We start from the raw sequence: 72,089 nt of genomic DNA, 5'->3' as shown, positions 1-72,089 counted from the left end.
GGTGCCCAACAAGGCCATCCTCTGCTACATATGCATCTGGAGCCATGGGTCTGCCCGTGTGTATTCTTTGGGTAGTGGTTTAGTTCCTGGGAGCTCTGGTTGGTTGGTATTGTTGTTCTCGTTTGTGTACATGTTTATATGTTTTCATGAGACAGGCTATGATAGGTTTTTTTTTTTTTTTTTTTTTTTTTGGATAAACCAAACCAAGAAGCTGTTAAATCTTTATGTCTGTGAACCTACCCAGGCTGGTAATTACAGTGTAATAATGCAGAAATCTTTTTTAACTCTTGTGTCTTTTAATTGCTTTAAAGAGAAAAAAAAATAGAATTGAAGGGTCAGAAGATAAAATTAATAAAACTAGCCTGAAAAGATTGTTGGCTAAACTGCATGTATGACTGCAGAATTCTCTTGACCTGGCTTCACAGTCACTCTTTAAATAAAGGGCAGCCATTGCAAGAATTCAGAAGCATTTGCCGGGGTTGGGGATTTAGCTCAGTGGTAGAGTACTTGCCTAGGAAGCGCAAGGTCCTGGGTTTGGTCCCCAGCTCTGGAAAACAAAAACAAAAACAAAAAACAGAAGCATTTGCCGTTCTGTTAAAAGTAACCTGAGCTTTCAGAATCACAGTCTTGGTGACATCTTGATGTATTTGATCTGGTCCAGTCTTGAGTGCTTTTGGAAGTGAGTTTCATTCCCTAATTGTTTCTCCATTTAATGTTAAAAGTCAAATCCAACATTTTTTGTTAACTTTGATTCTTGTCAATGTGTTTCCCCACATGGAAAACAAGTGTTAGGTTTGATGGCACTGGTAATTCTTTCTCAGTGATGGGGCAGCATCACCGGACAGTTCTTCTCCAGCAGCGTGCAAAATTAAAACTGTAGGGTGGATGTGACCAGTAGGCCTGCATGTGCCCATTGTAAGGACTGAATGCCTCCTTAGACTCTTAGGACAAAGTCCTCGAAAGTCTCCACCATAGATGTCACTATGTTTAAATTTTATAACAGGCCTATATGTTTTGTTTGAGCAAAGCTCCACATCCTTTCCACCATTTTGTTTCTCCTCATGTATGCCTGCATGTCTTATCTCTTAGTGTTAAACTGAAATATCCTGATGTGCAGACTGCCAATGATGTGGCCATTCCAGACGATTTCTCAGACTTCTCCCTTGCCAAGACAATTAGCAGGATTGAAGGGCAGCTGGAAGAGGACGTCTTGCCAGAGTGTGCAGACGATGACAGCTTCTGTGGTGTTAGTAAGGACATTGGGACAGGTAGGTTTTCTTTTCTTGGTAGTTTTTCTCTTAACATTACAGCTATTTAGTTAGAAAAGAGATTTGGGGGAACTATTTCTTTAAAAATTTATCATGATTTATGGATTTGTGTCTGGATAATAATCATGTAGAGAGATAGAGAGGGTGGAAGGAAGGATGGAGAGTCTAAATTGGCCATCAGTAATTGTTGACCAAGGGCAGTGGCATGAGTTCACTGAACTTTCCTCTGCTATCATCTCTGTCAGATGTTTTGTATTGTAGAAGGGCATGACTATACTATTGTTTTGAGTTTTTTGAAGTTTTCCACTGAAATTAAAACGTCCCATAGCTTATCACTGGAATGGAGTTTCTTTGAATCCCTTTCATTTATTTTTATTATATTTATTATATGTTAAATCAATATATTTGAAAAGGATAATTGAATTGATTAGCAACAGATAAGTAATCAAATGAGTTTTTAATGAAAATAATTTCCTTTCTGATTAACTTAGACTCTGCATGTTACTAGAAAAACCACTGAATTTAATCATCTAAAAGCATTGTATTCGTTAGCAGCAATGCCCTAAAATTACTGAAGTTATGAGGAGCCACCTGTGCTGTTGGAACAATTGGACTGTGTAAGCACAGTTACTGTGAACTGTCGTTTGGCTGTGAAGTGAATGTGGGTGTACACTGCGGTTAGCTGTGACTCCAGTCAGGCTCCAGTCTGCCCGCTGTGATAGCGGTGTCTCCATTTGGAAGTTAGAGCTTGTCAATGATGTCTTAAACCTCGAGAATGTATCATAAGAGGCTGCCAGTATGTCGTTTTCAAATATACAGTTTATTGTTTGCACATTGGAAGGGGAGGACGGCAACTCACAGCACACGAATCTAACAGCCTAACAGCCTAGCTCTAAGGGCTGCCGCCTTTTACCTGGAGGCGTGATTCGCTCAGACAGTGGCAGCAGTAACACTGAATACCTTGCAGGTTCGATAGTCCAGTCCAGGGCACAGCAAGCCACCATGACTACATCCATTGGTGTAGTAGGACAGTGAGGGGGTTCTGGCTCTGAGGCAGATGGTCCTTTGGAGCAACGTTGCTTGAGCTTAATACGGACCAACTAGTCATGTCTCAACTGTGCGTAGCCATTCAGCCAGGGTGCCAGACAGTCAGTGGTCGCCAAGGTCAGTGAAGATTCCCTTGTTGCTAGGATACATGGCTTGTGTGCATTGAGCTATATTGGAGACCAACCTCTTCTGAGCTGTCTGGGGCCTGGGTTTTTATGTTCTTCTGAAGTTTGTCTCCTCCTTGCAGACATTTTGGCCCGTTCTCCTGATTGATGTGGGCTACCTGCTCCCCGGGCATTGCTTGTTCCACCCAGGTGCTTGCTTCTGCTGTCAGCTTGTTCTGATTGTCAGGATGTTTAGCAGGAGTCCCTCCTGTCTTATTTTTTTGTTTTTAGTTTTAAGTATTCACTATAGATGATCAGAAAGTTTAACTCTCAAATTCTGATACTGGAGAATCCTAATAGGTTGTGTGTGTCATGACTGAGCTGCACTCTAGTTAGTGGGAAGCAGTTCAGTTATGCATTTATAGCATCTACTGACCTAGTCAAGCCCCTGGAACTAGTAGAAGGAAGAACAGTAAATGGTTGTTACTCTTCAGATGCCTTCCAGAATGTGCTGGGCAGATGTTTGTTCCTGGAGACAGTTACCCACTGCCCAGTTACAGGACAGAGGTGTAGAAATCCACCTACAGGTACAGGTACTACAGGCTGTACCATGAACAGTCCAGTAACACTGTCTCAGTACCTTCCTTCTTCAGTGTGCTTACCCAGGAAGAGTATCCAGACGCTTGCTTGGCGTGGCTGGGTCATGGGTGGAAATGAATGATCTGGAGTCAGTTTGGGAGCACAGACTAAAAGATAGGAAACTTCATTTTTGCTAGAGAGGATGTGTTTGTTTCTGTCAAATTCTTGGACATTGCCAACCTGAGACTGCTATTAATTCTGGTTGATATATTTTGGATCACTGTGAGTCCAGTCTGTAAAAGTGCAAGAACACTAGTTTGTAGGCGTGGTTCTTAGGAGGAAGGGGTTGTCTTGTCCTCTGCCTTTGCTCACTCTCCATGGTTGATGTGACCACCTGTTGCTGTTTTTTGTATTTTGTTTCCTACATGTGGAGTGTTTAATGTGTACAGTGTTCCTGCCATGTTCTCCTGTTAGACTGTCTATTTTGCCATATTTTACTCATAAAATATGACCTTTTGGTTATTAGTATCTTAGATTTGATTTTTTTTTTTTAAAAAAGCAGTCATGTAATGATTTGACTTAACAGAGGCTCAGATCCGATTTCTAAAGGCCAAGCTCCATGTGATGCAGGAGGAGCTGGACAGCGTTGTGTGTGAATGCAATAAGAAGGTAAGCGTGCATGGCCTCTGGCAAGAGTGCTCTACTGAAGATGTGAGTCCATTTTAATTATATTTTGGATAGCCTAATTTAGATTACAATTACAGTTAAATATCAGATTTGAAAATTGTGTATATATGCATATATATATATCAAACTGTATTCTGAAATTCTGAATTCTACAAAGCTTATCAAAAACTTTTTTGAATATCTCAAAATTGTTAAAATTAAAGGTAACTACTTTAGACTTGCTAGAATAGCTATTCAGTATAAAATATCTGGCTTCCATTTCTGATAGTGAGTATGAAATGGGCTTTATTTTTTTTTTCAGCAATTCATGAAAATATCTTATCAGAGAGCATCTGAGACTCTTGTTTTCTGCTGTGCATTCTATTAGCAGATCTTGTACATTTTTCACATAATTGATAATATCATTGATTGTAGGAGGATGAAATTCAGGACTTAAAGTCCAAGGTGAAAAATTTGGAAGAAGACTGTGTGCGACAACAGCGAACAGTTACGTCCCAGCAAACCCAGATAGAGAAATATAGGAACCTTTTTGAAGAAGCAAATAAAAGATGTGACGAATTACAGCAACAGCTGTCATCAGTGGAACGGGTAAACATTCGTCTCATCTGCTGCCCAGTCCCCAGGACACACTGAAACCACTGGGGCTACACTTCTGTCAGCTTTTGTTTGTTAATACTTACTGCAAACATTCCCCTAAACAGAATATTTGACAACTTTTTGAGGTACACATACTGTATTTCACCTTCTAGTAAAGTATGCAGTTCAGTCAGTGACTTCATGGGTTCATGTAGCTATAATCCCATGTAGAACGTAGTCATAGCTTCCAAAAGATGTCTTTTACCCTTCAGTCCTCAGACCCCACTCACATCTCCCATCCGTGCCAACCCTGGGTTATTACTCTGTATTTTGTCTCAGTAGGTCTGTCTGTTCTGGAAATTTCCTTCTACATAGACTCAAATAATGTACAGTCATGTGTTTGATTTCTCTTATTGAACACAATGGTTTTTGTTTTTTTCCCCTGTTTATTCATGTTATAACACTAATTGTTTCATTCTTCTTTAATTGTGGAGCATACTCCATTTGTGTACATATTTTGTAATTATTGTTTGTTTGCAATGCTGGGGTTGAAGCAGTGCCTTTCCCGGGGACAGTTGTCAGCTGTTCTCTGATGCTGTTGGCTCAGGTCACTTCCTGTCAGCAGCACGAGGGTCCACCTTCAGACAGACGTCTGAAGTTAGCCTTGGCTTACAGCATCCCACAGGCCTGAATAGATGCACACACACATAGAATCATCTTTACTGACTGGGTGTGAGACCTGCGCCTTCAGTCCCAGCACTGAAGGTGCTGAGGCAGGTGTTGGTCTTGTGTGCTGTGTGCTCCTCTCTGGTCTGTCTGTACAGGTGACAAGACCAAGCAAGCTCCAAGGCTCCTCGTGCTTCCTCTGTGGTCTGCATGTTAGACACTTGGATATTGTGCTCATCTTCTGTAATTCTACTTTGCTTCTTTTTTTTTAAACATGTATTTCCAAAGGCAGAAGTTTTAATTTTTGGTAAATTGTATGTATTATTATATTCAAGTTTTCATTCTGCCTAGAAACTTTTGCCTACCCCAAAGCCATGAGAATTTTTCTTTTAAGTATTTTATGTAGTCTGTATCTATCAGCATCATATGAGTCTATTCATATGATCTATTTCAAGTTGAGTCTATGTGTAGTGTGAAATGGCCGTTTCTTTTCATGTAGGTAACATTGGGGCAAATACTGAGTTACCCTCATTTTATTACCATATCGTTGGATGTCAGGCCCAGTTCAAGACTTTTAAAACAAGTGTAAAATTAAAACTTTGAGATTTTTTCCCATAAAACTTGTCTAATATGGGAAGTGAGTATTTTTGGGGCGGGGGGGCATCAGCGGTTTTTATCTGTTTTCAAGAAGCAGTGTATTTTCTCTGCATGCTATAAAAGTTACCAGGACATAGTGTTGGGCTTGATGGTTCAACCTTTTTATGTCCTGGGGTAAAAGCTCTTGGGAGACTAAGTTTGAGGCCAGCCTGGTCTAGAGAGTGAGACTCTGATTCAAAAGAAAAGAAAAGAGAAGAAAAGAAAAGAAAAGAAAAGAAGTTATCAGTGTATGATTGAAAACAAATGTTTTCAAAGTTTTTACTCAGGTTTTCTTTTTCTTTAGTGAGTTTACTCATATAGAGACATGTCATTTGTTCCTTTGCTGCTCTTCCTCCTTGCCGTCCTTTTCAGATTTTTGAGAAGGAAGTTACAAAGTCACTAGCAAATTGAAGGATAAAGGTTCATGGCTGCCGAGGCCGCTCTGCAAGGTGACAGTGAGAGCCGAGTTCCCAGCGTAGCTGCCTCCCTCACACAAGGCAGTGCAGAAGGCTGAGGCAGCAGATGGCAGCCAGGCGCAGCGTGGTTTGTTTAGAGACCTACATAAGGAGCAGCATGTGTTTTGTTTTGTTTTTCTCTTTAATTACTCAAAGCCACAGAGATGAGTTTCAAAGATGATGTGATATGGCCAAGGAGGAAATGTTTAAAAGGACGAGTGTCGCATTACGGTGCGCTCTGGCCTTACAGTGACTTCTGGGTTACTGAGTGTTCTTCAGAGGCTCTGGGCCAGCCAGGCCATGTGTGGTATGGGATGCAATAGAGGTGTCAGTATGACAAGACAAGCCTGAATCATTTTTAATTTTTAATTAATTATTTGTCTATGTGCATGTGTATGCCTGCATGCCTGTATGTACACCAAGTGCATATGGTGTCCAAAGCCAGAATAGGGAATAGCTTCCTGGAACTAGAGTCACAGGCCATTGCAAGCTGCCTAACATGAGTGTTGGCAGCAAATGCTATCAATCACCGTGCAATCTCAAGCCTTTATGAAGATACTGTTAGTGCCTTTTACATGAAACTATGATGTTGGGACTATAGAAATAAAAACCATTGATAACTTTAAAAGTTTCACTGCAATGGGACAAGCAAGCAAGGAAATAGTTTTAGCACCTGCAGTAGATGCTGTGCTAAATCTCTATCAGGATTCTCTAGAAGCCCTGAAGAAAAGGTATCAAAATAAAGCAGATAACGGGATCGGAGGCAGAAAAGTCCGTGTCCACCAGGGAGAGATACAAGTAGTGCTTTTGAAGTCCCTGCTAGAACATGTGTGGTAGGGAGGGAGCTGGTTACCACAGAGTTTACAGTTTATGAGGTGGGTTATTGTTTTTTTAAATGTTAACCGTCCACTTGGCAGAAGCTCAGTATCTTAGAATATTTGCATAATACAAGCCCTCCGTACTTTGCAAGCTAAGCTGTTTCTGCTCAGGTTGGAGAATTCCCAGTGGGGCTAATGTATAGTCCTCCATTTTTCTGTTGTTTCCTCAAGCAGTGGACATTGTCAGTTCTCCACAAGAGCACTATCCATGGGCAAATGATGTCTTACATTGACCTTTTGGAGGGTTCCCAGAAGACCTTGAGCGAGCTAGACTTGGAGGTGCATGCCTAGATCCCAGCACTCAGGAGGCAGACATAGAAGGGTTGAGAGTTTCAGCCCCTCCTGGACTACACATACAGCAAGATCCTGTTTCCAGAAAAGTGAAAAGTTGTGCTCCTACAATGGATGTGGAAGATAATTATACAGTGTTTTGAATCAGTAGGAGGCAGAAAATGCTAAACAAAAAAGAGCAATATTCATTGGGGCTGGAGAGATAGCTCAGTGGTTAAGAGCACCAGCTGTTGTTCCAGAGGACTGGGGTTCAATTCTTAGCACCCACATAACGGCTTACAACCATCTGTAACCCCTGCTCCAGGAGATCTGATGCCTTCTTCCGGGCTCTGCAAGCACCAGGCTCACAATGTACAGAGAGGTAATATATGCAGATAAAACACCCCCCACACTCACAGACACAAAAGGATAAAAATTAAAAAAGGCAGGCACAGCTACATTTTTAGGTGTCTTTTTCTAATACCAGTTTTGGGTAAGAATTCCCTGAGAACTGTGTCTTCTGATGCTTAACCTGCAACCCTGTATGAATGAAAGCAAGAAACATGGAAATGAAAAAAATGTAAGATATAAAAGGGAACTGATGATATTTCAACACGCCAATTTTTTAACTACACAGGAATTAGAAAATAAAAGAAGATTACAAAAACAGGCTGCTACAAGTCAGAGTGCCACGGAGGTCCGCCTGAATCGAGCTCTTGAAGAAGCAGAAAAATATAAGGCGGAGCTTAGTAAACTCAGGCAAACTAACAAGGTATGCAAACCCACACAGCTCCAGGAGCGCTAGCCTTGGGAGCACAGAAACCATTGTTTGTTTACTCACTGCAGAAGACGGGGCTCAGTGGAGTGGGGGATGGGTGGGGTGGGCTGGGACACATGCCTTGTTGTTCCTGGGGAGGTCTAAGGACAGCTTCGTGGAGTTTCTGTGCAATTGAGGAATCAAACTTAGGTTACATGTAAATCAAGCTTACATGTTCAGCCTTTACTCACAGAGCCATCTCACCAGCCCAGAAAACAGGACTCTTGAAATTAAAATCCCTCATATCATGATGAATGTTTATTTTCATAGTAGGTACATTTACACTGTTAGGACTGTATGTTCTATGTGTTGTTGTAATTGGGTGACTGTACAATTTTGGAGGGTTTCTTCATTTCTTTGTATCTTTAGAGAGGCCCGTGTTATATGCCAGTTCTTTCTGGACCTCGTGGATAAGCAATGGGAAAAGAAAGCATCCTTTGTATCTCACCTGCTACCTTCTCTGAAGCTCCGGTTTCTGCCATGCATAGAGAGGGGCTGTATTATGGGGCCACAGTTCTGAGCCTTGAGCTCTAGGAGACTTTGTTAAATTTAGACCCCTAGGCCCTAGCCTTGGAACATCTCCTCAGAATGTTAGGGTGAGGCCTGACAATGGCACTCTCACTTTTGGAGGTAACTGTTGCCGGTGTGTAAGGACCACCCTCAAACCTCCAGTGTCCGCAGAGCACTCAGTCAATGCCTTGATATCTGTCGAGTGAGTGGAGGTGGATACTGATGTGAGGACCTTTTGTATGTTCTATAAAATGAGTTCTGCATCAACCTGATGGAATTGCTTCCTTATGACAACATTTAGTACCTCAACAGTGACTTAGGAACCACCTTATTTCGTAAGTGATGCTACCTTCTGAATTGTCTCAGTAATACTGGATAGAAACAGAGACCAACACATGACACCTTAAGTAGATCATCTCAGTGAGTCCCTCTAAGCCCCTCATGCTGGGACCACTGGGTCCACATTCAAAGGTCATCATGGATGACCTAACGAAGGTCATCCTTACCTACCAGCACTCAGCACACTCTTCAGACAAGAAAGGGCAGGGACTGCGTCAGGATTTGCTGCTCTAGTCGTTGCTCTGATCTCTGCCGCACACATTAGGAAAATGGAAAGGGTAACTCTCCTAGTATCTAGCAATCTTGAAAATTCAAGTAATAAAAACTTGGTATATGAAAAATGGGTGTGTGCAAGGCTGACACAACTTATTTCCAACTTCAAAAGCTGTTTTAGTGAGACCTCATCTCAGAAGCCAGAGAGAGAGGGGGGTGTATTTCTTGTCACACTTTCGACTTTTCTACTTACTTGGGTATTTGTAGGATTATCTCTAGGCTCCACCGTGGTTTTGTTGTTAGCGTCTAATCTGTGTGTAAGTTTTCTTTGGTGAGAAGGTAGTCCGTTTACTCCTTTATGTCTTCTTTTTAGACATGTGATTAGGTAAATTAAAACTTTCAGGTTCTTATGTTTAAAACATGACTAGAAAATAGTAAGGTTTCCTTAAAATAGAACAAGATTCTCTCACAGTCATCAGAAATTTAAATATTTGTTTTTAAAATACTGACAAAGTTATTTTCCACAGACACTAGCAAACAAAAAATTGGTCTTTAAAGTAAAGGTGTCTGTCAGCCTAAACCAGATGAAGGGTTACAGGGATCTTATTTTTAGTGTAAGGCTGTGGTGTGTGTGTGTGTGTGTGTGTGTGTGTGTGTGTGTGTGTGTGTGTGTGTGTGTGTGTGTCTGTGTCTGTGTCTGTGTCTGTGTGTGTGTATACAGTGTGTATTGAAGGCCAGAGGCGACACTGGGGCCAGGGTTGACCTCTGTCTTCCTCAATCACTCCACCGTATTTGTGAGACAGGGTCTTGTACTGAACAGAGAACTGCCCAGTCCCTTTAATTAACCCAAATAGCTTGCTCCAAGATTGCATGCATAGGCAGTGCCATTTACATGGGTGCCAGCATTCCAAACTCTGGTTCTTGTACTTATCCAATGACCCAAGTCCTCTCTGGATTCTTTTTTCTTTTTTCTTTCGTGTTTCTTCGTTTTCTTTTCTTTTTTCTTTTTTTCTCCTCCCTCCCTCCCTCCTCCTCTTTTCTTTTCTTTCTTTCGAGCCTTGGCTCCCTGCACTCCTTTTTGTGGACCAGGCGGGCCTCAAACTCACAGAAATCTGTCTGCCTTTGCCTCCTAAGTGCTGGAATTAAAGGTGTTTTCACCGTGCCAAGCCTCTCTGGAATCTTAACTGTTCCTATATGTTTTGTTTATGGTTGTGTCCGCCAAGCCTGGACAGTTGTCACTTGTGGAACCAGCTGAGGGAAGGAGTTGTGAAATATTAGAAACAGGATATTTGATGAAATGGTTGTTTGAAAATTGGTAGCATAGTCCATGTTACTTCATTTAGAAAGTGATAATTTCTGATTCTCTATCAATTTATTTTGAAATATTTCAGAGGTTCTTTTAGGCATTATACCACCCAGAGGCTTACTGTAGATAGATAGAGTTAAGAATCAAATGTAGTCCTTGCATTAATAGACCAAATTGATTGAGTGCAGAAATTGGATACTTAGGTTGTCAGTCAGGCAAAGCTAATCATGCACCTGAATTAGTCCACAAGGCATAATGCTGTGCAGGGTACGTGGTGTTCTGAGCAGGAAGCCAGACCATGGCATTTGTTTTCTAAATGTGATCTAAGGGTATACTAGAATAATCAGTAGCAGTTAGGTGCCAGGAGAGAAGACTGTGAATAGAAGGAATCGTGTGTAGCAGTGGCTGTCTGGCAAGAAATAATAGGAAGGCAGCCATCGATGTGAAGGTAGCAGTAGGAGACAAGCCATGCACATTGGAGAGGACAGAAATCATTCACCTGGCTCACTGGACCACACCTGAGGAGCTCATTCACAGAGCAGTGCAGATCAAGCGTGGCTGCTCTGTGGAGACAGAACTGTTGCAGAGGGCAAAAATGGAAGCAGCTAGGCTGCTTAACTAGAGTTCAGGCAAAGTGAGAGCCAGTGTAGGCTGGCCTGACTGACGGTAGCAAAAGTAGAAATTAATTGAGTATCAAAAATTACACTCAAGAGATAAAATCATAAGGAGTGAATATGGGCTTTGCAAGGGGGAAGCCTGAGGTATTGTTTAAAAAATTCATTTTTAATTAAGTGCATGTGTGTATGTCTGTGGGTGGGGGTTCTATGCACATGAGTTCAGGTGGCTGAGGGGGCCAGAGGCGAGTACTGGATCCCTAGGGCTGGAGTTAGCTACAGGCTGTCATGATTTGCCTGATACTGGGAACTGAACTCCTGTCCTTTGTAAGAGCAGTTGGTGCATTCTTAGCCACTTATCCACCTTACCAGCTCAGGCCTTTTTGTCTGTGTATTTAACTCGGTGCTGCCATTACTAAAATAAGGAAGTCTTGAATGGTTTTGGAGAAGGACAGTTGTGGTACATGCCAGTGGGCAAATCCTGAAGATGAGTAGGACGATTCAATTTGAAAATCAGGGAAGAAAACATGAATTAGTCTAAGACATTGTTATATTAAAGCTATGCTGAGGAATCTGAGATGGGCTATTATGATTTAAGAGTCTTCACGGGGCAACAGATGAGTGAGAGGCACATGTGACATAATGTTGCCACTGTGGTTGAGTATCACTGAGGGAAGGTTCTGAGAGAACTGAGCGTTCTGAGTCAACAGCAGAGCACCACCTTAGACATGCATGTGTGGGGTGGTTAGTGAGGTGGCCAAGTTCTGTAAGGGGTTAAAAGTGAGTGAAATGAGGAAGCAAGTGAATGCATGTGTGATTCTTTCCAGGCACAAGGAAGGTAGACCTGGAGGGAAACGCAATGTTGACTTTATTCGTTTAATGATGTAATTTAGACATGGTAAAGTGTAGATTGTATATGTGTAATTTGACTCTTGGCTCTTACACATTTCCATGACCATGGCTTCCATTCCCAAATGGAACATTTTCATTGCCCAGGAAGATCCTTGTGTCTTGTCCAGGTCCTTCCTAGAGGTACCACTGTGCTGGCTTCCGTTCCTGACCTAAACACAAGTGGACTCACTGGGTGGACGCTGGGACTGGAAGCTGGCACTCAGCAAGGAGTCAGGACTGACCCATGCTGGGAGGGCTTTTCTTCCATCCATCTTATTAATGAGTTATCAGTCATCTTGTCAAAGAATCAGCTTTTGTTTTTACTTCACAGTGTTTTCTGTTTCCTGGCAGCTCCCTTTCACTTCTGCTTTCCTGATTGGGTTTTAATTTGCTCTTTTATCTCTAGCTGAAGTTGAACCTTAGAGCATTGATTTTAAATTTTGTTTTCTAAAGCATTTAAAACTACATTTGCTTTTAAAATGATACTCCACATATGTCTGACAATTTCTGGACTGTTTTAAGTATATTTTTTCATACTTTGAAGACATAACTAGTGTATAATGAGCCTGCACATGCTTGGAGTAAAATGTGACTGAGTTTTGACGATTACAGCTTGGGAGAGACATGGGCCATGTTCAGGCAGCACAAAGTGACGTTTCACTAGGATGTTCCCGTTAACTTATCGTTTCACACATAACACGGTTTATTCAGTCACCTTCTTACTGCACCCTATTCCTCACTTACTGTCCTCCTTCCTCCCCTCAAGTAGACTCCTCTTTGCTTTAAGGTCACATAAATGTATCTGCAAATGTCGATTCTCCATGAGAGAAACAGCAATATTGTTTGAATCTGGTCTGTTTCACCAAGTATGATGACTTCCAGTTGCATCATTTTCCTGCAAATGACATGCTCTCATCCATCTGCACTGTCCCATATTTCCTTTATCCACTCACCTGTTGAGGAGTCTCTAGGAAGGTTCTAGGAAGTATTGTGAACCATACTGCACTAAACGTGGATGTGCAAGCGTCACCCTGGCATGCCGGCTTGGATTCCTTCAGATACGCCAGAGCAATACATGTGGATCACATGGTAAATATATAGTTATTTTTTCAGAAACCTTCATATTGACTTCCCATTCCTGCCAGCTAGTGAACAAGCCCTTCTCTTCCCCACGTCCTCGCCAGCACTTGTCTTGATTGTCTGTTCTGACTGGGGCCAGATGGAATCCCACTGTAATTTTCATTTGCATGTCCCTAGTTGACTAAAGGGGATGAATACTTTTTCTTATATTTATTGCATTTTTATTTCCTTCCTTTTTGAGATTTGTATATTAATTCATTTGCCCAATTTCTTGATAATATTATTTGAGATTTTGGTCTTTAAGTTTTTTTACATTATTTATAGATTCTAGATATTCCTCCCCTTTCAGACATCAGATGGCTAGATCTGTGAGAAAAATTAAAGTTAGTTATTTTTATGTATGCTTGTCTGAGTATATGTATACACCATGTGTGCACAGCTGCCCAGAAAAGGAGGCCAGAAAAGGGTCTCAGGTACCCTGGACCTAGAGTTGCAGGTGGTTGTGAGCCCACATAGGAATTCTGGGAACTGAACCCAGATCCTGTGTAAGAGATCTCAATCTCTGAGCCATCCCTCCAACTCCATTCTCTGTAGTTATTAAAAAGTATATAAGTGATACCCAGTCTGCTTTTTTAAATTTCCTTCATTCTTTATGTTTGGTTCAATTTTTTTTTTTTTTACTAATTTTTCCACATGGACATGGGAACTGCTGCATTGAAACTTCTCCTTCTGTCTAATGTAAGCACTTCCTGAGAATTTTATTGTATGTATTGTGTTGCTTACCTCCCACAAATTTGATTTTGATTACTTAAAAACTTTCATTTTTCTGTTTGAAACACTGATTTTCCTTCTGTTCTCTCCTTGAACTCATACATCCACATGTTAGGGAATGCCCCCAGACACCTTTCTTAGAGATTTCAAGTTAATCCCGTCATGGACAGAGAACAAATGATCCTTATAGATCTGTGCAGGCTTGTTTTATGGTCCATAATATGGCTTAAGTTGTAAATGTTATCCCATGTGCTCTGTACCTCTGTTGGATGGAGTGTCCTCAAACACCAGCCGTGTAAAGTCGTGTGACAGTTGCTCATGTGTTTGGCACCTTCACATGTTTTCTGTGTGCTTACATCAGTGAGTAAAAGAGGAATATAAATGAAACTGTGGCTTTGTGAGTTTCCTCTTCAGCCTTATCTGCATCTGCATCCTGTTTGTCAAAGCTGTTGCTAAAGAGAACATTCAGCACTGTGTGTCTTCTTGGTGAATTGGTCACTGTGAAAATAACCGTTTTTTTTCCTGGACGTAGCCTGTGCCCTGATGAAGCCTTGGTCTTGAAGCAGCTTGAACTCTGCTCAGTTAATGTTATCTCTGCTGTGTCCTATTCACTGCTGGTGGATAACGTAGCTGAGGTTGGCTTTTATGACTCAGCCGAGTCTTCAGTGGGGAATGTTTACGCTACATTTAATACTGTTTCCTATGTGGACAGCCTGTCGTTACCAACCGCAGAATTCCCTTTACTGGCTCATGTGCACCTCTTTGTGTGCACGTCAGTATTTATTACACATCTTAACTTTACTATCTATACTCAGATAACACAGAATTTCACAGATAACCCATAAACCTTTAAGCAGCTATCATATCCTCTTCATTATTGCATTTTTTATTATGGTCAACTACATATAAAATTTACACTTTTTACACATTTTTACATGTAAAACCATTGTTACGGTTTTGCAATCTGTCTCTACACTTTTCATCATGGAAGAATGGAAACTCAGTAGCCCTATGCCCCCAGGCCTTGCAGCCACTGACTCTGTGAATCTGACTTCATAGAAATGTGCCTCATTCCTATGAGTAGAAGCACATGGTTTTCTTTTTGATTAACTTTTTTTTTTTAAGTTTAAAAACAGTGTTCTCAGGTTGTTCCATTTTTCCAAACTTAACTTCCTTTGAAGGCTCAGTGCCAGTGCATCAGCTTCCCATGCTGCTCCTTGCTCCATCTCTCCATGGGCACTTGGGTTGTGTATTGTCAGGTAGTATCCGGGTGCCACTGGGAATAGAGAGGCCCAGATCCGAGGCCTTGCTTTTTTGTTTGGGGCTGTATACTCTGAAGTAGAATTCTAGTATCAGACATGAGGTTCATTGGGTTTCAATAGCAGCTGTATCATTTCACATTTCACTTGTACAAATGACCAAGGATTTCCATATCCTCAACATGAGGTACTCTGATTTTTATTTTTATTTTTATTTTTATTTTTTTGGTTCTTTTTTTCGGAGCTGGGGACCGAACCCAGGGCCTTGCGCTTCCTAGGCAAGTGCTCTACCACTGAGCTAAATCCCCAACCCTCTGATTTTTATTGATCCCAGTCATCCTAATGGTTTTTTTATAATATATTCATATATGTATATATAATTTTAAAAATTAATTTATTTTTACACTCCAGATTTTATTCCCCTCCTGGTCCACCCTCCAACTGTTCCACATCCCATAACCCCCTCCACGCATGCCCCTTCCCCACCCCATGTCCAGGAGGATGTCCCCGCCCCACCTACCCCATGTCCAGGAGGATGTCCCCGCCCCACCTACCCCACTAGACCTCCATGCTCCCTGGGGCCTCCAGTCTTTTGAGGGTTAGGTGCATCTTCTCACTGAACCCAGACCTGGGAATCCTTTGCTTTATATGTGTTGGGGGCTTGATCTCAGCTGGTGTATGCTGCCTGGTTGGTGATCCAGTGTCTGAGAGATCTCGGAGGTCCAGGTTAATTGAGGCTTCTGGTCCTCCTACAGGACCGCCCTCCTCCTCAGCTTCCTCCAGCTTTTCATTGCTTCATTGAGGTTTTAACTTCCACATCCTTAATTATAAGTAATGTGTTCAGTATCTTGTATTTAGTAACCATTTGTTTGTCTTTAGAGAAACATCTGGTCAAGTCCTTTGTTAATTTTTACATTTTATTGTATATTCTGGACATTAAGCCTGTGCATATATGACTTGCAAATATTTTCTCACATTCAGCAGACTGCCTTTTCAATGTTTATTGTGTCCTTTGTGGCCTTTGTGTGATACAGTCCAATTTATTTTCCTTTGGTGTCATCCAAGAAATCCAGTGTCATTAAGAATTTTGTACCTTCACCTTTTTTTGCTCAAGTTTTTATTCTATTCAGCACACACACACACATACACACACACACACTCACATACACTCACACACATACACACAGCCACTCACACACACACACTCACACACACACATTCATACACACATACACACACACTCACACACACTCACACACATACACATTCACACACACACTCACACACTCACACACATACACACACACGTACATGCCTCTGGAGCATCTCCTGTTTCTGTAGCAGACTCAGGTTCAGAGTCCAGCATCCACATGGTAGCTTATAGTTATAGCTATAACTCAAGTTCCAGGGAGACTGACACCTCCTTCTGACCTGTTGGCACCCAGCATGTATGCAGTGCACAGACTCCATGGAGATAAAACATTCGAACATATAAATTACACTAAAAACACAAACACAAAAAAAACAAAAGAAAATTAAATACAGGAAAAGAGCATGGACCTCTCAGAAACCCTCACATATACAATTTTTACACAGGTGTCAAGCAGTCAGGAAAAGATAGTCTCTTGAAAAACGGTGCTAGGAGACCGTGCAACGTGTGTGTGTGTGTGTGTGTGTGTGTGTGTGTGTGTGTGTGTGTGTGTGTGTATGTGCGTGCGTGTGTGTGTGTGTGTGTTTATTGCCAGTCATACACTGTTCTAATTATTCTAAATATATAAGTATTTGATTTTTTGTGCTGCCCAATGTTAGTCTGTAAGAGGAACCCTTTTGTCTGTTGCTTTTGTAGTCTATGGCTTTGCTGAATTCGTTTCTTGGTTATCATGATTTTCTTAGAAATCCTTAGGGATGTCCACAGCTGCATTCTTGTCACCTCCGAGGAATTGTCTTCCTCTCCAGGGTGGATGTCACTTGTTCTATCCCAGTTGCTTGGATGATGACTTCCAGTGCTGTGTTCAGCAGAAGTGACAGAAGCCGCTGCCTTTACTTGATCCTGACTGACAGTGAGAGCTTTCGGTCCTCACCACTAAGTGTGTGAGCTGAGGGCTTTTGTGTATGGCCTTTATTATCTGGCGGTAGTTACTGTCTATTTTACACTTTTTCTCATGAAAAAGTAATTGACTCTTTAGTATCATCAGAGATAATCATGTGGTTTTTCTCGTTTATCCTGTGAATGTGGGATATTAGCATATTAACCCTGAGTTTTGTGTTGAACCATTATTTGTTCTGGCAGTAGATCTCACTTGGTCATCATCTATCACTCTCTTAATGTACTATTGAGTTTGCTTTCCATCCGATTTTATCAGTGGTACAGATCTGAAGTTTTCTTGTAATGTCTTCAGTTTGACTTTGGTTTATGAGTAATGTTTCCCTGAGAATTATGAGATGATTACATCATTTCTTGCTTCCCTTTCCCTTTCCAAACCCTCCCATATACCCTTCCTTGCTCTCTCTCTTAGTCTGTATACTGTTACCTGTAGGTATGTTTTGAGGACCAGACTGGCCATTTGGTGTTGCACAACTAATTGGTATAAAAATATTTTTAATAAAAAAAAAAAACACCTTTTCTCTACTGTTACTCAGCCTCAAGAATTTTGTTGTTCTAACAAAATACTAATACAGAAGTATTCTGTCATTTTTAGTTTTGGATACTGTGAGTGAATGGTGTCAAGTATTTAAGGATATGGTGAAACTCACTAGTCAAGCCTTCTGGTCTCTCCTATTTTGAGAGTTTGATTAGTGATTCAAACTCCTAAATCTCTGAAATCTAAAGGTTTTGGTGAGTTGAGATTATATGAATTAATTTCATCTAGGTTACATAATGTTATAGTCAGACAGTCCTTTTTATTTCTGTGAAACTAGCTAAAATGGCCACACTGCGATTTCTGGTTTTACATACTTTGGTCCTCCTTTTTTGCCAGTGCACCTAAAGGTTATAATCACAGAGCAGACTTTTTAATTTGTGTTTCTTGGATCTATTAATTCACTTACACATGCTCTCATATTTACCATTCCATCCCTGCCAGCTTCAGGAAGGTTGGGTTGATTTGAGATCATTTGCTCTTCATTGTCTCATGGCTGAGCAGCCCGCCTGTGAGTGTCATATTCCCTATATATGCTGGTGCTTGAAGTACTTTTCTAACATTCTTTGAAAATTGGTAGTTTGAGTGTTTGGTCTTTGAATGTCCCCAAAAGTTTACATTGAAGGCTTGCTTGACCCCTGGGTCTGCATTACTGGGCAGTGGTAAAACTTTTAGGAGATGGGCCCTGGTGGAAAGACATTAGGTCATTGAGGGATGTGGCTTTGAAGGGAATACTGGGAATTGAGCCCTTTTCTCTCCCTTTGCTTCCCAGCTTCTTTATAAAGTCCAGTGTCCTCTTTTGTGTGCTTTCACCTTGACACACTGTGCTCCACAGGCCTAAGGCACTTGGGCCCAGGGAACGTGGACAGAAACTGTCGGAGCTGAGCAAAGCAAGCCTCCCTCAAGCTGTTTTGGGCATTTTGCTACAGGCCAGAAAGCGGACTCAGTATGTGCTTAGTTTACACATATTTAATTCTAGGTTCATTCTATGGGTACAGAAGACACTGTATGATTTCAGTCTTCTTAAACTTGTTAAAAATTATGATCTACCATGATTTATTATGGAAAATGACCTGGTTGCATTTGAGAAAACTATAGTCCCTTATTGTTGGGAGGAATATCTTACTTAGTTCCAACTTATCTGCAGTCCCCTGTTTCCTTATTGATCTGTCTGGTGACTATCATGATTGAGTAAGATACTGAAGTTTCTGCATTTATTGTAGTGATCTCCCTTGAATCTGTTCATTTTTGTTTCTTAGCTTTGGGCATGCTGATATTTGATACACGTGTAATTGTCACAGCTTGGGAATAGACCCTTTTGTCATTATGTAGTACTCTTGCCTCTTCATAATTCTGACTAAGGAACAACTGTACAGTCATCAGATGAAAATGAACTGATCTCTTTTGGCTACTATTTCTGTGGATTATCTTCTTCCGTCCACCACACATGCCTTTAGAGCTAGACCTGATCACTTAGGGCAGAATAGAGTTGGAGCCTGTTCTGTTTTCTTCCACCTTTGACAGCGTGTGCATTTTCAGTCGTCTGACTCTGTATCAACTTCTGATAAGGACAGCCTTCTCATGGCATTCTGTTGTCCTTTGTGTGTCGTTTTTACCTCACAGCCTTTAACTAGTTTTTGTTCTCCTCTCATTTATGCTCTCTAGCTATCTTGTCATTGGTGTGCCTTATGGCTATCTGTGAAGTTAAAGGAAACTATTTTAAGTAGCAAATTAAACCTTACCTTCGCAAACTACACTGACAGTTGCCTTCCCTGTCATGTCACTCTCCACTCAGACTACATAAACTCACTTGTCTGTGGTACCATGGAGTTGCTACCTGGTTGAGTGTAGGGTTTGCCTGATGAGTTACTCTCTTGTTGCCTCTTGGTTTCTAGCGTTCACAAAGTGGCTCTGTCCGTGCTTGCTGTTTCAGTGCCATGTTGATAACATCACCGTTAAGACTTTTTCCTTAGCAGGAGAATCTCTTAATGGCTGTTAATATTCACCACAGTGTTTCTGAAGGCCCTGGTTTTATTCTTTTTAAAGAAGTGTGTGTGGAATCTTAGCTCCTTCTGGTGTCTTACTCCTGTGAAACCTTCTCTTCAGAACTGCAAGCACAGGACCTTCCTGGACCTAGTGACTTCTGTTACATCATTTCTCAGAGTTGAGATTTGGTGTCCTCGTCATTTTTGTGGATGAGTTCTCTGATCAGCTCTTTAGAATAAGTCTTTTACAGGCTTCTGGGCCTTTCACCCTGGACATGCTACTTCTGTGTGCCAGTGGTCTAAAGAAAATGTGTGGAGGAAATTTGAGGCTCTTCCTTGGATTTCCAACTTGGAAGTCTGCAGTATGTCATCAGTCCTGTTCTCTTGAGCCCAGCAGGATTCAGTTGTAAACCTATACACCAGGAAGTCCTGCCAGGAAAGATAGTGTAATACGTAGTGGCTCTTACCTCAAAAGGTCAGACCACGTGCAGATTCTGCTACTGAAAATTCTCATGTTCTGTCAAGTTTTGATGTTTTGATTTTTTTCTTAGAATTGAAAGCTAATTTTAAAAATATATTTTGGAAATTGTTTTAATGAGGGAGCTGACTGTAATTAAGTTATTTAGTAATATAAAGAACAATCATGGACTGGAGAGATGGCTCAGCGGTTAAGAGCACTGACTGTTCTTCCAGAGTTCCTGAGTTCAATTCCCAGCAACCACATGGTGGCTCACAACCATCTGTAATGGGATCTGTGCCCTCTTCTGTTGTGTCTGAAGACAGCTGCAGTGTGCATTCATGTAAATAAAATAAATATCTTTAAAAAAAAAAGAACAATCATATTTCAACTAAATTGGTTTTTTTTTCTTCCATAGGATATTACAAATGAAGACCACCAAAAAATTGAAGTGTTGAAATCAGAAAACAAGAAACTAGAAAGACAAAAAGGAGAATTAATGATAGGGTTCAAGAAGCAGTTGAAATTAATTGACATTTTGAAAAGGCAGAAGGTGAGTCTAACAACAGAAGAAAAGCCACAAACAGACCTTTCTACCATAAAGTTATGTTTTCACTTTGTTTATAATCTTACACATAAAATTATATCTAAAGATGCACTGTATACAGGTGAAGTCACATCTGTGTAATACATAGTGAGGTTCACTGGTTTAAAATACACACACAAATGTATGTGTGTATGTATCTATACACACACACACACACACACACACACACACACACACACACACACACACAGTCCCTCCAAACTACAGAAAATACCATATATGAGAATGACTAATTTTAGTGGATTCCTTCCCTCTTCAGACTTTGAGCAGTTGTTCCAAAGCACATTGTATCTTCCTTGAAACATGAAAAAAGACAATTCACAGCCCTCACTTTCTTGTTACAAAGATCAGGTATAATCATATTGAATTATTCTTTTAACAGTAGCTTGGTCTTCACTGTAATATCCATTTAAAGTGTTACACTTGCATAATTAGCATAATAATCCAGTAATAGGGCTTATTTTTGATAGCATATTAACACAAACATAAATTTTCTGTTGTTGTATGTCCTTCTCTAAATCAGACTATATTTTTTTCAAACAGATGCATATTGAAGCTGCCAAGATGCTGTCTTTCAGTGAGGAGGAGTTTATGAAGGCCCTTGAGTGGGGTAGTTCATGAGTGAGCAATTTCAATTTGATGCTTATTTATGTTAGTTTATTTAATATCAAATTGTAGCCTTCTTGCTGTTCATAAGTAGTGAGAACATTTGTGAAATAAAAGGTTCAGATAGTGATCTGTTGAAATAAACAGAATTGTTTGGAGGATGTTGTAAGACAAAGCCAGACTGCAACTCCAGCCTTACTTCCTTTTTCATTAATAGTTGTGAAATAAAGAAGCAAGACTTTGACTTTTAATTCCATTTTACAACTTACTAGACCTGGGAGAGGACAGAGAAGATGGCAGGGCAAGATTCCAGAGATCCCCACCTACAGCTACTGAGGCCTGCCTGAAGTCTGTATGTTATGCAAGGCTGTCACATCAAACAGCAGTGATGCAGGCTGGAACCAGAGTCTGTCTTGCAGGGGCCGTGTGTGTGTTGTCTTTTTCAGTGATTGTGCACAAAGAGATACTCTGAAAAGGGGGCAGGGAACACCTAGGTAAGAAGTGACAGCACCTAGTTGTAGTAAAAGAAAAGTTTTGTTGAGGAGGGTGAGGGCAGTTTTCACTTCCTCTAGCACAGCACAGAAAGCAGGGGAAAGATACTTCATTGGTCTCATTACAGTAAAACTCAGCAGACTCTTGGTCCAATTCCAAACCAGTAAATATGCTAAACAGGAACCCATGGTTCCTGAAGATAGACTGAAGTTCCAGCCCACAGTCACCTCTGGCCAACTGCCTTCCATTGTATTTGAACTTGCGAACCTCCACAACTGGCAGGCCTTGGTTGGCGGTGGGCTTTTGGTACCTATGCTCTCAGACCCTGTCAGCTCTTACTCTGTGCCAGCATAGGAGACCATGGTATTGTAGTCCATTCTCAACTAGTTGTGATGACCCTGGGCTTGAAGTACCCTGTAGTGTTGCAGTGAACTCAGATGTAGACCTAAAGATGCTCTGACAAGAGTAGCTGGACATTCTATGCTGAGATAGTAAGTGCCTACTTCACAATGCATGGATGGCGATGCCTGCCTACAAGAATTAAAAACGTTGGGGACATTGCCAAATAGTCTAAGTTGCCACTGACTGACTCCAAGGAGATGAACACATATAAACTGACTGATGATTCAAGTGAGATGCTTCAAAAGAGCTTTGACTTTTTATTTTAAAATGACAATTCAGTCATCAGTGAGCAAAATGAAAATGCAGTAGAGTGTCAAGTATTAACAGGAAGATGTGTCAACCTGGAGACAGGCAATACAGACTTAGGAGAAGAAAGGAGTACAGCTTCACAGGTAAACACAGGAGAAGTTGGCACATAAGAGGGACAGAAGAAAAATGATGAAAGACTAAAGAAACAACACTTTCTCATCGGAACATAAAATATTCAGGTAAAGGAAGATCAGTGGTTTCTAATGATTTAATCCAAGTAACATTTGCCCATGGCATAGAATCAGCCTGTCAAAGATAGAAAAAACATCCTAAAAGCATGAAGGAAAAAGAGTGGATTCCATTTGAAGGAGTTACACATCTGGCAGCTCATCTCTCTCTGACAGAAACAAGGTAGAATGATCTAGTCAAAGTTCTGAAGGATAAAACCTGTCAAGAGTAATGTACCCAGCTCAGCCATCTTTCAGAGATTTTAGGTAATATTTTCTCAAACTAGCCAATGTGAGTTCATCATCTGCCTTACAAGAAACATTGAGAGGGATTCTTCAAGCTAATGAATGCGATTAGCTAAAGGATGCTAATAAGAAACATTAAGTCAAACAGAGTATTCTGATGCAGATGGAGGCATGAAAACCATTCCCATTTTTAATAAGCTGGAAGTGTTGAAACAAAAGTAACATTTAGTCAAGGATATACAATATAAGAGATGTAATTGTGAACTGCAAAATAGAGTGTAGAAGAAAAGTATAAAATAATAACTCGTAACAGAAACATGGGGGAAAAGCAACGATTCAAACATACTATCTGAGAAAAACTCAACTTTGAAGAAAGTAAGAGGAAGAAAAGAATCAGGAAAGTAAGTAGAAAACACAATGGTAGTGAAAGCAGTATGACTTAGTACATGATGTGTGAATTTCTGGTTTCCTTGAAGACTCGGTTGTGCCATGTGATGTTTTTCTGGAAGCTGTCTGGTAAGAGGTCACGTGATGTCTGGAAAGGATGTGAGTATAACCCAACTGACAGTGGATGATGTTCTTGCATTGGTTCGCCTTGCTTTCTTCCTGATCTGTGCTTGTTAGAATCTTGTAGAGAAATGAACCACAGAACTTCTGGTGATACTCCCTCTGCTTTTTGTCACCTTCTGTGAGTTTGTGCCACTTGGTGGAGCATTGCATGTTCTTCTGGACCAAGCTGCTCCTGCCGGTTCATAGTTGGTGTTTGCAGTGGACTGGACTGCTCACAATGAAGACTGGAGTCACCTCAAAGAACTAACTAAACAGGTCCACATCCTTCTTGTCCTTTTAACCATCTTCCTCTCCTCCTTTGGTCAGAAAGCTATAAGGGAGGTTGACACATTTGAGAACCTTTATGTGGGTTTTGAAAAAAATATAAGCCTTCAGTGAGTGGATTAAATTCACCAGTTAAAGGTAAACAAATCCCATCCCTATGGTGCCTCTAAGAGATTCACTTAACAGAACAGAGATTGAACGTGAAGAGATGGCAAAAGTACTCTATGAAAATGGAAACCAGGAGAAAAATGGGTACTTACAACAGACATTAAGTCAAAAGCTATAAAAACAGGCAAAGAAAATCTTACATAATGGTAAAAGTTTTAAGTCAGCAACAGGAACAGTAGTGAACATGCATCTCCCACAGAGCTAAAATAATAAACACCTGTAAAAAGGAAAGACACAGATACTGTGATATAACAGTATTCAATAACAGATCAGACAGGAAAATTGAAACACTGAACTTATCTGTGACTCAGTTTGAAGAACGCTTGCTTGGCATACACAAAGCCCAACGGTCAGTCCCCTACACCTCATAATCTAGTTTGGTGGTCCACAACCATGATCCTAGCACCGAGGAACAGAGGCAAAAGGGTAAATAACAAGTTCAAGAGCCAAATAACAAGTTCAAGGCCACCCTGGAATACATAACACATTGTCTCAAAAAAAAAAAATCACAAAGAAACATTTGTCCTGAACTTAATTTATACTTTATATTAAATGAGCCTAATCTCTCCAACAGCATTTATATATACATATATATGTGTGTGTGTGTGTGTGTGTGTGTATATATATGTATATATATGTATGTATATTCATATTTGAATGTATAGAACATTCTCCAGGGTTGATTATGTGTCTTAAACAAATTTAAGAAGACAAATTATACCACACGTCTTTCTGGACTATGATGGTATGAAAGAATAGACCAACAAGAAGAACTTCAAAACTTTACAAATATGCAAATTACACACCATGTTCTGAATAACCAGTGGGCTCATGAGAATAAAGCAAATTCTAGACGTTTTACACAAACTGAGGACATAAAAATACATTCAATACAATAAAATCATTTCTGAGGAAAGTTTATAAGAAGAAAATGTCATTTTAGCACTGGAGAAATGTCAAAGTAATGTACCAAAACCAAATTCAATATGGTCAGTACAAGAAAAAACAGGCACGATCAGAGAAGGAATACACTACAAAAATTACCATAACCTGAAAAGTCAAATTCCAAATACTACTCTATTCTGGTCACTAATTTGACACTATGTGAACAAATACCAAATCTGACTTCTTGTGACAGGTTGCAGGCTCACCAAAAGCAATGTGTACAATTAGCTCGAGGGCACGAGCATAAGGTGTACTACTACTAGGAAGGAACAAAGGCCAGGGCCATGGTTGAGTGCAAAGGGGCAGCTGCCGCCAAACCTGACTCCTTGATTCAGTCCTTGGGATACGCGTACACAGTGGAGAAAGAGCGAACTCCTGCACACTGTCCTGACTCCCCAAGGCAGCTATGACCAGCACAGGCCATACCCATCCTCACAAACAACTAAGAAGAAGAAGAAGTGAGGACTGTTTAATTTAAAAAGTAAAAATAAAAGGATTAATCCTAGCTGGGCATGGTGGCTCCTCCCTGTAACCCTACCATGCAGGGCAAAGGCCAGAGGGTCAGCAGTGTGATGTTCCACGGGGAGCTTGATGCCAGTGTGGGTGACAGGGGACGCTGTCTCAACAAACAGACCAATGAATTTCACATTGGGATATAGGTCCCATTTTCAAGACTTCTTTTTATATGTATTTTAAATATTCCAAGATAAAAAATATCAGTAATAATAAGAAAAAAAAAACCCAACTTCTATCCCCAAGCAATTGCAGATACAGCACTAACCCACATCAAATGGCTGGTTTGTCAAAACATACTGTCAGCAATGTTTAGCCAACAGAGAAAACACCTAGTCAGTGATGGAAAAGGGACACACTCACTGTACTGTACACAAAGGCTCATGTGTATTATAAGTGATTATGAGTAATTTGGATTACAGTGAGTTACCTTCTGGAGCTGTACCATCAAGAACAACTGAGACAGGAAATCTGAACACATCTATGGTGAGAAAGGAGATCAAGTAGCTCAAATCCATAATAAAAATGTATTGGGAGCTGCAGTGCTAGCTCACTGGTTAAGAAGAGCAGTGCTGCTTTGCAGAGGACCCAAATTGAGTTCCCAGCACCCACACGGTGGCTCACAACCACCTATGTAACTTTAGTTCCAGGAGTTCAAGGCCCTTTTCTGGCCTTGATTCATCAACTCCTGCAGACATGATACACAGACATGCACTCACGGATACACATAAAATAAAAATAGATACTTAAGAAAAATAAAGTCTCCTCAAAGAAAACACAGGACCTGCCAGCTTCACTGCCAGCTTCTAACAAAGATTTAAGGACCAGCAGTTCTTCTCAAACCAGGCCAAACACCGACATAAAGACATTTCCAAATTCAAGTCTGCTCATCCTAATACCAAAATCATGCAAGGGCAACAAGCAAGTAAACAAAACCAAGCCAACAACTCCCATAGCCCAGTATCCCTGATCAACTCCGATGCAGAAATGCTCACCATAACAGCTTCAATACATTAAACGATCCCTCATCACAGTGAAGTGGGATCGATCCTAGAGGATTTGACACTCAAGTCAATAAACATGTCAGACTGACAGAATGAAGAAAAGGTTTGTAAACTCAGTAAGCAGAAAAGCCCAAGACTGAGCAACATTTCATGACAAAAATTGTCAGCAACGTAGGTTACGGGAAGAATGTGCTGGAGCGTGAGTCATGTACAACAAACCCACAGCCAACACGTCCAACAGGAAAAGGTGAAGCTTAGCCTCACATATTTGTGTATCCAACCCTTTCATATTGTGACATGATATTGTGATGTACAAAGTTCATACTGAAAAACTGTACAACAGAATTACAAATTAAAAAAATTTTTTGAATAACATTTTAAGTTAGCTATTTGTGCTGGTCTGCATTCATAGCTATCCTGATCACATGCCAAGTTGGCCATTCGTACAAGACCTGAAATCAGACAGTTAAGAGCACTGGCTAGGCTGGGAGATGTAGCACCTGCCTTTAATCCCAGCATTCAGGAGGCAGAGGCAGGAAGGTCTCTGTGAGTTCGAGTCAGCCTGGACAGCCAGGGCTACACAGTGAAACTCTGTCTTGACACCCTCTGCCCCCAACACACACACACACACACACACACACACACACACACACACACACACACTCTACTCTCCCAAAAGAGCACTGGTTGCTCTTGCAGAGGACCCAGGTTTGGTTCCCAACGCACATATGGTCACAGTCATCTGTAACTCCAGTTCCAGGGGCTATGATGCCTTCTTGAGGCATTCTTGAGCACTGCACACATCTAGTACATATATGCAGGCAACACGTGTAAAATGTTTTTTTTTTTTTTGGTTCTTTTTTTTCGGAGCTGGGGGTAAAATGTTTTTTAATCTTAGCAGGAATGCTAATTAGAGATAACCAGCAAGAGAAAGAAAAATATGAAGAATGGGAACAAAGAAGTTGGATTGTTCATTATCAAAAATGATTCAGATCAAATCAACTGAGTAAAGTTACAACATAACAAAACCAAAACATACAAATCATAGCACTAACAGCAAAAAACACAGGCTTGAGCTGTAGTCAGTGGCAGAGAACATAGAGAACATGTATGAGACCCCAGGTCTAATCCCTGGCATAACACAGATGAAAGGAGAGGTATTTTTATACACCAGTGGCAAAGTATCAGAAAATTTACAGTGATCCCATTTGTAGTATTGAACAAAAACATGTTAGACTAAATGTAACCAAGGAGATTGAAGATGGCTGTGTTGAAAACTATAAAATACCGATGACAAAAACTAGAGAGAAGTAAATATTTTTTTTTTTTTCTTTCTTTCTTTCTTTCTTTCTTTTTTTTTTTTTTTTTTGGAGCTGGGGACTGAACCCAGGGCCTTGCACTTGTTAGGCAAGCGCTCTATCACTGAGCTAAATCCCCAACCCCGTAAATAGGTATTTCATGCTTATGAATTAGAAAGCTGACTTACAAACTGCCCAAAGAGGTCTGCAGTCTCAGTGTAGTCCCTGTGGAAACACCCAGAACATTCTTCAGAAATAGAAAAACAATTCTGTAATTTACAAGGAACCACAAGAGCACACATCACCAAAGTGTTAACTGAAGGCTGTCTATGGAAGCTGTACTAATTGTGGTACTAGCCAGCAAAGGGGGGACTAGAAGAAAGCAGAAAGCACCACCATGTTCACCTATGAAGTGGGGGCTCCTAGCTCTTTGGGAAGTTATGTCAAATGATGTTTTGCTGAGGCACACAAGCAAAAGGATTTCTCAATAAAGCAAACATGTGAAAGAATGTTTTCCTGAAGCAGACCCAGGTGAAAGGATGTTTTGATATAAAAAACATGTGAAAGGACCTGTGGTGAAGGAGTAACTCTGACCCCACAGACAGTGGGAGAAGAGCACTCAGCATTGGGTTGGTTCGCGCTGCCTCACTGGTCTTTGCTAACAGCATGCATTATTGGTTCACCTTACATAGCACTGTTGAACTCAACTTGTGATGATGCCACCATTGAGAGAAACTGCTTGTGAGGTTCCTACGGTGGCTTGCTGCTTCAGCAGCCTTGCCTCAGACCAGTTGGCAAGCCTGGCAGTTTCTTCAGAATTGAGCCACAGCTGCTGGTTCGTGCCTGCTGTGTGTCTGCTGAGAGCCTGGTCTGCAGCTGCTGAGTCGGATTTGGTGTTTGCTCCGGGACTGAACTGCTGCCACAGAAGACCCTGCTCACTCTCAAAGAACTATTGCTAAACAGGTCCACTTCCCCCATATCTTAATTACTTTTCCACCACCTCTGCTGGGTGGTGGGCTAAAGGAGGTTGAACCCTTATTAAAAGTAGGCTGCAGGGGGTTGGGGATTTAGCTCAGTGGTAGAGCGCTTGCCTAGTCCCCAGCTCCTAAAAAAAGAAAAAGAAAAAAAAAAGTAGGCTGCAAAAAAATTTATGCCTACAGACCTAGAGTGTTTGTTTATTTTTGTAAAGATGACCACAAAAGCAATGATCACAACGCTGCACAGCCAAGGAAACAACACAGAGAGGGAACAGAATACGGAATAGGTGTAAAAATGTGCACGCCTGTAATCCCAGGATTTGGAAGGCAGAGGCAGGAAGAGTTTTGGGAGTTTCAGGACAGCCAGGGCTACAGAGAGAAATCCTATCTTAAAAACCAAAAACCAACCAATCAAACACCAAAAAATCCAGAAAACTAACCATGAATGAACTCGGCACGGAGAGAGAGGACAGTCAACACACAAAGACCTAAATAGACATTTCTTGAAGACGTACAACCAACCAGTAAATATGTGAAAAATTGTTAAAATATCACTGTCAGGGTAATAAGTGAAACCACACTGAGAATACACCTCAGCAAAATTAAAATAGCATACATGTACACACATGTACATACACACACATACACATATATAAATGCAATCTCATATATAATGTACATATGAGGTGGGGACTGGAGAGATACATGAACATAATCCTGTAGATCCTCTATATCCACACGGCAGCTGTCCAATTCCAGAGATCTGATGCCCTCCTTCTGGCCTCAGGCACTGCACATATGTGTTACACATACGAACATGCAGACAAATGTCCATATACACAAAATAAAAATAAGCCTTTAAAAAATTAGAAGAAAACAAATGTTTGGAAGGCTGTGGAGAAAAGGGGACCGTTAAGGGCTAATGGTGGGAATGTAGTGAGTACACACACATCTTAGAAAACCCGCGGTGTGGGGGTTTCTCGGGATGATAAAAGTCATCCTGTTGTCAGGAATATATACATTTTAGAAAGCTTGTGTGTTGAAGACACATCTGCGCTGTCTGGAGGATGAGTACACAGAAGAATCTCTGGACAGTAGTACTGGACACACTGAATGGTTAGCTTCTGTGTTTGGCCTGTGTGGTTCTGTGCTGTGTGTGACAAGACGGTATCCTAGGATGCATAGTGAATAAAAGTGACTAATTCTCGGTTAACATACCAATGTGTTTAATCTGTCTAAGTATAAATGATGAAATATGAGATGTTTTAGAACATGCAAATAGACAGTAAACCAGGGCCTACTGTCACCAACTGGAAAACAGCAGTTGTGCTGACATCTAGTGGCAGCATCTGAAAACTCCAGGTTTCGCCCAATCTTGCTATGAAGACCCCTTCTCTTCACAGACTTCACTCTTTTTCTGATATGCTTTCCTGAACTCTTCACCAAGCATGTCCACATCGTCTTCTTTTTTAAACACTCCCTACAAAAGAGCATCTTGTTGGTTACTTTTGAACATAAGAGTACGTCACTGAACTCTCTGAGGGCTAACACGGATATGCCGCTAATGAAGTTTGCCAAGATAATGAGATCTGTTCAACAGGTTATAGAAACTTAATTTTGAAATATCAGTACTTTCCAGAGACTATGGCAGCTTCAAGTATATCCTGAATATTCTTGAGCTTCTCCCATTTTCTGATTAGTCAACTTCAGAGTAGAAAATTGTTCTAGTGATCTGTTGTGCCTTGTGCTCTAACTACAACTGTGACTGCCACCATTGCCTGGAAGGCATGGAGCTCTGAGCCTGCTCTATTCTACCCTTGTCTGAGGAGCTGTCCTATATAAGGGAAGGAAGGGGAAGCGGCTGATCTGGGTTAGGTTGCTGTGGACACATTGTTTCTGCCTCAGCTTGTGGCTCATTTTGGGACACTGAATTTAACTCAAATAGGCCCTGGCTGCCCTCCACTCAAATGCTGAAATCCAAAGACCCTCTCAGCATTCATAGTCTGTTTTATTAAATATACCAGTCACGGGTGGATTTTGGCATCGGGCTATCGTATACATTTAAATCTACCTAATTAGACTGTAATACCTACGGCTAGAAACTTTTAATAATTTTTCTTTTCCTTTCATTGGTTAAGGACTGAACACACTTGATTCTGCATAGTCAATAAAGACCTCAAGCAACATGACTCATATATTTGAAGGACTATGTATGAATCTCCATGTTTGTATAAACAAGGAAAAGAAAAAAAGAAAAGAAAAGAAGGACTGTGGCCTTATGACTCTCCATGTTTGTATAAACAAGGAAGCTAATTATTAGCAGTCACAATGTATCTCAGATACATGAAAATTCATTGCCTATTGGAATAATTCTCGAAAGTTGAGGCTGCCTAGTACCTACTTACAGTCAGTCTCCTACAGAGCAGGTCTCAGCTTCATGTCAAGCATGTGTGTCACCAATGACAAGGCTTTGTGTTTCTCACCTTCACGTTTATCCTTTTACATTTGCTCTAGGGTGCTGTGCTCTCTGATTTCCCATGCAACAAGAACAAAGAGCCTCAAAAGTGTTAGCCCAGGGGCTGGGGACGTAGCTCACTCCATAGAACACTTTAGTATCAAGGCTCTAGGTTAGATTTCCCAGCACCACACAAGCTTGGCAAAGTAACACAAGCCTGTAGTCCCACCTCAGGAGAAGCAAGGAGACCAAACGTTCAAGGTCACCCTCAGTTTCATAGGGAGTTCCAGGCCAGCCTGGGCTAGACCTTGTCTCAAAAAGTAAACAAGTAACTCTAGCTCAGATCACTAATAATGTTCCAGGGCCAGCTCTCCCGGTAGAGGTATTTAAAAAGGACCATGGTGCTCAACACTGCCAGAATCCCAATGCTTCGTCAACATCATGAAATCACATGAAATCGCCCTCCGACATTCTAGAAGCTCACTTCAGCGCTGTGCTTATTTTTTCCAGTATTGTTAAGCACGAAGCTCACACACTAAGGTAAATGTCACTTACTTTGGGGAGATAGCCTAGTAACTTTGAGGCGTGTTCTTTGAGGAGTCTCAGTCTCTCTTCTTCAATAATCTCATTGATGCAGCCCTGCCGTCTTTGTTGTAGTTGCAATTCCTCCAGCTCACGTTGCTGAAAGTGAAATAAAAAGTCTTAACTGTCACAAATCACATTAATCTCTTATGAAGCTTACAAATAAAAGCTAAAGATAAGACTGACGGGTTAATTATAAGTTTAGAAGATAATAGTGTATGTGAGTACACTGTCACTGTCTTCAGTGACACACAAGAAGAGGGCATCAGATCCCATTCCCGATGGTCGTGCACCACCATGTCAGTGCTGGGAATTGAACTCAGGACCTCTGGAAGAGCAGTTGATTCTCTTAACTGCTAAGCCACCTCTCCAGTCCATAGTGTATAGCTTTACACATATAAATATACATACCTGTTCTCTTGAACATTTTAAGAACAAGTTATATCCCACCCACATTTTTTCCTTTATTTTGTGATACTGATGTTTGAACCCATGGCCCTGCACCTGCTAGGTATGTACTCGACCACTGAGTACTTAGCCCTATGAAAGGAAGTTTAGAGAACATATTTTTTTAGAAAAATCTTCAATCTCAAGAAAAAATTTATTCAAATGAGCAATTTCCTAATAAATTCAGCGAACATTTATGGAGTTCCCACCATAATATACCCAGTACCCAAATAGCCAAAACAGTTGATAGTGTAGGACAAGAAAAAAATCGTAATGCATAAAACAGAACAGGGTTATCTAAAGATACATTTGTCCAAGTGCATCTTTAAAGGCCTAAGTGGAGCCTAATGTAGACATCAGAGTCCCAGCAAAGAGCTCTAGTCACTTCTGGAGAATTTTGTGGCTACTTGGAGCTATGGAATGCACATGTGATGTCGTCTACATGGTGTTGGGGCCACAGGATGCAGAAACCTTTAACCAAACCAGACTCCTGCGTAGGATCTGCAGAAGTGGGACCTGAGGTCTCACACAGGCTGGGTAAGAAAACACAGAGCAGCAACCCAGCCCTCCATACTGTGATTTAATGAGATGATGTGATGTCTCTAATCTGGGCACAACACAGAGTTTTCCCCACACTAAGTGTTTATTCCCACTTCACATAATTCCACTGTAAGTTAGGTTGAGTGGTTTAGAAAGGTGTGGGACAAGGCCCAAATAAACTGGTAGTACGAAAGTTTTTAGGAATTTGTTTAAACCATACACATTCTTAGAGGTGGACAGGATTATAGACAGTTACTTAGGCCTCTAACATATAAAAGGGCAGTTCAGTGCTTTTAAGGCTATACAATGTCATGAATGATCAAGTTCTGTTAAGGCATCCACATTTGCCCCTGGGCCAAAACAAAACTGTTGTCTTACAACACTGACATCTAAGCCTACTTTTCATACTGGGAGTGTTTACCATTAAAATCTAAAACATACGATGTAGCCATGTATTTCTAGGCAGTTTGCATGTCTTGCTGGCTTTTCTCTGAGTGTTCTGATCAGCTCTGTAATCCCTAGATAGTCCACTGGCCCTACCCTTCTACAGGAGAGTTAGTTCTTAGGTCATACAGGCAAATTCAAACCCTCTTTAATTTCCTATATTCTTTAACAGTTACTGCCTTCATTAGCTCAGCATTTGAAAAGACTTACCATATGTCAGGCAAATTGTACTTTATAGATCATTATCTCCCTTAAAGGCTAGATTCAAGCCAAGACTTAACACCAGGCCTAAGCAATTGAGGCTTTGATCTGTTTAAGTGCTCACTGAGGTTTAAGTGTGAAAGGATATGAGATTTATAAAATTCACTGATTGCAGACTGAGCAGTTACAAGGGGACCAGGTTGAAATGTCAGGGTGCAGGAGGGCCTGCTGGCCTCTTGGTCTTTTGTGATTATACCATTTATACACTTTCTTTTTCCTAACATGTTTTTGTTTATTCTCCTCATCTCAAACTATAATGTTCTCCAAGACTCAATCCTAGACTCCTGATGCTTTCTCATGTTAACACTGAGATCTCAGTTAAGTCTCTTGGGCTGCTTAATTCTGGGTAAGCACTTCTCAAAAATCAGTAAATACATAAATAAACAAAAAACGAATAAATGAATGAAAACCAAACCAACTAAACAAATAAAAATATCAAACAAGCAAAACCAGCCTAAGCTTCACTGTAACATGTAACCATACATGTGCTCCTGAGTCATACTTGAAATCTCTGAAATATTTTTATTCCTTCCTTCTTCTACCCTATATGTTAGGGTAAAAAAAAATCATACAGTCTCATTTACTTTTTGTGAAAAATAATCAAATTCATCTGATGTCTCCTACTGTTGCTGTTTGTGGCCTGTAAAAGCTAGGAACGCTGCTTATATTACTTACGGTACTGACATGCCCTCTCAGAGGCTACTCACTTACATTACTTACGGTACTGACATGCCCTCTCAGAGGCTGGCTCTCACCACATGTAGAGTTTTCATTTTTTTAGAGCTTTCACACAAGACTGTGTTGGGTTCTTTAAAATACCCTTTCAGTGACACAGATCACTTGATGATTCTTTCAGTTTACCAATGAAACATAAATATGTCAGTATGTCAAATTCACAGGCTGGTTCTCTGCCCAACTTTTTTTTTCTTATTAGACGGGGTTTCTCTGTGTAGCCCAGGCTGGCCTCAATCTCTGAGGTCTGCCTGCCTCTGCCTCCTGAGTGTTTGGATTAAAGGCGTCTGCCATACCACGTGGCTCCCTATCTGACGTTTAAATCAACATTTCCAACAATCAACCTTCTCTTCTGGCCACAAAAATCAATGTGAACAAATACATATTCCTTCAAAGCTATTTTCCCCTGGACGTCCTCTTCGGGACATGGCCTGCTCCCTGAAGAATGCGGTAACTCTATTTGTAATTAGTAGCTGCCGTAAGTCCTTGCCTCTTCAGATTTAAATGGTCCCTAGTGTCATCAATTCTGCATGGTTGGCGTCTGTGAAGCCCCTTCCCCATTTGCAAATGTCCCCTCCTATCACTGAGATCAGTGCATGGCTCACTGGCCTCCTAGCTCCAGTCTCACCCCTTTTACATCTATTCTCAATGATGCACTTGAATGGTCCATGCCAAACTTAACGTGCAAGTTCCTTAATTTTTCAGTGACTTTTCTTCAGGGAAAAATCCACCTTAATAGTCAAAGGTATCACGATGTGTAATTCCTCTCTGTTATACCAATGTTGCCACACCCGTATCACACACAAAATATATTTATAACTTATTTTTATATTCTTCTCAACCAAGACTAAATTCACAGATGTTAGTTCTTAAGTCCAGCACTTAAAAGTCTCAATAATCAGTATCTAGATGCTTTAATAAATGACCACTCAGTAAATGTATAGCTCAGATGACTAGTAAACAAATTCCTAACGTCGTATGACACAAACAGTTTTCAGGGCCTGGGGAGATGGTTCAGTGGATAAAGTGCTTGGCACACAACCATGAGGACCTGAGTTCCTATTGTCAGAACACAGGTGAGGTTGGGTGTCTAATTCCAGGTTTTGACAAAATGGGAGACAGCAATAAAAGAATCCCTAAGAGCTACAGGCTGGCCAGACTCCAGGACAAGTGCAGGGGAACTACATGGACCCTGCCTTAAACTGAAGGAGAGGGGCAATGTGAGGTTGTCCTTTGCTACACACACACACGCACGCACGCGCATTAACACACACACACGCACGCACTTGCGCACACACACACACACACACGCACGCGACGCACTTGCACACACACACACACACACAGACGCGACATATAGACGCTGCAAGACGCGACGCACGCACGCGCACGCACACATGCACGCGTTTACTGATGAACACACATGAGCTGGTTGCTGTTTAATGAAAATAACCAAAGAACCCAGCGCTTTCCTTACTTTGTCTGCAAGGAACTGGTTACGCCGTTCTTCGATGAGTTTCTCCACGGCCCGTTTGTGTTCCAGCTGCTTCATCCGTTGTTTCTGGGCATTCATGAGCTCTATGCGGTCATCTTCAGCAAACTTGGCCAGCATGGCCTTCTTGAAGGCCTCCTCCTCCTCTTTTGCAGCCTGCAGTAACACTTCCCTCAGTGCCATTTGGTCTTTAAAGTCTTGCCGCCTGTCCCTCTGCATCCTGAGTCGCTGCTCCACCTCTTCCTGCACAGTGATGAAGCCAGGGTTAAGTGTGTCCCTGCATTTTCATGAGAGGGCAATCTAAGCTAGAGGGCGCCAGGAGGAGGAGCAGGAGCTTGAGGACAGCCTGGGCTACAGTGAGATGCTGTCTCAGGAAACAAGACAAATAATAAGACAGAATTTGGGGACGCTGCAGAATAACTATGGAATCAAGCCTTTTCATGGCACACCCCAGCCCACCCTCTGGCCCAGCTGTGCACTGAGGCCGGAAGAGCCTTCGGGATGCCCTGGAGTTGGAGTCAGAGGTCCTTGGCCCTCTCCAAGAGCAGCAAGTGCTCTTAGTTATTGCTTCTGTAACATGGTGCTCATCGATTATAAAATTTAAGTTCTATACAGGTGCCATCCGGTTTCTAGCTTCAGAATTGACATGTAACTACCTTGAAAGGAGCTACCATGAAAGCCTTTGCACGCACCCGAGTTTACTGATCTTGAACCAAGGACAACCCTGTCATCTGTCCACACCAACTTCTTCACCTTGTGACATCAAAGCTGCATGTACCCATTCTAGTTTCCAACTCTCCAATAATTCTCAAAGCAAGACAAACAAACACTCCCAAAACTGCAACATAGTTTTAAAAAGAAAATCAGCCATCTAGTAACGAAGTTAGAAGTTTTTCAGAAAAATAGAAATGTACTGAGCACAACTAAATTCCTCTTCTGTAAGCTTTTATTTTCTAAACACACGAAAATTTTCATATACAAAAAAATGTAGAAACTTTTATAGTAAGCACCCACATTCCTAACAGCTGGATTCTACTATGCAGCTTGCCATTCTTGTTCTGTCATCCATCTGCTCACCTGGAACTACGCACATTCACTCCCACTCTCTCATCTGATCATCCCTGCCCAGTCCCAGCGCCAGCCCCGGGAGCCAGTGCCCACGAGCACCTAACATCCCAGCAGCTGCACCAGCCTCCTCTCCACTCCATGTGCGTGCGCCCTACTCAGCCCTCCTGAGAGCAGTCGGGCCCCTCAAACACAGAGTTTTATGTCTGGGCACACGATGGTTTATACTGCATACTCTGTACTTACTTGCCAAGTAATTATACAGACATCAGGGCTTGAAGAACAGTTTCGTTTGTGACATTTTAGTCTGAATGCCTCTTGAGTTTATGACATCTGCACACAGTAATGTGCTTTATATAGTACGAAATCCATCTATCTATCTATCTATCTATCTATCATCTATCTATCCATCTATCATCTATCTATCTATCTATCCATCCATCCATCCATCCATCTATCTATCTGCACATATGCAATCCTGGGAATCTACCACCTATTCAAAATTTTTATTCAACAGTGAAGACATCTTGCAAAAAAAAAAAAAAAAAAAAAAGGAAGAGGAAATGTTTTTACTGTAAAAATGTCCACACACCCTCTGCTGGGTCTGCATAAAGAATACACTAGTTACTAGCACTGTGGGTTACCACATTTCCTGCCCTTTCTTGAGTTCCAAAACCTGTTCCATGGTCTTGAAACCTTCAAATCATTTGCTGTACAGTCACTCTGACCCCAGTAACTTTCTAGAGTCTGCCAGTATCACAGCCTTAAACAAGGACATGTGTACAGATAGGTATTGTAGTATAGAGACAGCAGTAAGGAACAGAATGTAGCAGGAATAGCAGGAAAAAAGAAAAGCCAGCCCAGGGCATGCTGGGAAGATGGTTACACTGTACTCACTGAAGCTGTGTCTCAGGACCTTCCCTAGAAAAGGACAGAAAGAGCGATCACCCATCAGTGATTTCCCAGTTGGTGAGGGGTGGTTAGAGAGGTCTGATTCCTGCTGCCAGAGCTCTCCGCCGACTGTGGAGAAGCTGCCAGCACAGTTAAGCTAAGCTCTCACAAATGTGCCCCACAGCTGTCTCCAAAGGACAAAGGGAATGCATTTCCAGAGATGGCTGCCTTGGGAAAGCAGCTGACCTCACAAAGTTCCATTTGCGTCATCCATTCATAGAGCATTCTTGAGTACTTCTTAGTACCATTAAAGGCTCACATGCTGTATCATGTTTACATACCCATCGGCTGATGGGCATGAAGGCTACTTTCATGTTTTAGCTATTAGAATTACACGTGTAAACACAAGATCATAGCTTTTAACTATTCCTTTCTAAAACTGTAAAGATAATACTTTCCACTAACCTCTCCTGTGTCCCACATATTTTAAAAATTATTATCATTCAATTTGAAGTATCTTTCTTTTGCTCATTGCTTATTAGAAATACATGGTTTCATTGTGGTACACTTAAGGACCGTATAGTCATTTTTATTATGGATTCTTTACTGTAGTGAGAAAACATTTGAAATGACTTAAAATCTTGTGAATTTATAGAGGTTACTTTGTGTTCTAGGAGCCGGTCTGTGTGTATTGTGTGGATGGATGGGATCTGTACTGTGCTGCTGTTTGCTGGGTGGAGTCTTTACCATCGGCTGCGTCAGCTGTCCCGGCTGTCATTAGGCAGTGTACTGTTCCTGGGGATTATTAATGATAGAGGAGCATCTCCTTTATCACAGCCCTTAGGATTATGGCATGTTCCTGGATGAATTTATTTTGACTACAAACTTCCCTGTCCCAAAGTTGACTTTGCCTCATTAACATACACACTCCCGTCTGCTTGGCAGCTGTACTGTGTCCTCCATCTTGTTTGAGCTTGCGCATGCGCTCATTTAAGCCGTGTGGACTGTGACTGACCCAGCTGCATCATGCCCTTCAGACGCTCTGTTTTTGTCAGGTTGGAGGACTTAAGTCTTCCGACTGCAATGCTGATGTTCACACACAGTGCAGTCACCACCGCGGCTGAGTAACTGTGCTGTCCTCCTGCAGCTTCACCTCAAGTCTTCCCTTCCCTCACCACCCCTCCCGTTGGAGACTCACTTTCATTTTCAGTTTGATGAACGCGGCATACTCCTCCAGGTACAGCTCCTGCCTCACTCGCTCTAGGTCGTCACGCTGCCGCAGTGTTTCCTCCAGCTTCTGGATCAGCTGTTAATAAAACACATGTTTAGAAACCCTGGACTGGGCCACTGTTCAGGAATTCAGCACTCTTTAAAAAGTGATCTTTTATACCAAATTCTGCCGCTGGATCCTCTTTTCCTCGCTCTCTTGGACTCTGGCCATCCGCTCCCCCTCTCTTTGCTCCTGTATTTTTGCAAACTCTAGGATTTTCCTGTTCTCTTCCTCCATCTCCTCGCGCTTCTTCTGTCTCCAGAGGTCTTGTGCCCTCTGGAATTCTTCAATGTACTTCTGAATTGCATTCCTTTTTTCTAATTTTTGCTGTCTTTCCCTAAAAAGCAATCAGGAGAATGGTTTATAGTTACAGAAATAATAAAATAATGAAAAAATAAGCTGTTCGGAGTCTGTTGATTCACCAGTACAACACACTTTCTGGTGTGGACTTTCCAGGAACACTGCTGGGCTCTCTTCTAAGGGTGACATTTCAAGCATCTCATTTCAGAAAGGTGGCAGTCTGTCCACAGAAGTCATACAGCATTCTGTACTTAAGCTGTATGCCAAGGAAAGCCAACAGAAAACGTGTTCTGAGAGATGAGACTACAGAACACACATGAGATGTTTCAGGTCATTCACGACCTACACATCTACTGTCTTTCAGATCACCTATTACTAGTCATGCTGACCAAGGTGAGGAAGAGCTGTACAAGTCATGACAGAGCTCACACTGAGCGAGCACACACCGGGGGTGGGCGGCTCAGTGGGCTTTGTCCTCGGGTGGACTTACAGCTGATCCTCCTCGTAGATCTTCCTGACAATTTCATCTATCATGAGTTTTTCCTTCAGCAGCTGCTCATACGCCTCCTGCTTCTTCCTCTCTTGATCTTCAAGCTGCTTCTCCAGGTCCACGTAGTACTGGGCCCTCTCCTTGTCCCGCTTCTCTTGCTTGGCATTCTCTTCCTTCAGTAGTCTCTCATGCTCCTCCATCATGATTCTTTCTATCTCCGAATCACGTTTCTAGCATTGAAACAAAATTAACCCTTCCATGTTCAGGAGTGGACAGAGTTTACTAAAGCACTATAAACAGTTGGACTCTCAGAAATCTGCTATGTAAATATTCTCTATCTATTAAGCAGGAGGCAAGAGTTAGTCTTTGTAAGCTGGAGGGTGTGGATGAGGACTCAGATCCTAAAGGGGTGCACCTGTGTTCCTACTCTTTCTAGAAGCTCTTAGGACAACGCCTGGCAAGGATAATAAAATCCACATTCAGAAAATACAAAGTAAAGGTTTAATTATTTTGTTTTTAACTACTTCAGTCACCAAACCGTTGCTTCCTCTGCAAGTTGATCGCCAGAGTGTCTGTTTCTAAAGCACTGTTGATCAGCTGCTGCTGAATGCCCTCCTGCCCATCGTTGTCCAAGGACCCTGAGCCACTCTCCAGTTCACCCAGCGCAGCTCTTTGCTCCCACACGCCCTTCTCTGTTATTTATTAGGCCCAGTGTGGTGATTTCCACTGAAAAGGTCACACACATCACTGTGGCTGCTCTCTCTCTCGTTTTCAGTTTCATTCATCAAGTGCCACCCCGAGTTACAGACGACAGCCTTTCTCTAAGCTCAGAGGCCCATGCTTCATTTCAGCACGTTCATAACTGAGGAAGCGTAAACACTGGAGCAATGTTGGAAACTACCCTTATCTGTTGTGACTGCATCTCAAAGGCAGGAACAGTTAGAGCAAAGAAAAAGAGGGAGCAGACTGGAAGACAAGTGCAGTTATTCCTAAAGCTCATGGTATCATGCATGGCTGGTTATCAGGTTAACCACAAGTTCTCTTACCTTTGCTCATGCTGTATTATGTTCTTCTAGAATAATACGTATGATAACACAAAATGTACATAGATCCCACAGACTTACAGAAGCGCAATGCTCTAACTTTATAAATAAGAAAACTAGCTAAGGCTGGAGAGAGCTCAGTCTGTAACAGCACCTCACATACCTGGGTCTCACTACCATTGCAGGCCCAATTCCCTCTTCTGGCCATATGAGCACCGCATGCATGTGGTGCATGTAGACAGGCAAGCAAACATGCACACACAAAACAAAGCAAACCTAACGAGTACATAGATATCCTCTATTTACGTCAAGTCCTAGGACTACGGCTCTAACTTCGTGAGTCAATTTTGATTGATCTAGAAGACAGTAGCAATTTCTGGAGTCAATGTCTCCAGTGGCCTCATTTATCAGAGTAATCAAAACTGCAAACCCAGAACAGACAAACTGTACATTATGTTCTATTCTATCACTGGACAAACGGGACTGTACAGTTCAGTCTCTCCATCTTCCTTAGGCTGTCGCTGTTAGCAGTGTGTTCTATGACAGTGGTTCTCAACCTGTGCGTTGTGATTCCCTTTCGGGGTAGTCTAGCGACCTTTTCTCAGGGTGGTATATCAGACGTCCTGAATATCAGACATTTACACTAACAGTGCATTAACATTTACATCGTAGCAGTAGTAAAATTACAGTTATAAAGTAATGGAAGAATCTTATGGTTGGGGGTCATCACAACACAAGGAGCTATATTAAAGGGTTGCAGCATTAGAAAGGCTGAGAACCACTGTGTTAGAATCTCCTAGAGTAGCCTGTGCCTATTCTTATGAGCTCTCAACTGTACCACACTGGTTAGATATTGTTGTTACTATGTCTATAATACTATGTGTATAAATGTTTGTTAGTATCCATAACCTACATGTATAACCATACATTCATATGTAACTGTTCGGCTTCTCTGTGTGAATGAGCGAGGTGATGACTAAGATGCCATGCACCTTAGTTTTATGTGTTAACTTAGCAAACCTTATTTTCACAGTGCATGGCACTGCTGCTGGCGCAGCTCCTGAAACTTCAACCTGGGAGCAACCTTCCCCTCAAGAGTTACACAAACCCAGGGGAGAAAGGTTACTACCGAATACGAGTTAGAAAATGAGATGGACGGAGAGCCCAGAGAAAGGGTGTGGATTGAACAGGAAAGCTCTGTGTACACTGCCAGGCTATACATACTCATAGGTAAACAGTGGAGAGCATGCAGACAGTTTGTCTAGTTAGCTTGTCATGGAGTAGGCTCAGGAACAGTGGATGAGGGAGTTACCTGGGCCCGAGGGCTCCAGTGTTCCAGCAGACACAGTGGAAATCACCTTAGGGTCTAAACATTATGGTTTGGGGAACTGGCCAAGCAGGTTCTTCACAGGGGCGGCTGCTCTCAGAACCTGGCCTGCCTAGTCCCTAACAAAGCTCAAAGGACTGCAGAGACCAGAGTCCGCTTTACCATTTGCTCGTACTTGATGACGTCCTTCTCAACAATCTGGGCTGCTCTCTCTTTGTTCATGTAAGCCGCTTTCAGTTTCTGCTCCAATTCTCTGAGCTCAATACTGTGGGGGAAATGCAACTTTAAACTTAAAGACAATAAAAGAATTTAGTTTCACAGAACGTTTGGTAAATTCTTATTTACTCAAAGAAGGTACAACAACTGGATCCGTCAAGTCCACGGTTAACTCACCTCATTTAACGGACATTGTAAAGCTTAGCCCTCAAGCCTTATGCTTGAGAAAGGATTACTCTTCTCTAGTTTAATCTTCCTTTACTTTTATTTACTTAACTTTGTGGAAGTCCTGTTCTCCACCCAGTGGGTCTGAGATCAAACACAGGCCTTCGAGCTTGGCAGCAGGTTAGTATTAAACTATTTAGCCTACCACAGATTATTCTATCTTAGAGAAGTCGTCTCCATCTTTGGTTGTCTTCATAAAGGCTTAGTAAATCTCTGGAAACTATCTCCAGTTCTGGTGCCCCTAAGTCATGGCTGACAGTAAGACAGAGCTGGCTTTAAGTAATTCAATCAAAGCACCATTAAGAAACTTATGGCAGGGATAGGAATGGAGGAACACGCCCTAGAAACCAGAACCTGGGAAGCAGAAGCAGGTGGATCTCTGAGTTTGAGGCTAGCCTGCTCTACACAGGGAGTTTCAAGCCATCCTTGGCTACACAGTGAAACCCCAGCTCAAACAAAAAACAAAAGCCAAGTATTGTAGGATTTCATAAGTCTGTTTTTATAATTCATCATCTTTTAAAATGTATTCTGTAGGGACCAACCCTTAGTCTTCACTACTGACACAAACATTTCCTTCTGCTACTGCAGCTGACTTTCTGACTATTTCTGTGGGTTGAGGCTGTGGCTTTGGCAGAGTCCTTGCCTAGAGTGTGTGAGGCCCTGGGTTCAATACCCAGCACACGATGAGAGTTTAAATGAGTATCTTTAAGCTACTGTTGTATTTCCAGGAAAACTGCACTGTAAGTGCACTGATCTACAGAGTCTTGTGTTCAGGGCTGAGGGTGACAAGGCGCAGTGAAGGAGACTACACATGCAAGCGCAGAAACCATGATACCTGTTCTCTCTCACTTGCTGCCTCATCTTCTCATCCTTCAGACTCTCGTGCTTCAGTCTGGCCAGTTCGTTTGCAAGTCTCTCTTCCTGCTCAAGCTGCCGATCTCTCATCCTCTTGTTCTCTTCTGCCTGAAGACCAAGTGACGCTTTAGTTAACTATGTTCCCAGATCAGACCCTCTACAACAGCAAACTGACTGCTTTGACAGCAATAGTCAATTGTTTACTTCAAAATAAAAACATATTTCAAGACATACACTTAATACTTTTACAGAAAAGGGTAAATATTACCAATACCATGAAGAATATTAATATACCTATATATTCTTTTCAAAATTTATCAATATTTTGTAATTTCTCTCTACTCTTACTTAAAATTATTACTTTGTTTATTTATAATCCAGCTGTTACCACCATACTCCCTCCCACAGTTCCTCATCCCATTCCTCTTCCCCTTTGTCTCTGAGAGGATGCTCCCCCACCTCCAGGCCTCTCCCCTCCCTGGGGTCTCAAGTCTCTCAAGGATTAGATACATCTTCTCCCACTGGGGCCAGCCAGGCAGTCCTCTGCTGTACATGTGTTGTGGCCTTGGACCAGCTCCTGTATGCTGCCTGGCTGGTGGCTAAGTGTCTGGGAGCTCCCAGGGGTCCGGGTTGAGACTGCTGGTCTTCCTGTGGGGTCGCCCTCCTCTTCTGCGTCTTCCATTCTTCCCCTAATTCAACCACAGGGGTCATGGACTTCAGTCCAATGGTTGGGTGTAAGTATCTGCATCAATCAAATCCTAGGGGGCTGGAGAAATGCTCAGGGACTAAGGGCACTGGCTGCTCTTGCAGAGGACCCAGGTTTAGTTCTAGCACTCACATGGTGGCCCACAGCTGTCTGTTTCTGATGCTCTAATGCTCATCTGACCCAGCACACGATGAGACATGCACACAGTGCACTTATACACATACAGGTAAATACAGCTTAAAAACCCAGGTAATAAAAACAGCTTTGGGAGGTTGGGGATTTAGCTCAGTGGTAGAGCGCTTGCTAGGGTTCAAGGCCCTGGGTTCAGTCCACAGCTCCGAAAAAAAGAAAAAAAAAGACAAAATAAAAACAGCCTGGGATAATGCTGCCTACCATGGAGACCGCTTGGTTTGGTTCGTCATGACAAGAATTTCTTTTTCATAACCACACCATAAATTAGCAATATTTCCTGAGTGAGGTCTAAGGCCTTGCCCACATTCATTTCCCAAATGTTTCAAAGATGCTTTTTCAAAAACAAACAAGATCCATAACATTGTATCTAATTATCTTTTTCAAGTCTCCTTTATTTTATATATTAGTCACTCTGCAACACACACACACACACACACACACACACACACACACACACACACACACACTTTTTCTCCTTTAAGCCAATGATTCGTAATTATAGCCTGTCTACAGTAGCATTTCTTTGCTATGGTAAAACATATAACCAAAGCAACTTGGGAAGGAGAGAGCATTCCAGCTTACAGTTCCAGATCACAGTCCATGATGAAAGTGAGTTACAGCAGGAATATGGAGGCAGGAACTGACGCAGAGAACAGGAACAAGGTGCCCTTCCTGGCTTGCTCAGCCTGCTTTCTCATAAAATCCAGGACCACCAGCCATGGATGATACTGACCACAGAGAGCTGGACCCACCCACATCAACCATAAATCAAGAAAATCAAGCACAGGCTTGCCCACAGCCCATTCTGGGCCACTTTCTCAATTGAGGTCCCTCTTCCTAAATGACGCCAGCTTGTATCAAGCTGAGATAAAGCAATCCTACTGTGTATCCCGTTCCTTGGCTCCTCTCAGGAATTCCCTGGACTAGCCTCTCTTTTGCTTTCTGTAAAATGGTGGGCAGAGCTGGAGGCTTCATTCCTTTCTGAGTTAGGGAGTGCATGGTGGTAGTGTAGGCCTTGAATCCAGGAGGCCAAGCAAGAAAACTGTCAGACATCTGACCAGCATAGCTCGGTGTCATGAGTTCCGGACCAAGGCTACATAGTAAGACTGTCTCAAAAGTAAAGAAATAAACAAAAATAACACATGGGAAATGTTCACCATCATTAGTCATCAAGAAATGCAGATTAAGAGCCAGAGAGATGGACCTGAGCTTGTCCCAGCATCCACCTCCGTTGGCTCACCACTACCTGTTACTCCAGATCCCAGAGGTCCACAGTCTCTGAGGCCTGCATTCGCATGAACATGTCCACATGCAGACACAATCTACACACAATTAATAAAAATAAATCTTTTTTAAAAGCAAGCTAAAGGCCAAGTGGAAGTGGTGCACACCCCAGCACTCAGGAAGCAGAGACAGGTGAATCACTGAGTTCAAGGCCAGCCTGTTCTACAGAGTGAGTTCCAGAACAGCCAGGGCTATGCAGAGAAAGCCTGTCTTGAAAAAACAAACAAACAAATAAAAAACAACAAAAAAGCAAATTAAAATTACACTGGGACATCATAGCACAATACTGGAACATACACACACACACACACACACACACACACACACACACACACACCCAGACACTCTGGTGACACCAAATAGTGAGGAACTGTACCATATATATGTGTGTGTGTGTGTGTGTGTGTGTGTGTGTGTGTGTGTGTGTGTGTGTGTGTGTGTGTGTATGTATTGCCGGGTGGGAGTATAAGCTAGGAGAAACACTGGAAATCAACCTAGTGGTTTGTCATAAAGCTGACTTACAATTACTACACAATAAAACAATATATTCTTAAGCACTTCTCTCAGAAAAATTAAACATGTTTATTTAAAAATCTGTATTTAAATATCTACATCAAATTTATTTATAATATCCAGTATTGGAAATTCCTCTTGAGGTAGAGGGTCAAGTATATTGTGGTACATCCATCCACACTAGAGAATACTACTTAGCAATAAAAAGGAAATAATCCATAAAAATAAAAAATAAAATACAAATTAAAAAAATCTTTAAGAAGATAGGATTCCAAACACAAACTCTTAGTTGACACTCTCCGTCTCCTGGTTCCACGCGTGCACAGGGCAGGGAGGTTTGCAGTCAGCTGGCTTTGAAGGGAGCACACCCTGGATGGGACCAGCCCAGTCAGGAGCCCTACCATGACAAGCAGCTGAGCTCCAGGGAAGCAAGCTCCATGTGTGACCTGTGGGGCAGGAGGTCTCCATGTGACATCTATTCGGTGAACTGCCAAGAACTTCGAAAAAGGACCTTGACTCGGGCCGGAACACATCCCCGCCAGCACTGGTTCAGCCTGCAGCCGAGAGGCCAGCACGCCTGTGTTTCCGACCCAGCTGCGGTGAACAAGCAGGAGTTGCTGCAAGCTGCTGTTAAGTTTGCAGTAATGAATCACGTGTCAGAAAGCTGACACCAAACTGCACTTTCCACACCTGCCAGGAAGGAACTCTCAGACTGGAGAGCGAAACTGGAGGAACCAAGGACACATGACACTACAGGCAGCTTGTTACCTTAGGCTAGAACAAGAACATAAGGAAAGAACAAAAGCAAACAGAAAAACCACGTATTTAGTAAATCCCGAAGTTCAGTCAGCAGAATAGTAGGAAGGTGATAATTTCACGGTTTTCATCTTCTATGTAAGACTCAGGCATAAGAAGCCAAGCGAGAGATTCATGGAGGCTCTACACAGTTTTCTGTCTCTTTCATCAATCCCATCTTGCCTCAAAATAAAAAAGCGGTGACATGCATATTTCCCAGGTCTGTTCACCAAAAGGCTTTAGGTTATGACAACCTGGGAATAACGACCACTCTGACTTTGGCACAACAGGTGTGGCACAAGACCTGCCAAGATGAGCCCTGGGTCAGCTGGCTGCCTGCAGGAAGGAACGAGGGAGCTGCAAGCCCCGGCGGCTTCAGGGGAAGCCGACGAGCTAAGAGCCAACCATGTCGTTCTACTCTGACTCTTATGTTTGAGACCCAGTAGATGAAATACTGTACTTCCTGTCCAAACTAAGACCAATGAACTCGAGACACAGGAAGAGGTAGTGTTACAATCAGAGTCCACGGCAAAAAGAAAAAAAAAAAAAAGAAAAAGCCCTGAAGCAGATGGCTCATCTTGAAGGGGTCTGGCGGGAAGCATTAGCCTCTCTGTTCTATCAAGCCTTCAGCTGGCAGGGTGAGGCCCTCCCTCATTAGGGAGGACAAACTGCTTACTCAACCTACTGACTTAATGTCGCTCTTATCTGAAAACAGGAAAGGTCAGCTCAGGGCCCAGTCAAGCCAACACATAACATCAGCCACTGGAATATCCTTTGTTCTGGCAGAAGGCAAGAAAGATATCAAAGATCAGAGGATGTTTTGTCAAAAGAGCACAGAAGCAACATAGGAGTTCTGCTGGCCAAGGACAGAATGATCTGAGGATCTAAGAAACACTAGGCTCCTGATAAGATGACTGGGGGCAGGGGGTGGGAAGGCAAGTGTGCCAAGACTTGTGTTCAATCCCCAGGACCCGCCTGATAGGAGGAAGAAACGTACTCCTGAAAATGGTCCTCTGACCTCAATAAGTGAGAGAGAGAGAGAGAGAGAGAGAGAGAGATTTCTTTTTTTTTTTTAAAAAAAAGATTTATTTATTTATTATATATAAGTACACTATAGCTGTCTTCAGACACACCAGAAGAGGACATAGGATCTCATTACAGATGATTGTAAGCCACCATGTGCTTGCTGGGAATTGAACTCAGGACCTCTGGAAGAGTAGTCAGTGCTCTTAACCGCTGAGCCTCCTGAAATTTTTTTCTTAAGAAAGTAAATAATAGAGGCTAGGGCTATAGTTCAGGGACAGAGTGGTTGTTTTGCAAGCGTGAAGTCCTAGGCTCAATTCCCAGTCCTGACAGGAAAACAATGCAATTATACATGTATAGAGGTCTGATTTCATAAAGATAGCTCATGATTTCTTTTTAAAAAAGTACTTGTTTTTATGTGTATCGGTCTTACTCCTGCGTTCATGTATATGCACCACGCATGTGCCTAGTGCCCACAGAGACCAGAAGAGGGTATGGTCACCCCTGGAATGGGAGTTGCAGGCAGTTGTGAGCTGCCCCATGGGTGCTGAGAACTGAACCTGGGTCCTCTGCAAGAGTAACCAGTGCTATTAACCCATGAGCCATCACTCCAGACCCATAAAGACATATTTTTAAAGTGAAAATTAAAAAGATCAAAGAGGACAAAACTTTAAAGTAACCCAAAACATGCAGAGAGAGAACGAGCTGAACTGCAATCTGATCACATCTTCTGGCTAACCGCCCTTCCAGAATACGGAAAAGATAAAGGTGAACACCAAAGAAACCAAACGGATGGATACAAAACGTACACCCGTCTACAAGACAGCAGGCCTGACATCTCCATTAGGTTAAACACGTGAAGTTAACGGAAGATGGATGAAGTTCATATCAACAGAGCCTGGGCCCTAAAAACTACATACGTTGTATGAACCTTGCCTGGTTCTGACTAAAAGAAGCCAACCCTAGTTAAGGCAGATCTCGACATAGTGCACACTTCTGCTTCAAGGCGTCTACCCTGAGAAGCTGATAAGAACAGCCCTGGAAAGAAAACATCCCTGCCTCATCAGGTAAAGCAACGGTTGCTAGGCAGAGTTGGGGTATTATGGGAGTTTCCTTAACAACGACATAAGAAAGAAAGATGGAAGGCCAGGATTTGCCTGCTCAGAGCTAAAGGATCAGGACCAAGCTACTGGAACTTAGGACAGAAGGAAGCCAAACCACTTTAAGCCTTTCTTTTGCTATTTCCAGATCCACCCTCAAAATACCGGACATACCGCGTGCTGGTGCTCGAAACACAACAAAATAGGGACATTCTTTTCACACTACAATCTCCTAAAAATATTTAGAAATACCCATGATAGATTAGCCAGCATATCAGGATGCAAACACACGTATTCGATACCTGAATTCTTCAAAAATTAAAATATGAATAAATGTATACCTCACAATAAGTTCATCTCCTACCACTTAATAATGTCTATGTTTAATGTCATGAAATTTTAGAAAGAGATACTTAAATTTCTTATTAGAAACTCAAAGAAGGCAGCACAGTTGTACTCACATAAACCACACTGTGACAATTATGGACTTCATGTTTATGTTTAAAAACGAGATTGTTTATTCTTATCAAATGCTATTCTAAAGTCTTTGGATTTGCTCGTCCTAGGTGACAAGACACGTAGAGCATACAATCTACCAACTGACACCAAGTTCTTCAGCTACAACAACAAGGACTCCAAAGGATCCAGTCAGTTCCCAGTTTTCTGTGCTTCTTCAGCTCCAGGCAGGGCTGGCAGTCACCTTTCAAACTTTCCAAATGAAGAAAACTATACAAGGAGCCCTGAAACTTACCTTTTGGATGGCTTCCTCCATGTCCAGCTCAAACTGCTCGTTCTGCAGCACTCTGAGGAATCTCTGGCGTTCGACTCTCTCATTATTTTCATTTTGCACGACTTGGTTCTTGGTTTGCCTCTCTAACTTATTCAAGACTTGTACGTGCAATGATTTGCGGAAGTTTTCATCTACTAACTGCTGATGCTTTTCACTAATGCTCATCGCTCTCTTTCTGTTCGCCTACAGTGCAGGGAAAGGGAATTAACACATAATTCAATATTCCACGATTCGGCTGAAAATCCCTATAATAAACAATATAAAAAAACAAAAAACAAAAAACAAAAAACAGGCAACAGTCTGAACCCCTCTCCTAAGCTCAGGATATACTAATTAAAATTTAAATGTGATAAAGCAAACATAACGGCGTGCTGATTAAGTGAGTACTACTAATATTCCCTACTTTGTAGTGGAAGCAGGAAAAGGTAAATTAAAATTCAACAGCACCAGTGAGGGCAAAAGGGATGTCTGCAGCAGCAGCCTTACCACCACCAGAGAGCTGCCGCTTCCCTCACCCACAACACAGCAGATTTAAAAATCTATCTACTTCAGTAACAATGGGAAAGGTGCAGAAATGCCTGGAACGTTCCTCAGAAAACCCAGAATCTTCTAGAAAGCAAACCAAAGTTTCTCATTGACCTCTGAATTACGCACTTCAAATTATATTTCAAAGGTAGAAAGCACTAGACTGTAAATAAACAAACATGCAGTTTGAAGGTCCCTGACCGACCCCTCCCCGGCCTCCGAGCTGCTCACCATCCCGGCTGGCCTTAAACCTCCTCCTCCGGCAAGAAGAGTCTCTGCCTCAGTTGCAAACGCGTTTTCCCGAACAGCAACCACAGCCGAACCCTATACACGCTTGGGTCTTCAGTGTTTATGCTGTGTCCCGGCAACCGCCAAAATGTGCCTCCCGCCCAAGCAGGACGCAGCCTCCTATTGGCTGGCGCAGTGTCCAATCAGCACGGAGAGTCTTCGTTGCCAGGCAGGAGCGCTCCTTCAATAGGACCAAGCCAAATGCGCGAAGTTCGGAAGCTACGTCCTAGGGAGAGCCCGGAGCCCAGCTGAAGCCTCAAGGGACCCCAATAAGCTCAGACTTGTCACGGCAGTGGACTGAGGGAGGGTGCTCCCTCGAGCATCCTCAGGTGGTAGCAACCTGTCCAACGTGGGTGCTGGGCCCTAAACTCAGGCCCTCCGAAAAAGCATCTGGGCTCCTGCCCCAGCCCTGATACACTGCTTTTAGAGATGATATATTTTGAGAATTCGAGACCTATTTACTTACCTGGAACAGAAGCCACTGGATCGCTAGCGGAGCTACTGAAAGCACATGGTGATTTTGAGAAACCCCAAGAGACCAGGGTGAGAGTGGAGAACACGTAAAAAACGGAACAGGCTGCCCACCTCCAATCCCAGTGCTCTCCAGGCCAGGACCAGTGACCCTTCTAGCAGTCTGGCCCACCTGCCGAGGGATGACATCACCCACTGTGGTCTAGGCCCTCCTATATCAATTTGCAATAATAATATAATGAGTGAGCAGAAATTTTTTTCAATCAAAAAAATTGGGCATTATATCATATATGAGACTGACTGTGGGGAACATACAATGCAAAACATCCTTGGAATCAGGATGCAACTAAGAATCCCTTGGAACGCTACTAAGAATGTGGGTTATGTGCATGTAATTTTAAATTTTAACTAATATGTAAAAACAAAATTATGTGTTATAGACTATCATGTAACCTCCTGATGCATGGATGCATGGTATAATATTTAAATTAGTAGACATCAAACTATTTCTTCAGGGTGAAACAATCTTTTTCTCTGTCTTTTTGTAACGTACGGCATATTACCATTACACACCCCTACTTGCTGTGCACCCCTGTACTTCTGACTATATTTTGGTAACTGCTGTCTAGCCTTTCCCCATTTCTCCCTGCCCTTATCCCCCCAGCCCCAGCCTCTGTCATCACCTGTCTGCTTACAGTTTCTATGACCAGAAGATGTTATCAGCTCCCCTAGAACTGGAGTTAGAAATTCCTGGAGTTAGGTTACTGAAGCTGTCTTGTGGGTGCTGGTTACCATAATCCAGGTAATCTGCAAGAGATAGGTAGCGCTCTAAACCATTGAGCCATCTCTCCAGCCCCACTCCAGTGGAGCAGTATCTGTCCCTAGGTCCTACGTTATTTCAGCGGATGCCTCCAGTTCCATTCATACTGTCAGAAATAATAAGACTTTACTTTTCCCTATGACTGAATCTTATTCTTTTGTCCACTCATCCTTCGATGGACACAGGATATAGCTATGACTTAACCATTGTAAATGTTGCTGTAACCAACATGTGCATTCAGAGGCCTTCTTCAGCATGCGGACTCTGTGTCCCGTGGATATACAGACTTCAATGGTGGCAGGATCAGACAGTGGCTCTGTTTTAACTCTGGGGAAACTTTAGTGTGGTATTCTTTAATGGCCATACTTATCCACATTCCAGCAACAGCATACAAGTGTTCCCTGTTTTTTTCTTTGTAGTACCATCACGATTTCAGTCACATCTGAATCTGTAGTCCAGTTTCATTTGATACTCAAGCTGTTGAGTGACAGTAGTCTAGCCATGTTCTTCTGTGCTTGGACTACAGTTTCCTCAGTAGCCTCTCCTGAAAAGGCTGTCCTTGCCCAGTGGGTGTCCAGGGCTCTCATGTTGGGCAGCAGGGATCTGCAGATGGTGAATTTATTTCAGCCTTTCTGTTCTGTGGCAGCTGGTCTGTAGAGCCGCATCCAGTGACAAGTCCATGTTGTTTGATTAAGCAGCTTTTTAGTACATTCTGAAAGCCAGGGATACAATGCTTTCTTCATTTTGTTCCTTATGACTGTGGCTTGTGCAGTGTCTCCTAAAGCACTTCTAATTAAAATGCGTTCACTGGTCCATCAGCAGCAAACCCTATTCAACCGTGACGAATTCCAGACAGTTAAAGCAGTGCCTGGCATTGACCAGGCTTAAGTATTTGCTCAGTGAACGGAGGGTTGAGGTCATATAACTGCTTTGCATGTGGAGACAGCCTGCTTAGAGGTCACCTTGCAGAGCCTTGATCCCGACTAGATTCTCCAGTGAGAATTCCAAACCTAATTCTCATTATAAAACTGATCACAATGTCATCTATTCTCTGAGGACAAACATTTTGTTTTATTTTCCCATTTCAATTCCCTTGATTTTCACTTTATCATCTTAATTTCCTTCCTTCTGTTTGCTTTTAGTGTGGCTTTATTTTTTCAGTCTCTTAATGCAAATGTTTAAATATTTGAGACCATTTGTTTTAAAACAATCAAATAATATCAATTTCTATCTAAGCTTTAGTGATCTCTCAAACATTATATATATATATGTATATATATTGTGTTTAGCACTTGTTTGTTTAAACTATTCAGGCTTATTAGTTGATCATTGAGTGTCTTAATTTTTCTATTGCAATGATAAAAAAACAAAACAAAACACCCTGACCAAGGCAGTTTATAGAGAAAGCTTTTAATTCGGCTTACGGTACTGGAAGGTTAGAGTCTATGACAGTGAGTAGAGGCACAGCAGCAGGAACAGCTGGGCTCACATCTGGGTCTGTAAGCAGGAGGAAGAGTGCATGCATACAATGGGGATAGCAGGAAGTCATCCCCACCCACCAGTGATTCATCTCCTCAAACAAGGCCACACCTCCAAATCCACCACATCGAGCTACCTAGAAATGTCCTCTCTTCATTGATTTCTAGCTTAATTCCACCATGGCCAAAGCATACATTTTGTGTGGTTTCCATTCTACATCTGCGGTAGTTCATCATGCAGATTAGAGCCATTCTTGTGCCTGTTCCGTGTGCACTAAAAATGGTGGTGTTCTGGTGTGTTCTGTTGTTACTGGCTCTACAAAGCCAAGTTGGTTAAAGACACAGTTTGGCATCTGTCTTCACAGTGTTTCTGTCTGTCTTACCAACTGCTTTGGTGTATGAAACTGTTGGGTGTAATTGTAAATTGTTTCTCTTCCTCCCTTTTTTCCCATTTCAGCCACATGTGGGTGGGTGCACATAATTTGGGGACATTTTCATGTCAGGTATCGTTTTTGAAATAGCCACTCTGGCCTTGATAGTAATGTTGGCTCTGAGGTCTGTTTGATATAATTGTAACCATCTGAGATTTTTTCACAGCTTTTTTCCTTTTCATATTTTTGTGATTTTCCTATGCACAGTTTCTTTTACATTTCATATCAGATCTGTGTCTTCCTACTCATTCAGTGGAAACAATGTAAAGCTGTCTTTGTGGCTAAAGTGACTATGGTTAACGTTACGTATTTGATCTGACAACTCATCTTTTCACTCATTTTTGTATAGCATTTACATGTGATATCATTCTTGGGATTCACGAACCAAATCTACATTTTGATATTTTTTAAGTTTTTGTTGGGCCAGTGAAATGGTTTAGTGGAAAAGACACCACCAAGCCCAGTGACCTGACTCTGAGCCCCAGGACCCACATGGTGGAAAAGGAGAACCAACTTCCACAAACTGTCCTCTGGCCTCCACACTGACACCACGACACACATACGTGTCCACACATGCATGTGCATGCACAATGAACGTAAAATAGTTCATTGAAAATAAATTGATGCATCTATTCTTCGCTCATTTTCCTTATTTCTCCGATTCCATTTTATTTCATTATTGCCTTTTCTTATGTCCTTAAATTTTTACTGGTGAAACCAGTCTTATAACCATAAGACAACACGGTTCTAACTCTTTTGAGTCATCTTTGTTTTTGCTGCTTTACACATTTTACTTCTATTTATATGCTATGAATCCAAAATACCTTTTTTACAAATGTTATTGGATTATGTCTGCCCAGCAGCTTTCTAGCTCTCTCCATTCTCTCCCACTCCTGGGAGTTCTAAAGAATAATTTTATAAATTATACTTTTATTTTAAACTGTGCATTTGAGTGTGAGTGTCTCTGTGTGTGCACACGTGAGGTGTCCATGGAGACCAGAAGAAGGTGTCAGGCCCAGGCTGTTGAGAGCTGTCTGATATAGGTTCTGGGAACTGAACTTTGGTCTTCCGTAAGACTAGAAATTCTTCTTAAGTGTGCGGCCACCTCTCCAACCCTTGTTCCCTTTGTTATAAGAGAATGTGATGACTGAAATCCCAAGCTCACGGAATTTGTCCCCGAGGTAATGCATATTCCCAGACATAGATGAAACAGACATTCACTGCCCAACTCCCTCCTAACAGCAAGTTACCTGAAGGGAAACAAAGGCCTATTTACGACGGCTCCGCACCACTCTTTTTTTTTTTTTTTTAAGATTTTTTTATTTATTTATTTTGTATGTGAGTACACTGTCACTGTCTTCAGACTCACCAGAAGAGGGCATCAGATCTCATTATAGATGGTGAGCCACCATGTGGTTGCTGGGATTTGAACTCATGACCTCTGGAAGAGCAGTCAGTGCTCTTAACCGCTGAGCCATGCACCATTCTTTCTGTTGCTCTAGCACAGCTCTGACTTGGCACAACCACTCCTGCTCAAGCACCTGGGTGAGGTGACTAGAAAAGCATTCTGCAGCGTCGTTTTTTGGTTGTGAGCCCAGCCTTTAGTGGCCGAGCCATCTTCCCAGCCCTGCAGCATCATTTTTAAACAAAAACCTTGTAAAGATTTAGTCACTGGAGTAAAGACCTATACTTTTCTTTTCCCAGTTTCTCCCCTTCCTTCTTCTTTATCCAGAAGCTACAAGCCAGTTTCCTTCTTTTAATCTCTGACAATATTGTATTAAAATCTTTAAAAAATATATTTACTTAGTTTTATGTGTTGTGAACATATCCTACATGTATGTATGTATGTGCCCCAGGTGCATGTAGTGCCCACAGAGACCAGAAGGGGACATCAGATCCCCTAGAAGTGAAATCACAGGCGCTTGTGGGCCGCCTGTGACTGCCTCTGGAAGAGCAGCCATTGCTCTTAACTGCTGACCCACCTCTGCAGCCCCTGCACTCTAACTTTTAAGTCTCAATTTTGCTTTCTCAAATATCTCCTTACCACGTTTGCCTAGTAATTTGGTACCTCCCAGACAAGCATACATTAACCTCTTCATGGTCTTATAAGGAGAGGTAGGCCAGGTTTGGGAGAACACAGCTTTGACCTACATCAAGAGGCATCTCTGCCAACAAAAACAGACCTTGGGCTCCTGAGTCTGCACAGTCAGGGGATGCTTGCCTCCCGGAGTGGCTTTCCAATATTTCTATAAGAGTGCACTGGGATTTTTTTTTCTAAAAAATTCTCCAAAGCCCAGATAAGTCAAAGTTTCTTTTCTTTTTTTTAAATGTCATGTGTCATATAGTTTTTTTTCCCATCTTTATTAAATTGGGTATTTCTTATTTACATTTCAAATGTTATTCCCTTTCCCAGTTTCCATGCCAACATCCCCTTCCCCTTCTAGACGGGTGTTCCCTTCCCCATCCTCCCCCCATTACCAACCTCCCCCCAACAATCATGTTCACTGGGGGTTCAGTCTTGGCAGGACCAAGGGCTTCCTCCTTCCACTGGTGCTCTTACTAGGATATTCATTGCTACCTATGAGGTTGGAGCCCAGGGTCAGTCCATGTATAGTCTTTGGTAGTGGCTTAGTCCCTGGAAGCTCTGGTTGGTTGGCATTGTTGTTCATATGGGGTCTCGAGCCCCTTCAAGCTCTTCCAGTTCTTTCTCTGATTCCTTCAACGGGGGTCCCGTTCTCAGTTCAGTGGTTTGCTGCTGGCATTCACCTTTGTATTTGCCGTATTCTGGCTGTGTCTCTCAGGAGAGATCTACATCCGGCCCCTGTCGGTCTGCACTTCTTTGCTTCATCCATCTTGTCTAATTGGGTGGCTGTATATGTATGGGCCACATGTGGGGCAGGCTCTGAATGGGTGTTCCTTCAGCCGCTGTTCTAAACTTTGCCTCCCTATCCCCTCCTAAGGGTATTCTTGTTCCCCTTTAAAGAAGGAGTGAAGCATCCACATTTTGGTCTTGAGTTTCATGTGTTCTGTGCATCTAGGGTAATTCAAGCATTTGGGCTACTATCCACTTATCAATGAGTGCATACCATGTGTGTTTTTCTGTGATTGGGTTACATCACTCAGGATGGTATTTCCCAGTCCATCCATTTGCCTATGAATTTAAAAGTCATTGTTTTTGATAACTGAGTAGTACTCCATTGTGTAGATTTATCATATTTTCTGTATCCATTCCTCTGTTGAAGGGCATCTGGGTTCTTTCCAGCTTCTGGCTATTATAAATAAGGCTGCTGTGAACATAGTGGACCATGTGTCTTTGTTGCATGTTGGAGCATCTTTTGGGTATATGCCCAAGAGAGGTATAGCTGGGTCCTCAGGCAGTTCAATGTCCAATTTTCTGAGGAACCTCCAGACTGAATTCCAGAATGATTGTACCAGTCTGCAATCCCACCAATAATGGAGGAGCGTTCCTCTTTCTCCACATCCTCGACAGCATCTGCTGTTGCCTGAGGTTTTGATCTTAGCCATTCTGACTGGTGTGAGGTGGAATCTCAGGGTTGTTTTGATTTGCATTTCCCTTATGACTAAGGTTGTTGAACATTTCTTTAGGTGTTTCTCAGCTGTTCGGCATTCCTCAGCTGTGAATTCTTTGTTTAGCTCTGAACCCCATTTTTAATAGGGTTATTTGTCTCCCTGCAGTCTAACTTCATGAGTTCTTTGTATAATTTGGATATAAGCCCTCTATCAGTTGTAGGATTGGTAAAGATCTTTTCCCAATCTGTTGGTTGCCGTTTTGTCCATTATCTAACAAGATCCAATTGATCTCTTGACAACCAAATGATCTCTCATCTTGGCTTCATGCAGTCAAGTTGCCACTGATCCTCGAAATATTCACAGACCAATATAAATGTCTTTTTTTTAAAAAAAATGACATTGTATAAATTGTGTTGCTAAATACTTAAAGAGGAAAGTGATACCGTGTTTTGTTAACCCAGAAAAACAGACATGCGAAGGGTATCGATGTGCTGTTTTTGCCAGGAAATAGTTATAACTTAGAGACTGGTTCATTAATCAAATGTACAATGTACTTCACTCATCAATGCACAGATTATCAGTTTAGCCAGGCAGTTCAATAGATCCATAACAGTCTCCTTGTAAAAATATGTAGTTAATATTTTAGAATACTATACACAATAGTCAGTAACTCAACTGTATTGCTAACAGTCTAAATTTCTCAAAACATGTTCAGCACAGAGCCTTAGGCATCATATTCCTTGACAAATGTAAGTTGAAAGATTGCCTATATATTTGAAATGGGGTGATTTGCATATTAGATGCTCAGAGATGTAAATTCAGAAGGAGAGCCGGTGTGGGAGGAAGGACATTGTGTGCAGACAGAATTATGAAGCTGAAGAGACGAGACACAGAGACGTAAAAAGGCTGCCCCACATAACGGATTCACAGCCACGGAAAGGCAAGCAGAAGGCGGGAGGGGCTGGCCTGGAGGTGTCAGCGTTTTCACACTAGCCCAACAGATGAAGGAGATCTTACATGGGGAAATGTGAGAGCAGGGAGGAAGCCCAAACATGAGGACCTGAGTTGGAGTCTCTTGAACCCACAAAAGAGCCAAGTGTGTAGAGCAGCATCTGCAGTCCAGGCACTGGGGGTGGGCAGAGCCAGGAGAGTCCTACAAGCTCGGGGCCAGCTGTCCTGTGCCTGCAGTGGAACACAGCAAAGAGAGCCTCTCAGACAAGGTGGGAAGCAGGGCTTGACATCCGAGGTTGTCCTGTGACCACACACACACATGTACTCACGGGCTATAACACACACACACACACACACACACACACACACACACACACACACACACACACCATGTGTTAGGATCCCTAACACAACACACACACACACACACACACACACACACACACACACACACACCATGTACACACATACCATACACACACACATACACCATGTACACACACACACACACACACCATGTACACATATACCATATACACACACACACACACACCATGTCACCATGTACACACACACCATGTACACACACACACACACGTGCGCGCACACACACAGACACATACACAAACACAAGGAACATATACATGAAAGAAGAAAGCCTATAAGGAGGGCCATAGGCAATCAGGAGAGCACATGAATGGACTCACTGAAGCGACTTTGTGGTTGGGATGTAAAGAGTGCAAAGCAAAGACAAGAGGGGAAATTTTGTAAACAGCAGCCAAGCTGGACCTGAGCTTTCAAACAAGGTCCGAGAGCCCCGAGCATTTGATGTGTCTACACCTCTGTTCTGGATTCACTGTTCACCCTTTGTGTAAAATGATTCAGGGTGGAGCCAGGCTGCAGGCGGCTGCAGTCTCCTCCCCAAAGGGAGGCTCTGTAATGGGGGAAGTCGAGCCCAGGCTCAGGAATGACAGGTATAGCACGGTCACTCCTGTGAATTAGAATTTAATTCCTAACAGCCAAACAGCAACACTGTAATGTATTTCAGCAAACGCATGCTCTTTCCTCAGTCTTTGCCTTTCTCACTGAAGACCTGCAGCTCTAAAAGAGAGCTTCTCATAGCTGCTTACTTCTAAATACCGATGGGGTGTTACAGAAGGATTTATGGAGTACTCGAACTATTCAAGAAGTGACTCTGGGGAGATGTCTAAACTGTTATATTTTCTCAAGTTAATGGGCTGTTTTAGAGTAGTTTGGGGTTAACAGGAAAACGGGCGGTATGTATATAACCTTCTTATGCCCCTACACCCACAGTTTCTCCTACCATATGTTAGCGTGATATTTTTTATACTTGATAAACTGTTACTGGTCCTTTATTGTTAATTCAAGTCTAAAGTTGACTAGGAACTGCCCGTAGGTTGGTATTGGTCTCCGGTTGGGACCCCACATGTCATGAGTGACAGGTTCACTATCATCCAATCCCTCCCTGCTCCACTCATTCAGCCTCCCTCCCTCCCTGTTACCAAAGCCCTGGGAACCACAGGACTTTCTACTATCTCAACTGTTGGCCTTTGCCAGGATGGCATCATTGGAACCGAAGAGTAGGTAGCCTTTTTCACCTGGCTTCTTTCCCTTAATACTATGGTTCTTCTAAATTTTGTGGGAGCTTGATAGCTTGTTTCTTTTTTATTTATTTATTTTTATTTATGTAAGTACATTGTAGCTGTTCTCAGACACACCAGAAGAGGGCATCGGATCCCATTCCAGATGGTTCTGAGCCAGCATGTGGTTGCTGGGAATTGAACTCGGGACCTCTGGAAGAGCAGTCAGTGTTCTGAACCACTGAGCCAGCTCTCCAGCCCTGCTTGTTTCTTCTTATCCTTGAATAGTATTCCATTTTGTATACCACTGAAAAATGGTTATTGGGCAAGTAAGATGGCTCGGCAGGTAAAGGCACTGGCTGCTAAACCAGATGAACTTAGTTTGAGTCCCCCAAGGACCCACATGATAGAAGGAGAGAATGGACTCCCACAGATTCTCCTTTGACCCCCACACATGTGCCATAACACACACACACACATACACTCACACACACACACACGCAAATAAAAGGAAAAACAGTTATTACACTTAAAGATAATTTCTATTGCTAAATTACCATTATAAATGATATTTATCATTAAGGATGACTTATATCCTCCTAGGCTTAAAAGTAAGCTTTTGCTTTACCTTCTTTTAGAAGGAATAGGCTTTTCACTTAAAAGCTTGCATCAAAGGTCTAGGCTGCTGCAGAGATTTTTTTCCCAATAACCAATGACAGATTACATTGATTAGTGCTTCCCGATAGTCACAGCATAGCAGGGCTGTGCTTAGCACAGTCATAGATATGAGATCAAGCGTGCCAATAGGTCTCTCCTATAAATTGGTAAAATTCATTTCCGAAGGTGCGCTGCCTTCTTAAAGGAAGCAATTAGAACCAAAGTGGTTTTTCTTTCATTCAGAAAAACGCCCAGGTCTGATCTAATTTGCTGCAGCTGGACCCCCACCTGCAGAGGACGGCTAGAGTACTCTGAACGCCAGACACTTATCTTCTAAATATTGATAATGCCATTTCTCATTTCCTCGACATGAAATCCCACAGGGAATAATTATGCTAATAAACCTTAATGATTCTTGCAAATAAATGATCAAACCAAATTGCCGCTGCTGATTTATATTAATGGACGCCTTTAGGAAGAGCCTGCCAGCCAGGCGCTGCCGCCGGAATCCCAATTTATCTTATTTAGCTGAAGAGCATACAAAATTTGTTAAATGGATGAAGTGTTTAAAATATAATGTGTTTGCGCAGATTTCGCACTTCATAATGTTCCTGCATTACCATCATGCCTCGTGGCAAATTCACACTTAATGGCTTCCTTGTACATAACTTCCTTTTATACTCTCTGAGCTGCAGCTACAATGTGACAACTTTCTGATTGGTTTGGGAGTAACCAGCTCTCCCACGTTGAACACAAATGCTCCATTCTGCTCCAGAGTATTTCAGCCACAGTGATCTGGAAATCAGCTCAGTCATGTATCGATGATGGGATGCAGTGTTCACTACCTGCTCGGAGGGTGGAAGGACACCAAGTCTACAAGAACTTGTTTCCTGCAGGACCAGGAAAACAAGTTCCAGGCTAGCCAGGATTGCACAGGGATCCCATCTACAAAATAACAGATAAGCATATGGGGATTGCTGACTTTACATTAGATGTGGGGGCTGGAGAGATGGCTCAATGGTTAAACATCCAAAGCGGGCCGCTCACAACCTCCTGTAACTCCAGCTCTAAGGAATATGACAGCCTCTTTTTACATATATGGGCACTTGCATGTGTGTGTGTGTGTGTGTGTGTGTGTGTGTGTGACACACACAATTTTTTTAAAGATTTATTTATTTTATTTATATGAGTATGCTGCAGTTATCTTCAGACACACCAGAAGAGGGCATCAGATCCCACTATAGGTGGTTGTGAGCCACCAAGTGGTTGCTGGGAATTGAGCTCAGGACCCCTGGAAGAGCAGTCAGTGCTCTTAACCACTGAGCCATCTCTCCAGCACTGTGACACACACAATTAAATAACAAATCTTATGATTTAAAATGAATGATAGACTTTCCAGGGCCTGGGAATGACACCCAGAAAGAGGATTGGCATCCCATAAATAGGAAGATAAATTTATCGGAGTAATTTTGTGAAAATCCATTATCATTTAAAATATCAGGCAGCTGAGAAAAATGGATTCCTGACAAGTGCCTCAGCTATCCAGTTTGTCTATCTAGAGTCACGGAGGAAAGACTCAGAGTGAAGACACAACAGGTAGGTACAGACAAGGGAGCTGAGACGCTCCAAGTGAATAGAACATTGGGATGGGTACATCCCTTACACATGTTCACACTGGGCTGTGGCCCATGCGGGCCAGCTTCAGATGCTACAGGACTCATCACGCTGTGCTCAGAGACTGAGAGCCATGTGTCTGTGTGGTCTGATTAAATTTATTGTGAAGAGCAAAAGTGTTCACCTCTGCACTGTTCGTGCTCTCCAAAGCCCTTCTGACAGGGTCTCACTGTGGATTTCTGGCTGGCCTGGAACTCACAGAAATCCACCTGCCTCTGCCTTCTAAGTGCTGAGAAAATTCCTAACAGTAAATCAAGTCAAATCAAATCAAATGTATGTTGCATATACCTTCTTTTTTCATTCAAAGCAAATGCCCAAATAAAGAAAACTTCATCTGTTTATGATATTTTTCTCTAATGAAAAATTAACGAAACTAAATATTTTAAACTAGTATTTATAAACTTGTGTTTATTGTGGACTTTTATTATTTAGCAAAGAATGGGTATGAAGCAAGTAGGGACTGGCTAAGCCAGTTGTGGTACATGAGCCCTGTGGCTGGGAAACGTGTCTGCAGGGCCGGGGGACAAGCCTTGGAGCAGTGACATGGGTGCCAGGATGAAGTCTGTCACGGGAAGGGAGGCTGGACACTCAGACGCTGAGCACCGGTTCTAAGGTCCTTAGAGAGGAGAAAGGTGAAGGATGCAGCCACTCTCTGGGAAGAAAAGCATGTGGAGAAAGTGACTCTCACTAGGAAGATCCAAAGCTCGCCAAGAGCAGAGAGCAAGAAGAAAAGCGTTGACACCAGTTGTTTACATCATCTTCAGACCCAGTACCTGCTTTGATCGTTGCTAGGTATGAAAGACAGGGGCTGGATCAATGAGCTAAAGCACCAAACAAGAAAAGAATGGAGGTAGTAGATATCAACACACGCAGAAATGAGGGGGTGATGTTTGGTTATTAGAAAACTGTCGTCTTACCTCAGCATTTATTATCTACCTGCTGCATGCCTGACAGTCACTTTATATATGACATTATTGCCTTTACTCGTCAGAATGAGCTCACCCACTTCACACAAGGCGAACTCACTCACTCATGGGAGAAGAATGAACCAACATCACACACAAGTGTCCTCAGGTCATACTATTTCCCAGCATCCAGTGATTTCCAAATGAGGATCACAAACAGAACTTAAAAAGGAGAGGGGAGGAGCCTGGGGAATAGCACAGAGTGTCCAAGTTTGTGAGTTAGGTATTGTTTCCTGAGTTATTTTAGTGAGCCTTAGAATTCAAATATGATATCGTTCCAATTTTAGTGTATGTGCTGCCGAAGCGAGCACTCAAATATGATATCAATGTTTATATTTGCTACATGTCTGACGTGTTTCTTTTTATTATTTTATTTTGCATATATGTGTCTGTGTACGGGTATGTGAGTGCAGTGCCTGCAGAGGCCAGAAGAGGGCAGCACATACTCTGGATTTGGAGTTGCAGGTGGCTGTGAGCTGTAGGTGAGTGTTAAGAGCATCAAGTTCTCTTAACCTAAAGCCTGTCGGGGATAATGGGAGAGAGAAAGCAGGCGGAGGCAGGAAGAGCCTTCGGCATAATGTAAGGGTGACTGACGCCTGTCACAGGAGATGGGAAGACTAAAAGGAAGGGCCTTATACCACAGCACAGCTCTGAGAAAGTCCCTGCTGGGTCACCAAGGAGTCCCCCTTAGTAGTTTCCTATTAGAGGGATCCCACTTAGGGTCACTGCTGGTTATAAGCATGGACTGGCGATCCTTAGGGAAGGCTGGTCTGCACATGAATGCGGAAATGAATCAAAGTGGGCAGCAGCTAGAGGTTCCACAGAACACACGTGACACCGCCGGCTGGCCGCCATGCTCACATGGGTCTAGCTACCTTTCCGTTAATCTTTTCGTGTGTCACCTTCACTGATGTCTCACTGAATGCCAACCACATGGGCGAGCTTTCTCTGCTCACATCACACAAGCAGGTTGGTAGGATCCTGGAGGGACCATACAGCCTGCAATACATCACCAGGCCAAGGTACCCTCGGGCTGACAACCCACGACCCCTGTTTTTCCAGAAGTCTGCCTTCAGCCACTCCTCTTCCCAGAGTTTCCCTTTGGATGTGCAATTTAAGATAGCCTCGACTATCTCCCCACTCGCCTTTTGTAACTGTGGTGCACCTTTAGCGTGGAAACGTCTTCCACATTTAAAACTGGAGCCTTGGACCCTTGCAAAATGGCATTCATGAGTTGAACTCCGGGGGGCTCAGAAGGAAGGAAGGAAGGAAGGAAGGGAAGGAGGGAGGGAGGGAGGAGGGAGGGAGGGAGGGGAGGGAGGGAGGGCAGGCAAAAGAAACTAAGACTTAGCCAGGTTTGGTGGTGCACTCTGCTAGTCCCAGCACTTGGAAGGCAGAGGCAGCAGATCTCCGAGAGTCTGAGGTCACCCAGAGCTACACAGTAAGGGCCTTAAGAAAGAGAAAAGCAGTAACAATGAAGTCTTCCAGCAGTGTTTCATAAGGGAACACAGACAGGCACGCACAGAGCTGAATCAATTTGCAGAGTACAGTAGCAAGGGTAGACAATAGCTTTGACCTTCAACAAGTCATTTAACCTTTCTAACATCTGCTTGCCCCTCTATAAAATGAAGAGGGGGGGTTACACGATCCTTGAGGCCTCTCCCAGCACTAACATTCTATGAAATAAAAGTCAGCGCACAGATTAATTGGGTTTCTGAGCCGCAAGCAATTAATTACACTATGGCTGCCCTTTAGCGGCCCCATCACAGAAGAAAATGAGATTCCACTGGCAGATTGTAATCTGCACCAACTCATGTTCATTTTTAAGTTCAACGCTGTTTTTAAGATTTGTAAATTAACACATTCCCAAGAGGTTTCTAGGCAAGGAGTCGGGTCTGACAGACAAATGCTGACTCCTGAGTCCTCAGCTCTTTCTGTTGCAAACAGTGGCTGTGCGGACTTCCGAGGTAGCCAGGACCTCCGCAGGCACCGCAGAGGTCTGTAAACTGGCCGTGGTCTTGTGAAATTCTTCACCGGTTCCTATGTGCTCGAGGCTACATATGGTCAGGCAGCCTGATCCCGCCTGAGCACACTTGCCGTCCTCTTTGATTTTTCTGTGTTGACTCCGGGTGTGACGTGTCGATTGTACAGAAGGTGGATGTGCAAGTGCCTGTCATCCTGAAACACACAAGTCGAGGCCAGAGCAGGATGTCAGGCGACTTTCTTTACCATTTCCTGTCTTACTGTAGCCTTGAGACCGGGTCACAGCTAGAAGCATGCTGTGTAGGCAAGGCTGGATGGCCAGTCAACTCTCCAGATCTGCCTCTGTCTTGTTCCCTGGGGCTGGTGACACAGACACAATCAACTGTGCCAGCTTTTATTTAGGTAGTGGGGATTTGAACTCTGGTCTTTGTGCTTTCACAACCAGCACTCCTTCCCCACTCTTACCCTCTGAGCCATCTCCCCAGCCCTTGTTTTTTCCTGTGTTCTCTCTGCCTTCATTTGGACTTGGTTGAGTTAGTTAATAAATGTTACTTTTTTAAGCAAACCACAAAATCAGTCTTGATTTCCACTTAAACTATTGTAATCTCTTTTTAATGCCCATCTAATTAAACAGTACTGCTATTTCCTCTAGAATATTGTAGCTCATATATATTTTAGACTATGGAACTTAAATGCCAATGAGGCATAGAGGTGACACCTTTGATCCCAGCACTCACACACATACCAAACTCTCACACACAATGATAACAACTAAAATTAAAACACGTAACACCATTTTGCATATTTTAAAAAGAATGACTGGACTACCTTCATCGAATTGCTGTCAGTTCTGTATTGGGTGTGTGAGACAACTTTACACCCTGACATACATGTCTGTTCACTACACCATGGCTCATATATTTTTTTCCTAAGATACTTTTTAGTGCACAGAAAATTTACATTTATTGCAGTCAAGTTTACTAAATGGATTTGTTTGGTTTTAATCTTAAGATCGCTTTTAAAGCATGAGAAGATAAAGCTTCTAAAGACACAATTTCAATTCTCCTGAGACTGAATACATTTAGAATACTATGGGCCGAGTCCCCAGTTTTACTCTAGGAACCTTGTGGACACTATAGGTTTAGAAATAGACCACTGGAATAGGGAGGTGACAGCAGGGAGCCACACAGCTTTTCTTCCTACAGGAGACAAAAGTCATTCTTGCTTTGTGTGCAATATGGTTCGCTTGCATGCAGTAACATCGTGTCCATGTATGTGCCCAGCATGGTGGAACATGCTTTTAATCCCAGCACTCGGGAGGCAGAGGCAGGCAGACCTCTGAGTTCAAGACCAGCCCAGTCTTCAGAGAAAGTTCTAGATCATCCAGGGATATACAGTAGCCCCTGATTTAAACACACACACACACACACAAACACACACACATACACACACACACACATACACACACATACACATACACAAACACACACACATACACACATACACACACACACACATACACACACACATACACACACACATACACACACACAGACACACAGACACACACACAGACACACACACACACACACAGCTTAACTTAAAAACCATCTCCACTTTTACCGTATTACATCTTTTTGGTAGTGGACAGTTTTGCCTTAATGTTGGCTACAGACTTAAAGGCTAGGGTGTGTGTGGCAATTTCTTAGAATCAAACGGTAAGGACATTTACCTCTTCTTCATAAAATAGTCCCCTATCAGATGGCGTCTTACCTTCACCTGCAGGGATGGAGTCTATGCACACAGAGCCTCCACTGTTGGATCAGTTAAGTGTGTGTGGTTCCAAACAGTCTTATTTCAGCAATGGTCAAAGCGTCTTCAGAAGGAGAGCCCACCCCAGGAAAACCACTTTCTCTGTCTACACAGCACAGTGTTTCTTCCTGAGAGATTTTATGATAGGTCGCCCTGATCCCATCCCATCTCCAGGATCCCCCTCTAGTTCTCTTCCTCCACACCTGAAGTCTCTTCATCCACTAAGTCTAAGCCTCTCAAAGTCACCCATGAGGACTGCAGTTAAACAAACAAACAAACAAACAAACAAACGCCTTCTAAAATCTGTTTGTTTGTTTGTTTGTTTTTAACCTTTGCCCCGTTGTTGGGTTTGAATGAGAATGGCTCTCAGAGGCTCATATATTTGAATGTTTTGTTCCCAGTTGGTGAACAGCTTAGGAAGCATCAGAGGGTGTAGCAGTATTTTTTTCTGTCAGTCTTGCACTTTACTGTCACTGTCATCGACTCAGGCCTTGGCTGCGTACGTGGGCGTGGTACAGCTGCTCCTTCCACTGCTGCTTCTCAGTCTCCAGCTTCTCTTCATGAGCCGCCGTGGCTCTCGTTTTCTTGGGTCACAGGTCCAGGGACCTGGTACTTCTTTCCCTTGTAGAATTTCCTGAGGTTTTCCTTTTGAGTCTGATTAATGACAGTGAGGACGCGGGCGATGGATTTGCGTTCGACTCGTATCTTGGAGAGCTTGGACGCGGTGCCTGTCACTTTGACCACGCGAAGCTGGGACGGTTCCACCTTCAGATCATCCGGTTGTTTCAACAGCTCCTCCTCCTTCTTGCCGTGCAGGTCACGTGCCTTAATCTTGGCCATAGCTGTGTTGTTCACGGCTGAGGCCGCCGGGTTCGAGACGGGAGTGGCATTTTTGAAGGAGGTGTGGTGTTGTCAGAAGAATGGTACTGGGAGCAGGCTTCGAGGTTTCAAAAGCAGATTCCAGGCCCTGTCTTGCTCTCTATCTGTCACTTATATGTCAGATGTGAGCTCTCAGCTACTCCTTAAGTATCACACCTGCCTGCCCCGCCCGCCCTGCTAGGATGCAATGGGTAACGCATACCTTAAATAAACTTTCTCCTGAACTGTGGAATGAGGAATGGGTATTATGCAGGAAGTGTTGAAGACAATATTAATTTCATTTTACATCCCTGTCAGAGCTCTTGTGCTGCCAACCATGTGTGCTTCAGTAAGCAGTTATGTTTTAAAAGAAACTATTCTTCTGAGCATGTCCCCACCATGAACTGCAACTAGTCAATGCGGTGTATATTAGCTACTTCTCTGTTGTTGTAATTAAATACCGTGACCAAAAACAACTTACGGAAGAAATAGTTTATTTAGGTTTATGAGTCCAGAGGGATAAGAGTGTATCACGGCAGAGAGGCATGGTGGTAGGAAGCTGATACATCACATCTCAACTTCAATTAGTGAGAGAAAAGTGGACATGGTGCAAGATTAGGAACTCTTAAAGTCCTCTCCCAGTGACACACTTCCTCCAGCAAGGCTGCGCCCCCTAAACCTCTCCAAACAGCACCACCAACTGGGACTGGGTGTTAAATATCTGAGCCAATGAGGGGTGTAGTGGCTGTTCCTGGTCGTCAACCTGACTGTATCTGGAATGAACTACAATCCAGAATTGGAAGGCTCGCCTGTGATCATGATCTTGAGGCTGGGAGATACAAGTTTCTGACCTGGATCTTGGCATGGAGATCTTAAGGCATAGTGGCTATGAATCCAGGAGATCTCCGCGTTCAAGGTCATCTGGGACAAAGCAAGTCCCAGATCCAGGCACGGTGGTACACACTTTTAATCTGGGACACACCTTCTGCTGGAGACCTACATAAGGACATTGGAAGAAGGAAGATTCTCTCTTCTTCGCCTGCCTGCCTTGTGGGACTGGGCCACTCACTGCTAGATCCTTGGACTTCCGCTGCTGACCATTGTTGGGGAGTTGGACTACAGACTGCAAGTCATCAACAAATTCCCTTAATGTATAGAGACTACCCATAAGTTCTGTGACTCTGGAGAACCCTGACTAAGACAAGGGACATTGTTGTTTGAACCACAACATTTTATAGACACTGGTGTAATGCAGGTTGTGGGCTTCATTTCCAGAACACAGGCAGAGTGAGTTCCTGTAACCCTTAGGAGACTGGAGAGCAGGATGGTAGGTAGCATGGGTTTCAACTTTACCAGATGCATCAGCCGTTAAGCAGGAAATGAGGGTGCCCATTCAAAATCTGAAGCCATGTGTTGACATCCTCTAGCTAAGACATTCCTGGTGGTCTCTGCCAGGATGGGGCTGTACTTTGAAATTTTGTGTTTATATGGCTACAAGCATCCATTCATAGCCAGACCTTCTGGGTAACCTCCTGCCATTTCACCCGTCCACTGTATGTTATGGAGAAGGTGTCTTTCTTTCTTTTTTTTTTCTTTTTTCTTTTTTTTTTTTTTCCCGGAGCTGGGGACCAAACCCAGGGCCTTGCACTTGCTAGGCAAGCACTCTGCCACTGAGCTAAATCCCCAACCCTAGAAGGTGTCTTTATTTAAATTACATGGACCAACTTCTGCTACCTTCAGCTCCAATGGGCACATCCCATAGCAAAGAGGGAATTATTGCTGGCTTCAACTCACATAAAATCTAATCTCAATGATCATTTTATTAGCTTAGTTGAATATAAATTCAAAGTGCTTTCAGACTAGCCAAGGGTGGATCCTCCACCTCAGCTCCAAACATGGTACAGGTGTCTCCTGATATCATCCCAGATCTCTAAGCTCAAACACAGCAGATAAAGGCCTGGTATTTACTGGTTTCACCATGTGCTACTAGCTCCCCGTATAATTTTACACGTTAGCATTCCAGGACTAGGCAGCATGGATGTCGTTAACATAGAGTTGGAAAGGAAGACACAGAGCACAGTTTAGAGTATGTACGCTCATTCAGCTACAAGGTGATGAAGCTAAATGTGAGTGTCCATGAGATGAGCCAGTGGACCACTGTGCCGTCCAAACACAACACTGACAGCAACAACGGAGGTTGTAAGGAAGAGAATTAACCTGTATCCTCAGCTCTGAATGCTGAAGGAGGCACAGAGAGGAGCAAGGAAGCAACGCCTCACCCTGACAACAAGATTAGAAATCCTTGCAAGGTGGTCATTTTGAAGAACCTGTGATTCAACTCATGCTGGGTCAGAAAGCAGCAGAATTTACTAAACAAAACTTGCCTTTTTATGTTCATGCTTTGCAAAGTGCTGAACAAAACAAGGCACAGTTGAGTCTTCTTCCAGAGATTAAACTTGCCACAGCAGGAACTCACAGTGGAATATCATCTCCACTGGCCAGGCTGAGAAGTAAAGCCCACAACCATGTGGCACAGCAAAACTCTGTGTTTCTTCATGCATATCTGGATAATTAGCCCTTCTGATATCAACCAGACCATGGAGTTAATCTTGTTTATTTTAAAGAAAATTCATGGGACACAGACTCACATGCATTTCCCCATTAATAAGAGTTGGATCTCATTGTTCTAACCAGACTGGCCTCCCAGAGTCCGTTGAGATGGGGTAAGGATGTAACACCATTGGAAACACTCTTGTCTGTGTGGGATGACAGCTCCTAGTAGCCCAGAAGATTGAAGGTGTCTTGGAAGGAGCATCCCAGTAAGGAAAAAGCCATTTCAGTGAGACTGTGCAGAGTTTATCCAAGACCCAGGACGTGTCAACAACCAATATGGACTGTCAGTACAGAAACATCGTGTGCCTTAGGTCAGAGGACTTAAGTGAGGGCAGCTGCCTACAGAAACTACCCTTGCTCCTGAGTGCTCACTCTCTGGGGCTGCCCAACTTCAGGGCTCCCACAGAGATGCTCTTGGGCTTCTCTGGGGTCCAGCTTCTCCCTGCCCAACCTGCCTCCTTCCCATCTGTGGATGCTCTACATGGACACATTTTGCATGCTCAGCTCCTTTCTTGAGAAGCCCAATTGCAATTCCAGACCAATCACATTCTTTGTTTTTAATAGGTGTGCACACTTTCTTAATTACTTAATACTAGAATACAATATTGCTGAGATTTTGGTGTGGCTGTTTATGCATCTGTGTGTGTGTGTGTGTGTGTGTGTGTGTGTGTGTGTGTGTGTCTGTGTCTGTGTAGCTCCTCAATCAGGCTAGGTTGACTGGCCAGCAGGCCTCAGGATTCCCCAGTCCTGAGATTACACACATGCCCTCTTCTGTCCTCCATGAAAACTGCATATATGTGGTCCATAAATACACATGCAGGCAAGATATACATTAGGAAAAGAGGATGAGGGGGAGAAAAGAAGAGGAAGAGGAGGAAGAAGAAAAGAAGAAGAGGAAGAGGAAAAAGAAAGAGAAAGAAGAAAAGGAGGAAAATAGGAAGGGGAAGAGTGAAAAGAAGAGGAAGGAAGAAGAAGAAGAAGAAGAAGAAGAAGAAGAAGAAGAAGAAGAAGAAGAAGAAGAAGAAGAAGAAGAAGAAGAAGAAGAAGAAGAAGAAGCAGAAGCAGAAGCAGAAGCAGAAGCAGAAGCAGAACTGACTGAAGTGTTTAGGGTGGGCTTGCAACATTGCAACACTGGGTGCACACTGGAATCAACATTGAAGACTGAACCTGCATCTATCCCCAGAGGTTATGAACTAATGTGTTTGAGTTTGGGTTGAATTTTAGGACTTCGACTCCTCAATAATCCTAACCTCCTCCCTCAACTGTTCTCATGTGACCCAGGCTCGTCTCATACCACATAGCAGAGCATATACTTGAGCTTCTGATGATCCTGCTGCTGGGAATAACCGGAATGGGCTATCACACTTGGTTTGTGTGGTGAGGGTGGACCTCAGGGCTTCATGGATGCTAGGCAAGCACTCTGCCAACTACGCCATATCCCAGCCCCAGTAATTGTTATGTCAGCGTCCCTCAGTACAGTTGAGGTAGGAGGCCACTGCTCTGTAGATGGGAGATGAAACTGGAATGGTTAGAATGAAAACAACCATTGAAGGAACAGAAAGAAAAGCAGTACAGCTATGCCCTGGAGGCTTTGAGAGGGGTGTGGTCCATGGATGGACCAGATGCCAAGGAGAAGCTAAATACAAAGAGGTCTGGGGACACAGATATGATAATAGCTGTGAGGATGAAGACCTGCTTGGCACGGGTTGAAGTGTGGATACTGAGGACACTGGCTTTTATATCCCCTTCTACCTCAGATCACAATCACCTGAGTCCCA

General features: G+C 42.7%; 2 protein-coding genes and 1 pseudogene across 2 annotated transcripts in view; 1 reads left to right on the top strand and 2 right to left on the bottom strand.

Annotated features, from left to right (window-relative positions):
* Positions 1-21,511, top strand: part of Tex9 (testis expressed 9) — a 35,288-nt gene extending 13,777 nt beyond the window's left edge. Inside the window, exons 7-12 of the mRNA XM_032909638.1 lie at positions 1,090-1,268; positions 3,585-3,667; positions 4,100-4,273; positions 7,804-7,938; positions 20,466-20,600; positions 21,198-21,511. Of these exons, the coding sequence (XP_032765529.1) occupies positions 1,090-1,268; positions 3,585-3,667; positions 4,100-4,273; positions 7,804-7,938; positions 20,466-20,600; positions 21,198-21,275 (784 nt within the window). The 3' untranslated portion in view covers positions 21,276-21,511. The remainder of the gene's footprint in view (positions 1-1,089; positions 1,269-3,584; positions 3,668-4,099; positions 4,274-7,803; positions 7,939-20,465; positions 20,601-21,197) is intronic.
* An 8,313-nt stretch (positions 21,512-29,824) lies between these two features.
* On the bottom strand, positions 29,825-50,412 carry Mns1 (meiosis specific nuclear structural 1). The gene is made up of 10 exons (XM_032911484.1): positions 50,380-50,412; positions 49,615-49,836; positions 43,231-43,358; positions 42,117-42,219; positions 39,585-39,814; positions 38,915-39,131; positions 38,723-38,830; positions 35,554-35,811; positions 31,626-31,751; positions 29,825-30,095 (listed from the first exon to the last, which is right to left on the bottom strand). Exons 1-10 carry the CDS (start codon positions 50,410-50,412, stop codon positions 29,994-29,996), a joined length of 1,527 nt encoding a protein of 508 aa, XP_032767375.1. The 3' UTR covers positions 29,825-29,993.
* Positions 50,413-50,527: 115 nt separating this feature from the next.
* On the bottom strand, positions 50,528-67,680 carry LOC116908204 (annotated as a pseudogene).
* Positions 67,681-72,089: the final 4,409 nt, after the last annotated feature.

The sequence above is a fragment of the Rattus rattus genome, chromosome 8 (genome assembly GCF_011064425.1).
Source record: "Rattus rattus isolate New Zealand chromosome 8, Rrattus_CSIRO_v1, whole genome shotgun sequence".
Lineage (NCBI taxonomy): Eukaryota > Metazoa > Chordata > Mammalia > Rodentia > Muridae > Rattus > Rattus rattus.
This window is presented reverse-complemented; position numbering and strand designations above follow the sequence as displayed.

Coding starts and splice junctions, on each gene's coding strand:
- Mns1 (XM_032911484.1), bottom strand. CDS start 50,412: ATGGTGAGCAGCTCGGAGGCCGGGGAGGGGTCG. Junction 42,220..43,230: donor CAGCAAGTGAGAGAGAACAG/GTATCATGGTTT, acceptor TTTCCCCCACAG/TATTGAGCTCAGAGAATTGG. Junction 39,815..42,116: donor TCATCAAGTACGAGCAAATG/GTAAAGCGGACT, acceptor TTTCAATGCTAG/AAACGTGATTCGGAGATAGA.